At 38.7% G+C, this 72,089-nt stretch overlaps 3 protein-coding genes across 5 annotated transcripts; 1 reads left to right on the plus strand and 2 right to left on the minus strand.

Annotated features, from left to right (window-relative positions):
* Positions 1-1,544: 1,544 nt before the first annotated feature.
* LOC308318902 (uncharacterized protein) lies at positions 1,545-7,093 on the minus strand. Of its 2 annotated transcripts, none has more exons than XM_080768618.1 (2): positions 6,508-7,093; positions 1,545-2,338 (listed from the first exon to the last, which is right to left on the minus strand). In XM_080768618.1, exons 1-2 carry the CDS (start codon positions 6,845-6,847, stop codon positions 1,947-1,949), a joined length of 732 nt encoding a protein of 243 aa, XP_080624744.1. In that variant the 5' UTR covers positions 6,848-7,093; the 3' UTR covers positions 1,545-1,946. The 2 variants fall into 2 exon arrangements, with proteins under 2 accessions (XP_080624744.1, XP_080624743.1); XM_080768617.1 differs by lacking the exon at positions 6,508-7,093 and adding an exon at positions 4,321-5,074.
* Positions 7,094-13,395: 6,302 nt separating this feature from the next.
* LOC308318677 (macrophage mannose receptor 1-like) lies at positions 13,396-35,416 on the minus strand (the record flags this gene model as incomplete). The annotated part of the gene is made up of 6 exons (XM_080768301.1): positions 13,396-13,401; positions 18,477-18,565; positions 22,970-23,317; positions 28,044-28,403; positions 29,934-30,011; positions 35,329-35,416. The coding sequence occupies 6 exons, from the start codon at positions 35,414-35,416 to the stop codon at positions 13,396-13,398; spliced, it is 969 nt and encodes a 322-aa protein (XP_080624427.1).
* A 22-nt stretch (positions 35,417-35,438) lies between these two features.
* On the plus strand, positions 35,439-55,964 carry LOC308318854 (retinoic acid receptor RXR-beta-A-like). 2 transcript variants are annotated; one of them, XM_080768528.1, is made up of 11 exons: positions 35,439-35,591; positions 39,648-39,812; positions 40,797-40,950; positions 42,938-43,117; positions 45,105-45,265; positions 46,558-46,687; positions 48,722-48,848; positions 49,810-49,851; positions 51,225-51,316; positions 51,699-51,804; positions 53,502-55,964. In XM_080768528.1, exons 2-11 carry the CDS (start codon positions 39,684-39,686, stop codon positions 53,647-53,649), a joined length of 1,269 nt encoding a protein of 422 aa, XP_080624654.1. In that variant the 5' UTR covers positions 35,439-35,591; positions 39,648-39,683; the 3' UTR covers positions 53,650-55,964. The 2 variants fall into 2 exon arrangements, with proteins under 2 accessions (XP_080624654.1, XP_080624655.1); XM_080768529.1 differs by having other exon boundaries at positions 45,108-45,265.
* Positions 55,965-72,089: the final 16,125 nt, after the last annotated feature.

A 72,089-nucleotide genomic window follows, 5' to 3' on the forward strand; every position in this document is an offset into this window, starting at 1 on the left:
GTGGCTGCTAGTGAAGGTCAGGTCAGCTGGGGGCAGCAGGCAGTCTGGACCCCCACACTCCCAAGCCCCCACATCCCCCCCCCACCCCCCCCAGCCCGGTGGTCTCCAGAAAGACAATCTAGGAGGCCCAGCCCGGGGGGTCAATATGCAAATAGTCACCCCGAAGTGAAAGGCAGAGGCGAGCAGATCAATGTTTCTCACATCAGTGGGCTGCCCATGACTGTGAATGTCTTCCCCCCGCCCCTCTTCCTCGCTGTGCTGGGCTCCTGCTCCGCGCTGCGCTGCGTGAGAGAGAGTCACTGACACTCAACCGCTCCCCACAATGGAAGCCACCGGCAGCTGGATGTCAAATGGATGGTGATGGTGTCCCACATCACATCAACTCTTACACCAGTCAATCTCAACCTTTGTTATTGTATTATTAATATTTTATTTTATTTATCATTTCAAGATATATACCCCCATGCCGTTTTAATATGCATTAGGCCACACAGACCCCCATTTGATAGGATTTGTATCTCTGGGACCCCCAAGCTATACACTGTTATTATATCCTCACTGTAAAGAGGTTTATCATGCCTGCAGTTCTACCTTGTAGAATGTATTCTACATTTTCCATTTGGCTGTCGGGCAGAAACCTCTCATCTCCATATTCTGACTTGAAAAGCATCAAAAGTAGCCGATCTACAAGCTTGTAGATGTGATACTTTTGCTATTTTTACATTTTAATCCTGGAAAGTAATATATTTGGACTCATGAGGTTTCCCCCGGACTGAGACTGTTTTTTATTTTGATTTATTAATTTATTGCATGACAATTATTATTATTATTATTATTATTATTATTATTATTATTATTATACTAGACCTGTATGTGCCCGTCGAATTTGAAGACACACACGCACGCACACATGTGGCACATTTATTGTAGGATTGTTATCACAGTCTCTGTGGGTTAAAGGTTGATAAATTGACACAAATGTACTGTGTATTCTTTATACCTTTTTATGATATTGATTTATTTAATGTTTAACATCAAAAAAACATCACGTCAGGATCATAAATAATACAAAAAAGCAATCGCAACACAAACAATACAACCACAAATTAAGATTGTTTCAGAACTGCAAATCTAGACGTATAGACTTTACTGTTAGGATTGTAAGATGTAAACAAACAAAAAACACACAAGAAAACACAGACATCTCTAAAGAAGTCATTTTAAACCTGGTTAAACAGGTAAAAAAAACACTGCATTTATCGAAAACCAAAAGGTTAAAGAAGGTTATGGTATGGTATGGTATGGATTTTGCTGGCTGCAATGCTATCCCATTGGCTGAGAGGTCAGCAGCCAATTAAATTATAAGTTGTCAGTTGTGTGTGTGTGTGTGTGTGTGTGTGTGTGTGTGTGTGTGTGTGTGTGTGTGTGTGTGTGGTGCGTGCGTGCGTGCGTGCGTGCGTGCGTGCGTGCGTGCGTGCGTGAGAGAGAGAGAGAGACGTAATGGCTGCTAAAAACTCAGCTTCCCATCATGCACCTGTGCACAGTGTGAAGCAGCGCCACTTTGTCACCTGTTGGAACCCAAAATATCATAGGGACCCTAAACAGACATAGGGACACACATTGCTGTGCATTGCAGTGGCTGCACCACTCAAAAAATCATTCCACACAGAATGACAAACGATGACATGATTCCAACCATGACCAGCTGATTGAGTGGTGACTCAATCCTTCATTCAATTCGAGGACATTCGGCCACGGATCCCCAGTTGATGGATTTAGTTTCATGCCGTGCCTTTGGAGGAGTCTATAGCTATCTCTGGGACCACAACACTGTAAAGTTCCACCTAAACAACACTGGGGAGTGCTCGTTTAATATGGACCCCTTGAGGGTCCATTTGGTTCCATTTGCAAAGACTTACACACCCATAGGGTCCATGTGGCTCTTATCAGTCAGAGGGTTGTCTAGTGAGGCAGATGAAGTTGTAGTTCTCTGTTTCAGCCTGGCCGACCCACTGCTGCCCTCCGGTGGCCTGAATGGCACCTCCAGGCGTGACCTCACAGTGCTGCTGCTGCTGTCCGTCCGGCCCGTGCCCCGGGGCCCAGTTCTCATAGTAGTCGCTGTCGTGCCCGTCCACCCAGAACCAGAACCTGAACTTGCAGGTGTAGCGGAGGCCCAGCCACACGTAGCGCGTGGTGGCGCCGTACGCCTTCCGGGCCACGTGGCGCTGGAGGTCGGTGGAGGTCACGGAGACCAGCTCGACGTGGTGCTCCCTGCAGTAGCTCACCGCTTCAATCCACGACCTGCTCTCCCGGATTAATATCAGGTTCTCTAGTGGCCCTGGGGGGAGGAGAGATGGGTAGGGTGCAACATTAGTCCATGTAATACATTATATCATGCTGTCAGCCTCTTAATCTCCATATTCTTACTTTGTGTTTTTCCGTGAATTAACGCCCTACTTCATCATACAACTACAGCATCACACAATGGCATCAAAAGTAGCAGATCCACAAGCTCGTAGATCTGCTACTTTTGACCATTTTTGTGATTTAGCATCTGCTTTTTTTGCTACTTTTGAATTTGAATCTTGAAAAGTAACTGTTTTGGACACAATTTTTCATCTCAAGGACCCACTAGTTAATATGTATTTGGCTGCAGACTGCCATCTGAAAATGTAATATCTCCCCTGCTTTCCCAGGGGAGATATATTACATTTGTTATTCATTATTACACTTGGAAGCAGTACCGCTTGTGAACCAGTAGGTGTCCTACTCAACACCAGGGTCTACATTTCTGAATGGAAGAATAAGGAGAGTGACTACTGTGAGCTATAAGTGCCAAGTGGGTATATTGTATTAGCATGGCTACTCAGGCTTTTGTGAGCACCCCGGACAGTTTTTAAGTTGCTTAATTCAGTATTTAGATATTTGATATTCATTTTGATCAGACACGCCCCCTTCCTATAATCCAGGGGCCACATGACATGCCCCTGATATATAATTTAAATATAAAAAAGCATCTGCCACTTGAATTAAGGTGACTTGATTGATTGACATCCCAATTAAAGGGCCTGTCTACTCAAACCCACAATAAAATACTTTGTTTTCAAGAGTGTTGCGTCCAAACATCAGCATTACAAAGTTATAGGCTACAAGAAAAACCCTACCAATTATATTCCCCCCCTCTATTTATCATGCAAAGTTCGTCTTATGCAACACCAGCGTGCACTGCTATTCCAAAGCCCCCTCAGGTTACAAACTAACCCCTCAATTACATTTTTATTACTTATTATAGTATTTTCAGCAATGGAATAATATTTTTTGGGGTTGGGTAGATCTTGTTGAGCTGGTCATTTTCCCTATTAACCTGTCAAAAATGAAACACCCGTCCTTGGTTCTGGTGAATGATATTGTTCTTCTAATACGTGCATTTTTCAATTACATTCTTAATTTCTTTAATTTATTTGTGATGATAAAAAAAAAACACAGCCTAGGACAATATCAGTCACCATGCCAAGGACGGGTGATTACAATGGATAAGTTACAGTGGTTTTATATATAGGAAGGGGCTGTGTCTGATAAAAAATAATATAAATACTGAATCAAGCAACTTAAAAACACAAAAGCATGTGTAGGCGTAAAAATGACCCCAAACAAGTTGATCTAGGGTCTACACTAATTACACTTTTTTTCCTCAATACCAAATCTTGTCGCTAAAAAATAATGGTAAATCTATAACCTGATAACCCGATGTGTCATTTTCAGAAAAGGAATAACGACTAGGTTGGGCAAAAAAGTGACCCATTAAGCTGTGATGCGACGCGTTGTAAGCTTGCAGACCAGGTGGCAAGCATCCAGTTTGTATATTAAAACCATAGGAAGTGACATTTGATTTTTGTCTCCCAAATACTTTATGCTTTCTGTCGCTAGTTTAAAGTGCCTTTTCAATTACCATCATATGCGTTTGGTTAAATGGTCCTGTTATTATTTTTGAATAACGATACAGTAGGGTATATGTTTCTATGGCTACTGGTTCTAGGACAAAAATGCACCATTTAGGACATGCTATATGGTTTCAGCCAATAGAAATTAAAATAAAAAAACAGAATTTGAGGTTAAATGTGAAAGCTAGGGGTGGATATTATCATCCCCTTGGACCCCAATTGATGCCACTGCTCATAACGTGCATGGGTCAGAATCATTATTCTATTCCGACGGTACTTTATTCCTAACTTTAACCCTAACCTTTAGCCACCCTAAGCCGAAGCCACATTGTCGGACTTAGAATCATTTTAGCATTTTGGTTTGATAAGTGACTTCAACCTTGGATGTTTCCAGAGGGGGTTACAGTGGAGGAGTGTGCAGTGTTGTAGGGTGTAGTCTTCTCTGATGATGCAAGGATATCATCTGGACGGTGAGGTATTTCACTATCAGTTTCAGTCTCTCTGTTTACATTGCCAAGCTCGGTGGTTGAGCTGTGAGATGTACCATTATGTGCTGTGTCCAGTGTAGTAGGTTTAAATTGGGTGACATTTTGACCCAGACTATTTACAGTTGTGTTTATGTTAGTAACATTTGATTGTTGTGCAGTATTAACTAGAGTGTTTGGTTGATGTGTTGTAATATTTGATTGTTTGGGTAGATTAGTGATTTCTTCAAATGTTGCAATGTTTGATTGCTGAGAAGGAGAAACTACTGTGGTTGGCTCAAGTGTAGTAGGCCTAATGTCTGATTGCTGGGAGGGTGTATTAACTAAAGTGGTTGGTTCAAGTGTAGTAGATTCTGATTGTTCAGAGAGTTTATGACCATCTACCGTCATTTGAAGTGTTGTAATATTTGATTGTTGTTGTGTAACTACAGTGGTTGGTTGATATGTTGTAATGTTTGATTGCTGGGTGGGTGTATTAACTACAGCAGCTGGTTCTTTTGTAGTCATGTTTGATTGTTGGGATGTATTAACTACAATAGCTGGGTCAATTGTAATTTGTGATTGCTGGGAGGGTGTATTAACTAACATGGTTGGTTCAAGTGTAGTCGTATTAGATTTTTGGGAGGGTGTAGTATTAGTAACTACAGCAGTAATGTGTGATTGTTGTGAGGATGTATTAACTACAGTAGTTTCTTCTTTTGTAATAACTACAGTGGTTGGTTCAAATGGTGTAATGGTTGATTGCTGGTTGTTAGTTTTAGCTACAGTAGCTGGTTTACGTGTTGTAATGTTGAATGAGGGTTTTTTAACTACAGTGGTATGTTCTAATGTTGTAATGTATGATTGCTGTGAGGTTGTACTAACTACAGTGGTTGGTGCAACTGTAGTAATGTTTGATTGTTGTGTAACTACAGTGGTTGGTTTATGTGTAGTTTGTTGTGAAACTACTGTGGTTGGGTCAAGTGTAGTAATGTTAGATTGCTGAGGGGGTGTATTAACTAATGTGGTTGGTTCAAGTGTTGTAAAATATGATTGTTCTGAGACTATGGTGATTTGTGTAGTAGTGTTTGATTGTTGTTGTGTAACTTCAGTGGTTGGTTGATATGTTCTAATGTTTGATTGGTCGGTGGTTGTATTAACCACAACAGCTGTTTCAAATATTGTAATGTTTGATTGCTGGGAGGGTGTAACTTCTGTGGTTGGGTCAAGTGTAGTGATGTCTGATTTCTGGGAGGGGTTACTAACTACAGTGGTTTGTTCAAGTGATGTAATGTCTGATTGCTGGGAAGGTGTATTAACGACAATGGTTGGTTTAAGTGTTGTAATGTTTGGTTGTTTGGAGGGTGTATTAACTACAGTGGTTGGTTTAAGTGTTGTAATGTTTGATTGTTGTGTTGTATTAGTGGTCGGTTCAAATGGAATGGTTGACTGCTGAGATTGTGTAACTAGCGTGGTTGGTTGATGTGTTGTAATGTGTGATTGCTGGGAGGATGTAACTGTTGTGGTTGGGTCTAGTGTTGTAATGTGTGAATGCTGGGAGGTTGTACTAACTACGGTGGTTGGTGTGAGTGTAGTATTGTTTGACTGTTGCGAGGGTATATTACCTACAGTAGTTGGTTTAAGTGTTGGAATGTTTGATTGTTGGGAGGGTGTATTATTAGTAACTACAACATTTGGTTCTTTTGTAGTAATGTTTGATTGTTGGGATGTATAAACTATAGTAGCTGGGTCAATTGTAATTTGTGATTGCTGGGAGGGTGTATTAACTAACACGGTTGGTTCAAGTGTAGTCGTATTAGATTTTTGGGAGGGTGTAGTATTAGTAACTACAGCAGTAATGTGTGATTGTTGTGAGGGTGTATTAACTACAGTAGTTTTTTCTTTTGTAATAACTACAGTGGTTGGTTCAAATGTTGTAATGGTTGATTGCTGGTCGTTGGTTTTAGCTACAGTAGCTGGTTTACGTGTTGTGATGTTGAATAGTTCAGAGGTTTTTTTAACTACAGTGGTATGTTCTAATGTTGTAATGTCTGATTGCTGTGAGGTTGTACTAACTACAGTGGTTGGTGCAAGAGTAGTACTTTTCGATTGCTGGGAGGGTGTAACTTCTGTGGTTGGGTCAAGTGTAGTGGTGTCTGGTTGCTGGGAGGGGTTACTAACTACAGTAGTTTGTTCAAGTGATGTAATGTCTGATTGCTGGGAAGGTGTACTAACCACAATGGTTGGTTGAAGTGGTGTAATGTTTGGTGGCTGGGAGGGTGTATTGACGACATTGGTTGGTTTAAGTGTTGTAATGTTTTGTTGTTTGGAGGGTGTATTAACTACAGTGGTTGGTTTAAGTGTTGCAATGTTTGATTGTTCTGTTGTATTAGTGGTTGGTTCAAATGTAATGGTTGACTGCTGGGAGGGTGTAACTAGCATGGTTGGTTGATGTGTTGTAATGTGTGATTGCTGGAAGGATGTTACTGTTGTGGTTGGGTCTAGTGTTGTAATGTCTGATTGCTGGGAGGTTGTACTAACTACGGTGGTTGGTGCAAGAGTAGTAATGTTTGATTGTTGTGTAACTACAGTGGTTGGTTTATGTGTAGTTTGTTGTGAAACTACTGTGGTTGAGTCAAGTGTAGTAATGTTTGATTGCTGAGGGGGTGTATTAACTAATGTGGTTGGTTCAAGTGTTGTAAAATGTGGTTGTTCTGAGACTACGGTAATTTGTGTAGTAGTGTTTGATTGTTGTGTAATTTCAGTGGTTGGTTGATATGTTGTAATGTTTGATTGGTTGGTGGTTGTATTAACTACAGCAGCTGTTTCAAATATTGTAATGTTTGATTGCTGGGAGGGTGTAACTTCTCTGGTTGGATCAAGTGTAGTGATGTCTGATTGCTGTGAGGTTGTAGTAACTACAGTGGTTGGTGCAAGAGTAGTAATTTTCGATTGTTGCTGGGAGGGTGTAACTTCTGTGGTTGAGTCAAGTGTAGTGGTGTCTGGTTGCTGGGAGGGGTTACTAACTACAGTAGTTTGTTCAAGTGATGTAATGTCTGATTGCTGGGAAGGTGTACTAACCACAATGGTTGGTTTAAGTGGTGTAATGTTTGGTGGCTGGGAGGGTGTATTAACGACATTGGTTGGTTTAAGTGTTGTAATGTCTGGTTGTTGTGTTTTATTTATAGTGGTTGGTTCAAATGTAATTGTTGACTGCTGGGAGGGTGTAACTAGCATGGTTGGTTGATGTGTTGTAATGTGTGATTGCTGGGAGGATGTAACTGTTGTGGTTGGGTCTAGTGTTGTAATGTCTGATTGCTGGGAGGTTGTACTAACTACGGTGGTTGGTGCAAGAGTAGTAATGTTTGATTGTTGTGTAACTACAGTGGTTGGTTTATGTGTAGTTTGTTGTGAAACTACTGTGGTTGAGTCAAGTGTAGTAATGTTAGATTGCTGAGGGGGTGTATTAACTAATGTGGTTGGTTCAAGTGTTGTAAAATGTGATTGTTCTGAGACTATGGTAATTTGTGTAGTAGTGTTTGATTGTTGTTGTGTAACTTCAGTGGTTGGTTGATATGTTGTAATGTTTGATTGGTTGGTGGTTGTATTAACTACAGCAGCTGTTTCATATATTGTAATGTTTGATTGCTGGGAAGGTGTAACTTCTGTGGTTGGGTCAAGTGTAGTGATGTCTGTTTGCTGGGAGGGATTACTAACTACAGTGGTTTGTTCAAGTGATGTAATGTCTGATTGTTGTGTTGTATTTATAGTGGTTGGTTCAAATGTAATGGTTGACTGCTGGGAGGGTGTAACTAGCATGGTTGGTTGATGTGTTGTAATGTGTGATTGCTGGGAGGATGTAACTGTTGTGGTTGGGTCTAGTGTTGTAATGTCTGATTGCTGGGAGGTTGTACTAACTACGGTGGTTGGTGCAAGAGTAGTAATGTTTGATTGTTGTGTAACTACAGTGGTTGGTTTATGTGTAGTTTGTTGTGAAACTACTGTGGTTGAGTCAAGTGTAGTAATGTTAGATTGCTGAGGGGGTGTATTAACTAATGTGGTTGGTTCAAGTGTTGTAAAATGTGATTGTTCTGAGACTATAGTAATTTGTGTAGTAGTGTTTGATTGTTGTTGTGTAACTTCAGTGGTTGGTTGATATGTTGTAATGTTTGATTGGTTGGTGGTTGTATTAACTACAGCAGCTGTTTCATATATTGTAATGTTTGTTTGCTGGGAAGGTGTAACTTCTGTGGTTGGGTCAAGTGTAGTGATGTCTGTTTGCTGGGAGGGATTACTAACTACAGTGGTTTGTTCAAGTGATGTAATGTCTGATTGTTGTGTTGTATTTATAGTGGTTGGTTCAAATGTAATGGTTGACTGCTGGGAGGGTGTAACTAGCATGGTTGGTTGATGTGTTGTAATGTGTGATTGCTGGGAGGATGTAACTGTTGTGGTTGGGTCTAGTGTTGTAATGTCTGATTGCTGGGAGGTTGTACTAACTACGGTGGTTGGTGCAAGAGTAGTAATGTTTGATTGTTGTGTAACTACAGTGGTTGGTTTATGTGTAGTTTGTTGTGAAACTACTGTGGTTGAGTCAAGTGTAGTAATGTTTGACTGCTGAGTGGGTGTATTAACTAATGTGGTTGGTTCAAGTGTTGTAAAATGTGGTTGTTCTGAGACTACGGTAATTTGTGTAGTAGTGTTTGATTGTTGTGTAACTTCAGTGGTTGGTTGATATGTTGTAATGTTTGATTGGTTGGTGGTTGTATTAACTACAGCAGCTGTTTCAAATATTGTAATGTTTGATTGCTGGGAGGGTGTAACTTCTCTGGTTGGATCAAGTGTAGTGATGTCTGATTGCTGTGAGGTTGTAGTAACTACAGTGGTTGGTGCAAGAGTAGTAATTTTCGATTGCTGGGAGGGTGTAACTTCTGTGGTTGGGTCAAGTGTAGTGGTGTCTGGTTGCTGGGAGGGGTTACTAACTACAGTAGTTTGTTCAAGTGATGTAATGTCTGATTGCTGGGAAGGTGTACTAACCACAATGGTTGGTTTAAGTGGTGTAATGTTTGGTGGCTGGGAGGGTGTATTAACGACATTGGTTGGTTTAAGTGTTGTAATGTTTGGTTGTTGTGTTTTATTTATAGTGGTTGGTTCAAATGTAATGGTTGACTGCTGGGAGGGTGTAACTAGCATGGTTGGTTGATGTGTTGTAATGTGTGATTGCTGGGAGGATGTAACTGTTGTGGTTGGGTCAAGTGTTGTAATGTCTGATTGCTGGGAGGTTGTACTAACTACGGTGGTTGGTGCAAGAGTGGTAATGTTTGATTGTTGTGTAACTACAGTGGTTGGTTTATGCGTAGTTTGTTGTGAAACTACTGTGGTTGAGTCAAGTGTAGTAATGTTTGACTGCTGAGTGGGTGTATTAACTAATGTGGTTGGTTCAAGTGTTGTAAAATGTGGTTGTTCTGAGACTACGGTAATTTGTGTAGTAGTGTTTGATTGTTGTGTAACTTCAGTGGTTGGTTGATATGTTGTAATGTTTGATTGGTTGGTGGTTGTATTAACTACAGCAGCTGTTTCAAATATTGTAATGTTTGATTGCTGGGAGGGTGTAACTTCTCTGGTTGGATCAAGTGTAGTGATGTCTGATTGCTGTGAGGTTGTAGTAACTACAGTGGTTGGTGCAAGAGTAGTAATTTTCGATTGCTGGGAGGGTGTAACTTCTGTGGTTGGGTCAAGTGTAGTGGTGTCTGGTTGCTGGGAGGGGTTACTAACTACAGTAGTTTGTTCAAGTGATGTAATGTCTGATTGCTGGGAAGGTGTACTAACCACAATGGTTGGTTTAAGTGGTGTAATGTTTGGTGGCTGGGAGGGTGTATTAACGACATTGGTTGGTTTAAGTGTTGTAATGTTTGGTTGTTGTGTTTTATTTATAGTGGTTGGTTCAAATGTAATGGTTGACTGCTGGGAGGGTGTAACTAGCATGGTTGGTTGATGTGTTGTAATGTGTGATTGCTGGGAGGATGTAACTGTTGTGGTTGGGTCAAGTGTTGTAATGTCTGATTGCTGGGAGGTTGTACTAACTACGGTGGTTGGTGCAAGAGTGGTAATGTTTGATTGTTGTGTAACTACAGTGGTTGGTTTATGCGTAGTTTGTTGTGAAACTACTGTGGTTGAGTCAAGTGTAGTAATGTTTGATTGCTGAGGGGGTGTATTAACTAATGTGGTTGGTTCAAGTGTTGTAAAATGTGGTTGTTCTGAGACTACGGTAATTTGTGTAGTAGTGTTTGATTGTTGTGTAACTTCAGTGGTTGGTTGATATGTTGTAATGTTTGATTGGTTGGTGGTTGTATTAACTACAGCAGCTGTTTCAAATATTGTAATGTTTGATTGCTGGGAGGGTGTAACTTCTCTGGTTGGATCAAGTGTAGTGATGTCTGATTGCTGTGAGGTTGTAGTAACTACAGTGGTTGGTGCAAGAGTAGTAATTTCCGATTGCTGGGAGGGTGTAACTTCTGTGGTTGGGTCAAGTGTAGTGATGTCTGGTTGCTGGGAGGGGTTACTAACTACAGTAGTTTGTTCAAGTGATGTAATGTCTGATTGCTGGGAAGGTGTACTAACCACAATGGTTGGTTTAAGTGGTGTAATGTTTGGTGGCTGGGAGGGTGTATTAACGACATTGGTTGGTTTAAGTGTTGTAATGTTTGGTTGTTGTGTTTTATTTATAGTGGTTGGTTCAAATGTAATGGTTGACTGCTGGGACAGTGTAACTAGCATAGTTGGTTGATGTGTTGTAATGTGTGATTGCTGGGAGGATGTAACTGTTGTGGTTGGGTCTAGTGTTGTAATGTCTGATTGCTGGGAGGTTGTACTAACTACGGTGGTTGGTGTAAGAGTAGTAATGTTTGATTGTTGTGCAACTACAGTGGTTGGTTTATGTGTAGTTTGTTGTGAAACTACTGTGGTTGAGTCAAGTGTAGTAATGTTAGATTGCTGAGGGGGTGTATTAACTAATGTGGTTGGTTCAAGTGTTGTAAAATGTGATTGTTCTGAGACTATGGTAATTTGTATAGTAGTGTTTGATTGTTGTTGTGTAACTTCAGTGGTTGGTTGATATGTTGTAATGTTTGATTGGTTGGTGGTTGTATTAACTACAGCAGCTGTTTCATATATTGTAATGTTTGATTGCTGGGAGGGTGTAACTTCTCTGGTTGGATCAAGTGTAGTGATGTCTGATTGCTGTGAGGTTGTAGTAACTACAGTGGTTGGTGCAAGAGTAGTAATTTTAGATTGCTGGGAGGGTGTAACTTCTGTGGTTGGGTCAAGTGTAGTCGTGTCTGGTTGCTGGGAGGGGTTACTAACTACAGTAGTTTGTTCAAGTGATGTAATGTTTGATTGCTGGGAAGGTGTACTAACCACAATGGTTGGTTTAAGTGGTGTAATGTTTGTTGGCTTGGAGGATGTATTAACCACATTGGTTGGTTTAAGTGTTGTAATGTTTGGTTGTTTGAGTGTTGTAATGTTTGATTGTTGTGTTGTATTAGTGGTTGGTTCAAATGTAATGGTTGACTGCTGGAAGGGTGTAACTAGCGTGGTTGGTTGATGTGTTGTAATGTGTGATTGCTGGGAGGATGTAACTGTAACTACGGTGGTTGGTGTGAGTGTAGTAATGTTTGACTGTTGTGAGGGTGTATTAACTGCAGTGGTTGGTGTGAGTGTAGTATTGTTTGACTGTTGCGAGGGTGTATTAACTACAGTGGTTGGTTTAAATGTTGGAATGTGTGATTGTTGGGATGGTGTAACTAAAGTGGATGATTGATGCAATGTAATGTTGGATTGTTGGAGTGTTTTGAGTGCAGTGGTTGGTTCAAGTGTAGTAATGTTTGATTGTGGAATTCTAGTAACTACAGTGATTGGTTCTTTCGTAGTAATGTTTGAGTGTTGGGAAGTTTTAATAACAACAGCCGTACTGTTTGATAGTTGGGAATGTGTAGTAACTACAGTGATTGGTTCTTTTATAGTAATGTTTGATTGCTGGGAGTTTGTATTGGCTACAGGGGTTGGTTCACGTGTAGTAATGTTTGATTGTTTGTTGGGTGTATTATCTACAGTTGATGGTTGATGTGTTTTCATATTTGATTGTTGGGAGGTTGTGTCAACTAAACTGGAGGATTGATGCATTGTCATGGTTGATTGTTGGAGTGTATTGAGTGCAATGTTTGGTTCAAATGTTGTAATGTTTGATTGTTGGCTAGTAACTAAAGTGGTCTGTCCTTTTTCAGTAATGACTGAGGGTGTATTACCTACAGTTTTTGGTTCGAGTGTAGTAATGTTTGATTGTTCGGAGGGTGTAATAATTAGAGTGGAAGGTTGATGTGTTGTAATGTTTGATTGTTGTGGTGTAGTAACTAAACTGGTTGCCTTAAGTGTAGTAATGTGTGATTGCTGGGAGGGTGTATTAACTAAAGTGGTTGTTTCAATTGTACTAATGTTTGACTGCTGGGAGGGTGTACTAACTACAGCAGTTGGTTCAAGTGTTGTAATGTTTGATTGTTGGGTTGCGTTAATAGCAGGAGTTGGTTGATGTGTAGTTATGTTTGATTGTTTGGAGGGTGTAACTACAGCGGTTGGTTCAACTGTAGTAATGTTAAATTGCTGTGAGGGCGTATTAACTGCAGTGGTTGGGTAATGTGCTGTGATTTGTGATTGTTGGGTGGTTGTATTACCTAAATTGGTTGCTTCAAGTGTGGTAATGTTAAATTGCTGTGAGGGTGTATTAACTACAGTGGTTGGTTGGTGCATTGTAATATTTGTTTGTTGGGGTGTATTAACTACAGTGGATGGTTGATGTGTTGTAATATGTGATATTTGGGGTGTATTAAAAACTGTAGTTGGTTCAAGTGTTGCAATGATTGATTGTTGTTGTGCAGTTGTTGTTGCTGTCATCGTTGTTGTCATCGTTGCCACCACTGTCGTCGCTGTAGCATTTTTCATTGCTGTAAAGATAAATAACATTAACATTGAGAGAAAGGCAATGTACTGAGAAATGTAAAGCTACACAATACTTACATTTAAGAAATCTTTAAAGGAATTATTCATCCAAAGTATTACTTATTTTCTATCATTTACACACCCCATGAAGCCTTGAATAATGGAGTTTTTAGGTTTAGTTATTTTTTTCTTTTTGCTGTCTTTTGTTGCATTCCTAATCCAATAACCTGAGTTTTTCAAATGGTGAGTCTGAGGAATTCTAAAAAATTATATATAAAAATAAAATAAAAAACATTAATTCAAGGCTTCTATGAATAAAATAGAAAAAAGAAAATGTGTCTAGTATCTGTCACATGAACATGTAGCAGATGGATGGATCGGGTGCGTGGACTGAAATTAAATAACGCACTTCTAAAATCTGATGAATCTACAAAAAATAACTGAAGAATGTGCATAAAAGAACAGTATTTTAGGTTAATTGGGAAAGTTAGGGAGTGGAAATTCCCATTCCCTGGACCCCAAATGATGCCATTGCTTATAACGATATATGACCTATTTTAGCTTAATGTTTGCCACAGAATAGTGACACTATTACTTGTGCTTAAAATAACATTATATGCATTTGAATAAGGATTGGATGGCAAATTTGAAGTAAATACATTTAGTTTGTGCATTTTGGTCTGCATTGCTCTTTAAAGCAATTTGAGCTGCATTAACGGTATTATTATTATTATTATTATTATTATATGAGACTTCAACCTTGGATGTTTCCAGAGGGGGTTACAGTGATGGAGTGTGCAGTGTTGTAGAGTGTAGTCTTCTCTGATGATGCAAGGATATCACCTGGCATTTCATCAGTATCAGTCTCTGTGTTTACATTGCCAAGCTCAGTGGTTGGTGTAACTTCTGTGGTTGGGTCAAGTGTAGTGATGTCTGTTTGCTGGGAGGGATTACTAACTACAGCGGTTTGTTCAAGTGATGTAATGTCTGATTGCTGGGAAGGCGTAATAACTACAGTGGTTGGTTTGAGTTTTGTAATGTTTGGTGGCTGGGAGGGTGTATTAACTACATTGGTTGGTTTGAGTGGTGTAATGTTTGATTGTCGGGAGGGTGTATTAACCACAGTGGTTGGTTTAAGTGTTGTAATGTTTGATTGTTGTGTTGTATTTATAGTGGTTGGTTCAAATGTAATGGTTGACTGCTGGGAGGGTGTAACTAGCATGGTTGGTTGATGTGTTGTAATGTGTGATTGCTGGGAGGATGTAACTGTAACTACGGTGGTTGGTGTGAGTGTAGTAATGTTTGACTGTTGTGAGGGTGTATTAACTGCAGTGGTTGGTGTGAGTGTAGTATTGTTTGACTGTTGCGAGGGTGTATTAACTACAGTGGTTGGTTTAAATGTTGGAATGTGTGATTGTTGGGATGGTGTAACTAAAGTGGATGATTGATGCAATGTAATGTTGGATTGTTGGAGTGTATTGAGTGCAGTGGTTGGTTCAAGTGTAGTAATGTTTGATTGTCCGGAGGGTGTATTGACTACAGTTGGTTGTTCAAGTGTAGTAATGTTTGATTGTGGAATTCTAGTAACTACAGTGATTGGTTCTTTCGTAGTAATGTTTGAGTGTTGGGAAGTTTTAATAACAACAGCCGTAGTGTTTGATAGTTGGGAATGTGTAGTAACTACAGTGATTGGTTCTTTTATAGTAATGTTTGATTGCTGGGAGTTTGTATTGGCTACAGGGGTTGGTTCATGTGTAGTGATGTCTGATTGCTGTGAGGTTGTAGTAACTACAGTGGTTGGTGCAAGAATAGTAATTTTCGATTGCTGGGAGGGTGTAACTTCTGTGGTTGGGTCAAGTGTAGTGGTGTCTGGTTGCTGGGAGGGGTTACTAACTACAGTAGTTTGTTCAAGTGATGTAATGTCTGATTGCTGGGAAGGTGTACTAACCACAATGGTTGGTTTAAGTGGTGTAATGTTTGGTGGCTGGGAGGGTGTATTAACGACATTGGTTGGTTTAAGTGTTGTAATGTTTGGTTGTTGTGTTTTATTTATAGTGGTTGGTTCAAATGTAATGGTTGACTGCTGGGAGGGTGTAACTAGCATGGTTGGTTGATGTGTTGTAATGTGTGATTGCTGGGAGGATGTAACTGTTGTGGTTGGGTCTAGTGTTGTAATGTCTGATTGCTGGGAGGTTGTACTAACTACGGTGGTTGGTGCAAGAGTAGTAATGTTTGATTGTTGTGTAACTACAGTGGTTGGTTTATGTGTAGTTTGTTGTGAAACTACTGTGGTTGAGTCAAGTGTAGTAATGTTTGATTGCTGAGGGGGTGTATTAACTAATGTGGTTGGTTCAAGTGTTGTAAAATGTGGTTGTTCTGAGACTACGGTAATTTGTGTAGTAGTGTTTGATTGTTGTGTAACTTCAGTGGTTGGTTGATATGTTGTAATGTTTGATTGGTTGGTGGTTGTATTAACTACAGCAGCTGTTTCAAATATTGTAATGTTTGATTGCTGGGAGGGTGTAACTTCTCTGGTTGGATCAAGTGTAGTGATGTCTGATTGCTGTGAGGTTGTAGTAACTACAGTGGTTGGTGCAAGAGTAGTAATTTCCGATTGCTGGGAGGGTGTAACTTCTGTGGTTGGGTAAAGTGTAGTGATGTCTGGTTGCTGGGAGGGGTTACTAACTACAGTAGTTTGTTCAAGTGATGTAATGTCTGATTGCTGGGAAGGTGTACTAACCACAATGGTTGGTTTAAGTGGTGTAATGTTTGGTGGCTGGGAGGGTGTATTAACGACATTGGTTGGTTTAAGTGTTGTAATGTTTGGTTGTTGTGTTTTATTTATAGTGGTTGGTTCAAATGTAATGGTTGACTGCTGGGAGGGTGTAACTAGCATGGTTGGTTGATGTGTTGTAATGTGTGATTGCTGGGAGGATGTAACTGTTGTGGTTGGGTCTAGTGTTGTAATATCTGATTGCTGGGAGGTTGTACTAACTACGGTGGTTGGTGCAAGAGTAGTAATGTTTGATTGTTGTGTAACTACAGTTGTTGGTTTATGTGTAGTTTGTTGTGAAACTACTGTGGTTGAGTCAAGTGTAGTAATGTTTGATTGCTGAGGGGGTGTATTAACTAATGTGGTTGGTTCAAGTGTTGTAAAATGTGGTTGTTCTGAGACTACGGTAATTTGTGTAGTAGTGTTTGATTGTTGTTGTGTAACTTCAGTGGTTGGTTGATATGTTGTAATGTTTGATTGGTTGGTGGTTGTATTAACTACAGCAGCTGTTTCATATATTGTAATGTTTGATTGCTGGGAGGGTGTAACTTCTCTGGTTGGATCAAGTGTAGTGATGTCTGATTGCTGTGAGGTTGTAGTAACTACAGTGGTTGGTGCAAGAATAGTAATTTTCGATTGGTGGGAGGGTGTAACTTCTGTGGTTGGGTCAAGTGTAGTGGTGTCTGGTTGCTGGGAGGGGTTACTAACTACAGTAGTTTGTTCAAGTGATGTAATGTCTGATTGCTGGGAAGGTGTACTAACCACAATGGTTGGTTTAAGTGGTGTAATGTTTGTTGGCTTGGAGGATGTATTAACCACATTGGTTGGTTTAAGTGTTGTAATGTTTGGTTGTTTGAGTGTTGTAATGTTTGATTGTTGTGTTGTATTAGTGGTTGGTTCAAATGTAATGGTTGACTGCTGGAAGGGTGTAACTAGCGTGGTTGGTTGATGTGTTGTAATGTGTGATTGCTGGGAGGATGTAACTGTAACTACGGTGGTTGGTGTGAGTGTAGTAATGTTTGACTGTTGTGAGGGTGTATTAACTGCAGTGGTTGGTGTGAGTGTAGTATTGTTTGACTGTTGCGAGGGTGTATTAACTACAGTGGTTGGTTTAAATGTTGGAATGTGTGATTGTTGGGATGGTGTAACTAAAGTGGATGATTGATGCAATGTAATGTTGGATTGTTGGAGTGTATTGAGTGCAGTGGTTGGTTCAAGTGTAGTAATGTTTGATTGTCCGGAGGGTGTATTGACTACAGTTGGTTGTTCAAGTGTAGTAATGTTTGATTGTGGAATTCTAGTAACTACAGTGATTGGTTCTTTCGTAGTAATGTTTGAGTGTTGGGAAGTTTTAATAACAACAGCCGTACTGTTTGATAGTTGGGAATGTGTAGTAACTACAGTGATTGGTTCTTTTATAGTAATGTTTGATTGCTGGGAGTTTGTATTGGCTACAGGGGTTGGTTCACGTGTAGTAATGTTTGATTGTTTGTTGGGTGTATTATCTACAGTTGATGGTTGATGTGTTTTCATATTTGATTGTTGGGAGGGTGTGTCAACTAAACTGGAGGATTGATGCATTGTCATGGTTGATTGTTGGAGTGTATTGAGTGCAATGTTTGGTTCAAATGTTGTAATGTTTGATTGTTGGCTAGTAACTAAAGTGGTCTGTCCTTTTTCAGTAATGACTGAGGGTGTATTACCTACAGTTTTTGGTTCGAGTGTAGTAATGTTTGATTGTTCGGAGGGTGTAATAATTAAAGTGGAAGGTTGATGTGTTGTAATGTTTGATTGTTGTGGTGTAGTAACTAAACTGGTTGCCTTAAGTGTAGTAATGTGTGATTGCTGGGAGGGTGTATTAACTAAAGTGGTTGTTTCAATTGTACTAATGTTTGACTGCTGGGAGGGTGTACTAACTACAGCAGTTGGTTCAAGTGTTGTAATGTTTGATTGTTGGGTTGCGTTAATAGCAGGAGTTGGTTGATGTGTAGTTATGTTTGATTGTTTGGAGGGTGTAACTACAGCGGTTGGTTCAACTGTAGTAATGTTAAATTGCTGTGAGGGCGTATTAACTGCAGTGGTTGGGTAATGTGCTGTGATTTGTGATTGTTGGGTGGTTGTATTACCTAAATTGGTTGCTTCAAGTGTGGTAATGTTAAATTGCTGTGAGGGTGTATTAACTACAGTGGTTGGTTGGTGCATTGTAATATTTGTTTGTTGGGGTGTATTAACTACAGTGGATGGTTGATGTGTTGTAATATGTGATATTTGGGGTGTATTAAAAACTGTAGTTGGTTCAAGTGTTGCAATGATTGATTGTTGTTGTGCAGTTGTTGTTGCTGTCATCGTTGTTGTCATCGTTGCCACCACTGTCGTCGCTGTAGCATTTTTCATTGCTGTAAAGATAAATAACATTAACATTGAGAGAAAGGCAATGTACTGAGAAATGTAAAGCTACACAATACTTACATTTAAGAAATCTTTAAAGGAATTATTCATCCAAAGTATTACTTATTTTCTATCATTTACACACCACATGAAGCCTTGAATAATGGAGTTTTTAGGTTTAGTTATTTTTTTCTTTTTGCTGTCTTTTGTTGCATTACTAATCCAATAACCTGAGTTTTTCAAATGGTGAGTCTGAGGAATTCTAAAAATTATAATAAAATAAAATAAAAAAACATTAATTCAAGGCTTCTAGGAATAAAATATAAAAAAGAAAATGTGTCTAGTATCTGTCACATGAACATGTAGCAGATGGATGGATCGGGTGCGTGGACTGAAATTAAATAACGCACTTCTAAAATCTGATGAATCTACAAAAAATAACTGTGAAGAATGTGCATAAAAGAACAGTATTTTAGGTTAATTGGGAAAGTTAGGGAGTGGAAATTCCCATTCCCTGGACCCCAAATGATGCCATTGCTTATAACGTTATATGACCTATTTTAGCTTAATGTTTGCCACAGAATAGTGACACTATTACATGTGCTTAAAATAACATTATATGCATTTGAATAAGGATTGGATGGCAAATTTGAAGTACATACATTTAGTTTGTGCATTTTGGTCTGCATTGCTCTTTAAAGCAATTTGAGCTGCATTACCAGTATTATTATTATTATTATTATTATTATTATTATTATAAGAGACTTCAACCTTGGATGTTTCCAGATGGGGTTACAGTGATGGAGTGTGCAGTGTTGTAGAGTGTAGTCTTCTCTGATGATGCAAGGATATCACCTGGCATTTCATCAGTATCAGTCTCTGTGTTTACATTGCCAAGCTCAGTGGTTGGGCTGAGAAATGTCTGTTTATGTGCGGTGTTCAGTGTAGTAGGCTTAAATTCTGTTATATTTTGACCCAGACTATTTCTGTTAGTAACATTTGATAGTTGTGGAGTATTAACTACAATGTTCGGTTGATGCGTTATAATGTTTGATTGTTGGAGCGTATTATTGGTTGGTTCAAATATTGTAATGTCAGATTGCTGGGAGGGTGTATTAACTAAAGTGGTTAATCCAAGCGTAGTGAAATTTGATTGTAGAGAGAGTTTATCAACTACGGTCATTTTAAGTGGAATATTTGATTGTTGTTGTGTAACTACAGTGGTTGGTTGATGTGTTTGTGTAATGTTTGATTGCTGGGAAGGTGTAGTTACTACAGCCTTTGGTTCAAGTGTTGTAATGTTTGATAGTTGGGGGAGTGCAACTACAACAGTAGTTGGTTGGAGTCTTGTAATTCCTGATAGTTGGGAGGGTGTATTAACTACAGATGTTGGTTCAAGTGTCGTAATGTTTGTTTTTTGGGAAGGTTGCTCTTTAGTAATGTTTGATTGTTGGGAAGGTGTATTAACTACAGTTATTGGTTCAAGTGTTGTAATGTTTGATTGTTGTGGTCTAGTAACTACAGTGATTGTTTCTTTTGTAGTAAGGTTTGATTGTTGGGAGGGTGTATTAATTACAGTGGTTGGTTCAAGTGTTGTAATATTTGATTGCTGGGAGTTTGTACAGGCTACAGTGTTTGGTTCTTTTGTAGAAATGTTTGATAGTTGGGAGGGTGTATTAACTACAACATTTGGTTCAATTGTAATGTTCAATTGCTGTGAGGGTATTAACTGCAGCGGTTGGGATGGTTCCTTTGTAGTCATTTTTGATTGTTGGGAGGGTGTATTAACTACAGATGTTGGTTCAAGTGTTGTAATATTTGATTTTTGGGGTCTAGTAACTACAGTGATTGGTTCATTTGTAGTAATGTTTGATCGTTGGGAGTTTGTACTGGCTACAGTGCTTTGTTCTTTTGTCGAAACATTTGATTGTTCAGAGGGTGTATTAACTACAGTGGATGGTTGATGGATTGTAATGTTTGTAGTAACTACAACGGTTTGTTCAAGTGTAGTAATGTTTGATGACTGGGAGGCTGTATTAACTACAGTGGTTGTTTTGAGTGCACTAATGCTTGATTGGTGCGCTACAGCAGTTGGTTCAAGGGTTGCAATGTTTGATGGTTGGGCCGTTGTGGTAACAGCAGCAGTTTGATGATGATTAGTCATGTTTGATTGCTGGGAGGGTGTATTAACTACAGCAGTTTGTTCAAGTGTAGTAATGTTTGATTGTTGGGAGGGTGTATTAACTACAGTGGATGATTGATCTGTTATATCTGATTGTTGGGAGGGTGTATTAACTACATTCATTGGTTCTTTTGTACTATTTGTTGATAGTTGGAAGGGTGTAGTAACTACAGAACTTTGTTCTTTTGTAGTAATGTTTGATTGCTGAGAGGGTGTATTGGCTACAGTGGTTGCTTCAAGTGTAGTAATGTTTGATTGTTTGGAGGGTGTATTAACTACAGTGGATGATACATCTGTTATAATGTCTGATTGTTGGGAGGGTGTATTAACTTCAGTCGTTGGTTCTTCTGTACTATTTTTTGATAGTTGGGAGGGTGTAGTAACTACAGCACTTTGTTCTTTTGTAGTAATGTTTGATTTCTGCACAGTGGTTGGTTCAAGTGTAGTAATGTTTGATTGTTTGGAGGGTGTATTAACTAAAGTGGATGATTGATCTGTTATAATGTCTGATTTTTGGGAGGGTGTAGTAACGACAGCACTTTGTTCTTTTGTAGTAATGTTTGATTGCTGGGAGTGTGTATTGGCTACAGTGGTTGGTTCAAGTGTAGTAATGTTTGATGGTTGGGAGTGTGTATTAGCTAAAGTGGATGATTGATGCATTGTAATATTAGATTTTTGGGGTCTAGTAACTCCAATGATTGTATTTTTTGATTGTTGGGAGTTCGTACTGGCTACAGTGCTTTGTTCTTTTGTCGAAACATTTGATATTTGGGAGGGTGTATTAACTACAGCATTTGTTTCAAATGCTGTAATGTTTGAATGTTCTGCTGTAGGCTTTTTGACTACAGTGGTTAGTTCAAGTGTAGTAATGTTTGATTGTTGTGGCCTAGTAACTACATTGATTGTTTCATGTGTTGTAATGTTTGATTGTACAGAGGGTGTAATAACTACAGTGGATGGTTGATGGATTGTAATGTTTGTAGTAACTACAGTGGTTTGTTCAAGTGTAGTAATGTTTGATGGCTGGGAGGCTGTATTAACTACAATGGTTGTTTTGAGTGTACTAATGCTGGATTGGTGGGAGGGTGTACTAACTACAGCAGTTGGTTCAAGTGTTGTGATGTTTGATTGTTGGGTTGTGGTAACAGCAGCAGTTTGATGATGATTAGTAATGTTTGATTGCTGGGAGGGTGTATTAACTACAGCAGTTTGTTCAAGTGTAGTATTGTTTGATTTTTGGGAGGGTGTAGTAACTACAGCACTTTGTTCTTTTGTAGTCATGTTTGATTGCTGAGAGGGTGTATTGGCTACAGTGGTTGGTTGATGCATTTTCATGTTTGATTGTTGGGAGTGTGTATTATCTAAAGTGGATGATTGATGCATTGACATTGTAATCGTTGATTCTTGGAGTGTATTGAGTGCAGTGGTTGGTTCAAGTGTCGCAATGTTTGTTTTTTGGGATGGTTCCTTTGTAGCAATGTCTGATAGTTGGGAGGGTGTATTAACTACAGCATTTGGTTCAATTGTAATGTTAAATTGCTGTGAGGTCATATTAACTGCAGTGGTTGGGTAATGTGCTGTGATTTGTGATTGTTGGAAGGGTGTATTACCTAAAGTGGTTGCTTCAAGTGTGGAAATGTTTAATTGCTGTGAGGCTGTGTTAACTATAGTGGTTGGTTGATGCATTGTACTTTTTGTTTGTTGGGGTGTATTAACTACAGTGGATGGTTGGTGTGTTGTAATGTGTGATGTTTGGGGTGTATTAGAAACTGTAGTTGGTTCAAGTGTTGCAATGTTTGACTGTTGGCGTGTAGTTGCTGTTGTTTTTGTTGTTGTCGTCCTTGTTGTCGTTGAAGCAATTTTCATTGCTGAAAAGACAAATAACATTCACATTGAGAGAAAGGCAAATGCTTCACAATACTATATATTATATATACTAGCCCTTACCCGTTGTGATATATTTGTTTTCACATAAATAATTATTAATCATTAATGTGTCAAAACGAAAAAAGGGCTTCGTTAAGACCTCCATATTATTATGGTCAATGCCTGTGTGAAAAGTGGGAGCGATTGGTGCAGGCAGTGAGGAGCTACGGCAGTGTTTCTGACACACACAGACACACAGACAGACAGACATTGACTGAATTATATGATTATTATATTATATATGATATATATACACACACACAACACAAATTATTGGTGCGCACTAAAAACGATAATGACTCACCGCCTTGGCAAATAAATCTCCGTGAGTTAGAGCATTTCACGTCATTCCACGCTCCCCTGTCCGGGGCGTCCCTGATGAATATGGCAACGGCACAGTCCTGGAAGCCTCTGAAGTTGTTAGGCTGGCCTGCCCTCCAGAAACGAAACGAGGAATTGCTCCCATCCGACCAAACCCAGGGGTCTCTGAAGAGGCCGATCCACACGGTGTTGTTGAGCGAAGCCTCCTTCACACCCTGGTTCTCCCGCGGTGACTGGATGCTCACTAGGTCGCTTGACATGTTCCTGCAGTAAGTCTGCGCCGCTCGCCACGTCTTCGGCTCTGGGTAGAACGCATGTGCAGTGTCGCCACCTGTAGGTGCAGACGTTCATTACGCTAAATACATAACATAAGATGCATAAGCTGGCTTTTTCTTCCAAGACTCAGAGTGCCAAAGACGAGAAAGACAAGATTTTGTGTTTGTATTGGTTAAGTTACATCACGCTCGTCGCTACCGTTTGAATGACGCTCGGTTGCTAGGCGATTGATAAAACAGGAAATTAACCAGAAACAAGATGGCGGACACTGTCCACATCATTTGTTTAAAACGTTTCAAATGCTTTTATCTCTGATTCTTTTCCCAGATTAATTTTTCAATCAAAACAAGCTTTAATGACGGCCAATAACTGATCATGGTTACAAAATGTATGTTTCAGCTGAATTAAAACAATAATGACACGCGTATCATTAACTTCCAGGTGAAACAAGCCCTCTCTGTTGTGCATCTGTCCCTTAGAGTAGCCTATATATTAATAGAGACGGCACCTCCGGGTGCCATCTCTATTAATATATACTCTAAGATCTGTCCCCCTTTTTTCCTTTTTCCCCCCAAAGAAACAAGAGATTATGACATAGTCATAATGTGTCAGGTGAAAGGCACTGTGTCTGTTGTCCCTTGACTTTGTTTTCGCCCATATTTTTATTTTAGTAACATGTATGTTTACACTCCGAGTTAAATGAACACTGGCTTTTGGCCATGTAGACTGGGGTCCCAGTCCGCAGATGAAAATCATAATGAAATGGCCTAGGCTCATTTCTATCAGTTGAATTTGGGGGTCCTTGAAATTAAAATGGCTGAGAATCAATGGGTTAAACTTTAGACTATAGTTGATTCACAGAAAATACAAAAACATAGCACATACAGTAACCATTTTTGGTTTAGAAATTGCCTATATATATTTTGCGCTAAAGAAATATAATTGAACTAGAACTGCACTCTGCCGAGTGCATACTTGCTTGTTGCACACTAGTAGGCCATAAATGGCCTACTAGTTCGCAAGCAGAGCGCGCAAGTACTTTCGACCGCTGGAAACTATCACATCTCAGTATCTCTGTGAAGGAACGTTTGAAATGTATAATCATTACGTGTAACTATTTGCTACCTAACTACTTTTTTACAGAAAAATGAATCATTGATATGTGATGGGAAAAAAAAGGTATATAAACTGAATTAAAATATATTATACAGTATAATTATTTTATTACTTATTGTAAATTGTCAATTGTTTTAAATGTATTTCATTTTGTACTATAGTGATATTAATACTAAATCATGATCAGAGTAATATGTGTCTCTAACTTCAATTTCTGTAATAATACTTTCAAATTTGTTCAAATATACATGATCTAAAATACTTCCGAAATCTGTAGTTGGATTTGTTAACCAGATACCACATTACGTCATCGTTGAGAGCTGGGACCAGAGTACATGGTGTGTATTACCGTGGGCTCTCATACAGAGTATGTAGTTGTAATTTGATTAGCAGTATACTGTGGTTACTTGGTTCCAAAAAGTGACAGCCAAGTTTTTTTCAACGGTAAGTCTGTGCCTGGTTTGCTGGGACCAGTTACCACATTACGTCATCGTTGAGAGCTGGGACCAGAGTACATGGTGTGTATATGTATGACTAGCTCTCAGTGATGACGTAAGAGAAATGGTCATCTGTGTAATCTGGTCCCACCAGATACCACATTACGTCATCGTTGAGAGCTGGGACCAGAGTACACGGTGTGTATATGTATGACTAGCTCTCAGTGATGACGTAGTGATTACACGTAATGATTATACATTTCAAACGTTCCTTCACAGAGATACTGAGATGTGATAGTTTCCAGCGGTCGAAAGTACTTGCGCGCTCTGCTTGCGCACTAGCAACAAGCAACAAGCAAGTATGCACTCGGCAGAGTGTATATGTATGACTAGCTCTCAGTGATGACGTAAGAGATATGGTCATCTGTGTAGTCTGGTCCCAGCAGACCAGGCACAGATTTACAAATTACAAATCACATTACAACTACATACAGAGTATGTAGTTGTAATTTGATTAGCAGTATACTGTGGTTACTTGGTTCCAAAAAGTGAAGCCAAGTTCTTTTCAACCGTAAGTCTGTGCCTGGTTTGCTGGGACCAGTTACAACATTACGTCATCGTTGAGAACTGGGACCAGAGTACATGGTGTGTATATGTATGACTAGCTCTCAGTGATGACGTAAGAGATATGGTCATCTGTGTAGTCTGGTCCCAGCAGACCAGGCACAGATTTACAAATTACAAATCACATTACAACTACATACAGAGTATGTAGTTGTAATTTGATTAGCAGTATACTGTGGTTACTTGGTTCCAAAAAGTGAAGCCAAGTTTTTTTCAACCGTAAGTCTGTGCCTGGTTTGCTGGGACCAGTTACAACATTACGTCATCGTTGAGAACTGGGACCAGAGTACATGGTGTGTATATGTATGACTAGCTCTCAGTGATGACGTAAGAGATATGGTCATCTGTGTAGTCTGGTCCCAGCAGACCAGGCACAGATTTACAAATTACAAATCACATTACAACTACATACAGAGTATGTAGTTGTAATTTGATTAGCAGTATACTGTGGTTACTTGGTTCCAAAAAGTGAAGCCAAGTTTTTTTCAACCGTAAGTCTGTGCCTGGTTTGCTGGGACCAGTTACAACATTACGTCATCGTTGAGAACTGGGACCAGAGTACATGGTGTGTATATGACGTAATGTTGTAACTTGTAACTAGTCCCAGCAAACCAGGCACAGACTTACGGTTGAAGAAAACTTGGCTTCACTTCGAAGAGACCAAGCGAAATGATTACTTGCGCGCTCTGCTTGCGCAAGTAATAACATACTGTACATAGCATTGTGGAGAAGTGGAATAGTGAGAGATGAGATTGTCTCTCCTTCATTGCGGGACTGCAGGACTCTGGAGATAGTTGTGAATGATCTCCGCTGTGCACAGCAGCACAGGGGAACTGTCTTATATTCATGGTCTTTTTCTGTCGCTTTCCATGTAAGACACAAAAGTACAATGTGTTTGTTTTGGTAGAAGCCTACTGCAGATGCAGCAATGCTGTTTCACGTAATCGTGAAATGGCATGTGTGCATGGATGACGGCAGATCAAGCTATAGGCCATCAGTATGACTAGGCCTAGACTAGGTCGTCCAGTTTTCAGGAGCTTTCATTAGTCAGGTTTCACCTGCTTTGGCCATGTCTCGCGACCCCCGCCCCGCCCACCTCCCCACCACCAATACAAATTGACCGCTAATATAACCTTAACCCATTTTGGGCGGGAACCCCTTTTGGTGTTGGCATTATGCTATGCTTTATCTATTGAAAAATAGATACAAGCTTGTAGGTCTGCTATTTTTGAAAAATGGCTGACGACTGACATAGAAACATAGCTTTTTCAGAAAACTGTCAGGATGTAGAAGACATTTTTAGAATCTGATCTCAGGTCAGAATGGGTTAATAATAGAGACAATACATCATAAATGAATACTGAAACCAGATATAATCATTAATGAAAGTATGCACCACGTACTGTAAACTCTTAATTTCCATTTCCATGCAAAAACAAAATAAAAATAATTTGGGGACCCCCCCAAAATAATTTGGCGACCCCCAGAGGGGGTCGCGGCCACGGGTTGACAACCCGTTTTAGAACAGGTGGTGAAAAACAACCATTCTGTTTTCGTGCTCAGACCCAGACAGCCAGCCAGCCAGGCAGCCACACACATAGTGCTCAGAACCAGCCAGCCACACACATAGCTCCGTAAGGGAGTGGTTGCACCACTCAAAAATGTGTGTGTGTGTGTGTGTGTGTGTGTGTGTGTGTGTGTGTGTGTGTGTGTGTGTGTGTGTGTGTGTGTGTGTGTGTGTGTGTGTGTGTGTGTGTGTGTGTGTGTGTGCGCGCGCGCGCGCGTGTGTGCGAGCGGGCGTGCGTGCGTGTGTGTGTGCTCATTACCAGCTTTGCTAAAATCTACCTGTTGGTGGCGCTATAACAGGCCAATGTGAAATGGGTGGGCTATATTCCTCAGCCTAGTAGGAAAGTGTGTGAAAGATTTCATGTCAAATTACACGCTGCGTTCATGATTTGAGGCTTTTTGTTAAAAATGGGCCAATCCTGCAAAGTGTTAACCAATTAGGATGGAATATGAAATATCGGACAGATCCGTCTTGAGCACATGACTATGGAGATACTGTGTAACGATTTGCGGGATTTTTGGACAAAATCTGTAGGAGCAATATCCAAAAATGTGTTTTACAAAAGTCGGCCTCCTGGTGGTGCTCTAAAAGGCAGATGTGAAATATGCATGTCAAAGGTTTGTCCTTGGCCTCTAGGGAGTGTGCATAAAACGTTTTACGCAGATTGGTGCAGTTATAGGTAAAAATGGTGGCCTCATGGTGGCGCTATAACAGGCCGTTCTGGAAAATTTTGGGCAGAGGTTCATCGTTGGCATCCAGGGAGTGTGTGTGCAAAGTTTGGCATCGACCATCGATCGGGTTAACTGTGCCGGAGATTAGCTGTTAACGGACGGATGGACAGACGGACGGACGGACACACACACACACACACGCACACACACACACACACACACACACACACACACACACACACACACACGGACGGAGGGAAAAACATACTCTCTCCCCATGCCTTCGGCCTGGTGGAGACAAAAAAAATGATCGCTAATAAGATAAACAGTTTCAGCACTAAAAGCCCTTAGCATGATTTCACTCACCATCACAAACAAAACTTCTTCTTGTGTTACAGTCACTGTCGAACCAGTATCCACGATGATCCATGGCCCCGCAGGTGTCCTCGTCTTCATTATTCTGTGGTTCTCCTGGCCTCCAGTTCAAAAAGTCCAGCATCTGATCGGGCAGAGCCCAGTGCCACGTCCGCGCTCCAAGCTCCAGTCCTATTGAGTATCTAATCATGATACCCACGTTTGATGATATCAAACAATCCATTTCTGCCTTGTTGCCGACTGTAACCAGGTCCTGGTAATGCGTCCTGCAGAACTGCTTTGCATCGACATAGTTCTTCCTGGAGTCGCTGTAGTAATATGGCGAGCAGGTGGATGTGTAACTGAACAACTCTGTGAAGAGAGCACAGGCAGAACATTATGTATAGTGCAGGATGCTGCTGCTAATGTAGTAAATTGTTAATAGAATATTTTATCCAAACCATTCATATACCTTTATATAATTAAATAATTCAGGTTCAAAGGAAATTGGTAAATACATTTCCCATACTCTGCTTGCATTTTCATATTGTTCATTGTAGATTGTAGAACGTGATAATCGTGATATCATGCCAGGCTTTAAAACCCATTTTGGGCGGGAACCCCTTTTGGTGTTAGCATTATGTTATGCTTTAGCTATTGAAGAATAGCAGATCTACAAGCTCGTAGCGCACCACCGAGTGGCGCGCTACGAGCTTGTAGGTCTGCTAATTTTGAATAATCGAGGAACGACTGACACAGAAACATAGCTTTTTCAGAAAACTGTCAAGATTTAGAAGACATTTCTAGAATCGTTCCCAGGTCAAAATGGGTTAAGTAGACTAGAAGAGCCACCACATAGTAATAAAAGCAAATAGGAACCGCGTTCATTGTGAGCTTGTCCATTTTCACTAGTTTGGGTCTGGAGCTGTTTGGGAACCACTTCGATAGATGAAGGGTAGATGAGATGGTCAAAATAGCATTTCAATCAATCCATTAACTTTACTTTACTTTTACAGTTTAAAAGAGTTGAGAAGGGATTAGACGTGTACTAATAAGCATTAATACTCGCATGACTGAGAGGTCATTATGAGTTTATGACCTATATTTTTAGATTTTGAAGTTGATCATCTTTGCCCATGAAGCTTTTAGAAGGTTCCCCTTCCATGACCATCATCCTCCATCATCATTCCATCATCTCAGAATTGTTTTACATCTGAAACATTTTCTAAATATGAATTTAAGCTTCTGTCACATTTTACTTAAGTCATGCGAGTCAATCACACACTCCATGAAGCCTTTGAACAAGGTTTTTGTTGCATTCCTGAGCCAATACATTGATGACCGGGTCATCAGTCAATAAAATACTCAGTTGTCATCAAATTATTGTTTTAGCATTGCGACAAAAACAAAAATGTCCATGGATTCAAGGCTTCATGGGGGGTGTAATTGAAAGAAAATAAGTAAACAAAGTAAAAAAAATAAAAAATACATCAGGGATACTTTATTCATAAACACAACCTTCAAGATTGCTTGACTCCTGGCCAAACAATTGTGTTTCCCAAAAAAGAATCTCTGATATTTTGCATTCGAAGACGGCATGCGAGGGAGCTTTTTCTGATACACTAAACGTATAGGCTATTATTATAAACTGAACCGATCTACATTCTGGTAATAAAGTGCCCCAGAGGCCAAAATCTACCACATTTGTACAGTAAAATATATCTTATTCTGAATATTGTTTTGCCCAAATGTTTATCTATAAATTACTTTTTCACCATAAGACAATGCCCATTTCTCACGCTTGTGAGGACATCTCAGGCCCTCACATTCATGTTCACGTACAAGTGAGGGCTTAACTTCATATACACAAAACATGGGGGAAAGCAATGTTTTTATACAAACCTGAAATGAGCAGAAGTTGCAAAATCAGACCTCCTTTCATCGTGATGGTGATGATATCAACCTTCCGTCTGCGTCCTCCTGATGACACATAAAAAACCAGACATGATCTTCAGCAGTGACAAAATGTCATGGCCTGCAGTTGGAACACAATGTGCATTATGACCTGTCACCAGCTCCACTCACAACTAAATGACTAACATTTGGGAGGGAGGGATATGTTTGAGGTGCTGCTACAGTAGGTGTGTGGTAGGAATGTCACTCGGCTTGTTAAGTAAGTTCTAAATGGTGGTGACACAGTGGTGGAAGATTTATTTTTGACATTTGCATGGTGTGACTCTCACTCATTAGGCTGCCACGCCACAGCTATACACACATGCTTCTTTGTTGCTGCAAGAGGAATATTACAAGAGAACAGACAATATGAAAAACATTAACCACATCCACTGTCGCATACTTTGTGTGACGACATTAACCCATTAAAGGGTTAGTTCAGGTTGTTGGGCTTATAGGAAATACTTTACTTAACTATTAATATAGTGATTACAAAGGAATTAATTGATTGCCTGCATGGCAGTTCTGTTCTGGTTTTGGTGTACAGTACAGTACAGTACAGTACAGTACAGTACAGTACAGTACAGTACAGGGACCCCCTGGGGACCCCCACACTGCCACACGGTAACTCTGTCATTTCCCAACCATTTCGGACGCGGGGCGGCTCACTGGAACCGGGCCGGCCCTCTAGGCGCATTCCTGGGGGTCTGGATGTTCTGCGGACCCCCACACGGTAACTCTGTCATGTCTCAACCGTTTCAGACGCGTCTTGCCAGAACCGTACAGGCACCCTGGCCACGTTCCTGTGGGTCTGGAACTTCCGGGGACGCCCCGGGGACCCCCCCACGGAGTTGCACCACTCACTTCACACAGGTGCGATTATTTCTTCTTAAATTGCTAAATACAATGCACAAGTAATTTGAGATGAGATGAGAATACAAGGAGGGAAAAAAGAAAAACATTGGTCACAAAAAAAGGAAAAAAATAAAGAAGGTTTGAGCCCCACACTTTTTAAAGAAAACTGTTTTAGAAGATATTTGTAGAAACACAGGGAAGCAACGCTCCACACGTCCCAGACTCTTCTCCCTAGCTGCCTCCCAAACTGTGGAATGAACTCCCCATTGCAATTAGAATTTAGAATAGAGGGTATGCGCATGCATAAAGTGAATGGCAGATCGAGTGGCAAAGTGAATGACAAAGTGAATTTAATGTTGTTTAAAGTAATTTAATGCAATCAAATATGACTTTTCTGTTTGGATGTATGGGCTGTCAAGGCCAGAAAGTCATTTTTTGCCACTCAGTAGGCGTTCCCACTTCCGGGTATGATGATGATGTCACACGCATACCCTCTATTGTAGTACAGACTCACTCCCAATCTTCCATTGTAATCTGAAGACACCCTCAGATGCTCCACTTTAGCCCGTATACTTGCCCTAGCCTTGACGACCTTGCAGGCTTATGCAACGGTAGATTTATGTAGGAAGATGCCAGGTCATTCTTACGGCCGATTCATACTCCTATTTTACCGCTGTAAAATGATTTTGGCTCGTCAGAAATTTTCAGTAGCACCGAAGAGACGACTTTAGGACGATACCTGCCCCCCCCGAACCTCAAATGACGTCACATTGTAGGCTCTACAGCGCCAAACCGACTTTTATTCGGCTCTAAAATAGGAATATATGAATCGGCCCTTAGCCTCAGAGACCGCAGGTGTCTTGTTTTCAAGGTCATTGTTGACCTGGCATCTAGTGTGTAATGTGTATAGTTACAGATTATTGATTTATTTGGGGGGTTTTCTGTTAGACTGATGATAGGTTCTTGGTTTACCTATGGATCATGATCCTATAGATTGCTATTTCTATGCATTTGATGTATTATACCTTGTGTTGTTCTTGCTTATTGTAAATGACTCTGGATTAAGAGTGTCTGCTAAATGCCTATGGTAAATTGTAATTGTGGAATCTGCCTCAGGTTACGTGAGCTGAGCTTATTATTTATCAGACACACCTATATGGCTATATGGCATGTAGACTGACAACATTACTGCCGAGGAATGTGATAATTCAATATCACACACACAATCACACTCACACACACACACACACACACACACACACACACACACACACACACACACACACACACGGCACACACACACACACACACACACACACACACACAGTTGGAGGGGGTAGAGCCTTTTGTAGACAGACCTATATCACATTGCATCGTTATATACATGTTATACAGGGTATAAAGCTTTTTTGAAACAAATACCATTTTTTTGCAGTCACTTTGGGACAAGTTGTGTTTAAAGGTTGAACACACACACACACACACACACACACACACGGAAGGAAGGAAGTCGAGGAAGGAAGTTATTCCTCGTCTTCAAGATTAACAATGAATGTTCTACAAACTCACTGCAAAACTTGTTTCTCTTCATTCTTGGTACGCATCCTCCCATAGAGTGGTCAGCAAACACCTTTGTTAGATGTTAACTATGGTTAGGGTTTTAATTAATATGCATATAGGCCCAATATACAGGTTGGTATGGTCATTGTGTGTGGTTCTACATGAAAATAACAAGAGCGTCAATTTACAATGTGTTACAAACAGTAACACATTGCAGGTACAATGCGTTTGCGAAAAGAAAATCTCATCTTGTTGTAGATCTGCTTTTTTTGCTACTTTTTATTGTTAGTATTATCAGGAGAGACAATACATGTATGCATAACAGTGCATGAAGGAGATAAATAATCTTACTGCCTTTGAAACATGTCGGCACAATAGATAGATAGATAGATTCCACATTTTAGTGGCATAGGAGCTAAATTAATTTAATCCCTTGATGAGCCGAATCTGGGTTGCACGTGGTGTGTTGTATTTCTGCAGCCCACTTTGCTTTTAGGCTATAAAGAGAGTCATTGGGAATTTTTTTATGTCAATCTGATTCTAATGCTGAAGGCATTAAAAAAAATCCCAGTGATGTCTTAAGGGCGCTTTTGGAAATACTGCATCGGAGAGCACTCGTCTAATTAGCTTGCATTGCACATTGAACGCGCCAGAAGCGTAATCTGCATAGGGTTGGTGGGTTTCATCAACCCCTGCTAGGAGGCCCACCAACCCGTGGGCCCCCTGCTAGGAGGCCCACCAACCCGTGGGCCCCCTGCTAGGAGGCCCACGACGGCCGGCCTGCGTTTCCTCCTCCCGTCAGTGATTGGAGAAGGAAGCGACGGCCGGCCGTCGGGAGCCCCCTCAAACTCAGACTTTGGGCCAAAACTTCATATTTACCCTCTTATCTCTGTAACCAACAAAAGTGTGTTCTTACATCCTCCATTTCAGCACTGGGTGAGTAATTGCTGATATGAAAGTTCTTTCACATTCTGCACTGCAGCACATATGATGCTGCTGATGAATGAGCTTGTAGTAGGCCTAGGTAAATATTTGGCCAAAGTAACTATAGCACCGTGCCAGAACTGTCCCAAATGGTCCAAATTACCCGACAAATAACCGATTTCGGCGCACGCTTGCATGCGTGTACACTGTACAGGGCCCCTTTCATTCTAAGAGCCCATGGCTGATAAAGCCTAAGTACGCCACTGGAACGCGTCCTAACAAGTGTCTTAGTTAGTGGGATGTCGAGGATTCCCAGCCCAGTCAGTATGGAATCTGATGACAAAGGTCGGATTGAGAGGTCATTTGAGGAAAACAGCCGCTCGTAGGCTGGGAGAAGCGGCAGAGCGAGCCTCCTGTTGGCTCTGGCATAAGAGAGAGGACAATAGCTGCATGGAAGCCTGGATGAGAGGGGCAGTGATTTGGCCAATCACTGCCGACACGCCAACTGGAGAGTGTTGTGATTATTTAAGTGTCGAAACACTCTAAGAAGGTTGGGGACCACCTGACGACCTCTCATCCAGGCCAAGACTTTATCCATTAAACATGGATTATTATCGCATCTTTTTTTTATATATAACTTTGTTTATTGGTTTTTTTCCCAGAAGCATTATTTAAATACTGAGTTTGACAAATAATAAATGGTGGCATTGACAGCTTCTCTTAAATAAACCCCACAATTATGACATAAAAGAGTAAACACATTGAATTTTCACCCCAAAGAAAAAGGACAACAGAAAACAAGACAAACAAACCTTAAATACAACATCAGTAAAAGTCGAAAAAATAAAAGGCAGACAAAAACAGACAAAACAGTACACAACATCCTATCAACAATCATAGGTACATGATACATCCATAATACAATACAATACAATACAATACAATACAATACAATCCTATTATCACATCTTTGATGTATTTACAAACTGAGGTGGCTATCTTAAAAAAGGCAGTTCTAGGCAGATCAAAAAGTTGACAAAAGTTGATCAAAAATTGACTTTTGGGCTTTAGCTGACTGGAGATCTGCTATTTTTGAAAACTTTGATTTGTTTGTGATTAAGTGGTTAATAAAAAAAAGTGGGAAAGAAGAAAAAATCATACCAAATTATTTAATGCAAGGTAATAATCAGGTAATAACCGCCCACAAAATAAACAGTACAGATCTATTGTTACATTAATTTAGTTCCTAACTATGCCACTAAAATGTGGAACGACCTATCAACAGCCATTAAGAAATGTGAATCCCTACTAGTCTCCTTCAAAACCGCTCTAAAAGAGCACTTGTAAAAAGCCCCTGTAAAAAAGTAGTTTTTTTCTTCTTTTTATATATTTTTTATCCCACGATTTTGCAATCCATTTTTCACCCAGTGTCAATTATCTAATGTAATCCTGGGCGCTACACTTCCTCTGCCAACCTGCAGGGGGGGGCAGCGGACTGACCTCATGCTTCCTTCTATGCATGCATGTATTTTGTGAGGGTCCCTACCCTAGGGGGACACGGGGAGAACATGCAAACTCCACACAGAAAGACCATTTCGCCATGCCCGCCTCGGGTATGGGCACTGATGACGCGGGGGAGAGAACACGCCCCCAGCGCCCACATTGTCCCCTGCGGGAATCAAACCCAGGACCTTCTAGCTGTGAGGCGACAGCACTACCGGTGCCACCCCTTTTTTTCTAACTGTATATTTGATTATTTTTATTTTGCAATTTGCATAGATGTGTGTATTTGTATGTCTTTAAATAAATATTTTTGATAAATTGAAAGTGGAGGACCCTGATGAAAACAAATCTTTAGTAATTTTTCTGGTTTTACACACTTTTACACAGTTTTTGTATTTACCTGTACCTTCCTTGGAGTTTGGACTGTACCCATTCTGCAATCTGTTAATAACATTTTCAATCAATCAATCAATCAATTGTATGTAAGTTTTGAGAGTGTCACGTGACAGGGGTGGTGCGGTGGTGGTGGGTGGTCCCATGAGACATTTTGGCTCCAGCAGGGGGACGCTGGCCTGGCATGGAGCCAACATGGCGTCCATGTAGTGTGTAAACAACAACAGTATCGAGTCGAAATCAAGCTGGATGGATGCAGAGTGTGTGTCGGCCTCCTGGTAGCTCCTCGCGCACTCCGCGTCTCTGGGAATATTTTTTACCAATCCAACACCAGTAATGTGATTTCATAACGATGTACTGAAGGTGTGTCTGGTGAGTAAAGAACGTTGTTTTAAAAATCCGCACAGAAAGTGCCGATGTTTGCTATTTCTGTGTCCCGTGTAGCCCGACGGGCTAGCTAGCTAGCTGCACTACTCTCCACAGCTAGCGAGCTAATGTTAGCTAGCTGCTGTAAAGTAACTAAGTATATTTACTAACGTAGGCTACTGTATTTAGTAAGTACGTAGTATGTAAGTAGGCATTTCTGCGTTTACTGGATTATATCCAATTGTCAGTGCTTTTACTAACACCCCACTACATCTCAAAGGCATATATTATATTTTGATTCGACTACAATTATTTGGAAACTTTAGTTACTAGTTTACTTTGTAGATTTTGATTATTGCAACACATAATATTCAGCCATATGCATTTCGGCCATTTGAAAATGGCAGATCTACAAGCTGCGACGCATTGTGAGCTTGTAGATCTGCTATTTTCCAAAGATTATCTTAAGACATTTCATATATTGGAAAACTTGAAATGGGACATTCTGCACTATGAGTACTTCTACTTTTGGTACTTTAAGTATATGTTAATGCCAATACCAATACTTGGTACTTTTACTCACGTACATTTTGAATTCCGGACTTTTACTTCTAACAGAGTATTTCTACATTGCAGTATTGATACTTTTACTTAAGTAAAAATGTGAGTGCTTTTTCCACCACTGGCTAGCTGTAGCTAGCTAGCTGTACACACAGCGTTAGTTAATGACGGGGTGCAGCTGGCAACATGCTACTAACTAGTTCCGTAAAAGTGTGCGTTTATTTATCGATAAAAACAAAGTGTTTGTTGATTACGTCGAGCGAGCTAGCGTTGCATCGAATTTAAACGCTGGTGTGTGTGTGTGTTAGCTTTGTGCTAATGTTGCTAATGCTAAACCTAACGCGCTGTTTTTTTACGAGCTCGTTGTGGCACGTTTATCTGGACAACACACACAGAGAGAGCAAGGCAACTAACGTGTTGTTTTATTGAGTCGTGACTCGCTACTAACCTTTCTTTATTTTTTATTTATTTTTAAATGGCCGTCGTAGTGCATACGAATTAATTATTGCTGGTGTCAAACAAGGTTTCATGTATTTATGCGAGTCCAGGGCATATGATTATATGCCACTTGTATTGATATTGTCTAATACATTAAACACCTCCTTAAAAAACAAACACAATTGTACCCCCATAAAATGGTTCATAATTTTGTCAGGTCACATGCAACGCTATTTTCTCTCGAACGAAAGGCAACCTTACAGTCTATGAAGGCAACCCAAAAAATGAACAGATCTACAGAAGCTAACACAACATCGGACACACACCGTCGTACAGCAGTGTATAAATAATAATAATAATAATAATATCTGGGATCTATATAGCGCTTTTCTTAACACTCAAAGACGCTTTACATGTGGTACTTCAGTTCATTGCCATGATGTACACAACACTAGATATGATAGAAGCAGCCAGGCTACATGAGAAACATCTGTACAGCAACACTAGATTTTTTGACGGGACTCCTATGTCCAGCTTTGAGGATCTGTTAAAACACAAACGTGACAAAAGTGTGTAAACACAAACATTGAAGACAAAAGTGAGGACACAAATTGTGATTGGCCAGAATGAGATGATGTATGATGATAAGAGTGCACTCACTTCACACGGGTGTGATTTTTATAATGGGGTGAATATAGAGTTTCAATACCCATTGACAGCCCATTGATTAAACAACGTTGCTGCATTATGTTCAGATTCGAAACAGGTGGTAAGGCCATTCAGTGACATCCGACAAGCGCTTCCAAACTCCCAACACTAAGAAAAAATGATCACGGCACAGAATTTCTTGACAGAAAGTAGCTCATAACATGTCTACAGTGGATTTTTATGAAGCATAGATAAGAATAAAGATAATGCTTGCCTTACAGCCATGTTGGTGAGTTTCACGTCGTTTAATACAAGCACATGGAAATTTCTATTTGGATTAATGGGCTGTCAATGGAGGCTATTGCAAGTTGCAACTCTAGATTTCATTATATAGAGATTCCACTGTTATGTTCTTAGCTTACGCATGTTTCTTGAATACTACTTTTTATGTATGTGATGTATTGCCATGCTTTTTGTTCTTGCCTAATGTAAATCGCTCTCGCGTCTGCCAAATGCCTAAATTGTAGATTCATCCCATTATTAAAAAAAATCTAGTGTTGCAAATTGCACCTATCTTTACAGAAGTGATATAAGGCGCCAGGCTTGCAGCAGCACCATACTCGAAGCAGGCTAGCAGGGTTGTATAATAAAAATATGTTCTCTCAATGTTCCCGTGTGTGTATGAAACAAGGATCCATGCTTTCATTTTTTTTTGCAAGGAGAAACGCCTACTGCAACTGCAAGGGCGAAATCAAAAGGGCACCAACACACATTTACCCCACTACACACACCACACCCACACACACACACACACACACACACACACACACACACACTGGTTATGGCTTCACATTAACCCACATTAAGACCTGAGGCTGGTTCTACAAATGCCTTCTAAATCAGTAATTCTCCCACATTCACACACCATTTTAAAATAAGGCAGATGTAAGGCACAAAGTGCCGCACTGCGAGCTTGTACATCTGCTATTTTTGAATAGCCAATGCAAAGCAATTAAAATTACACCAGCTTTTTATGGGTTAATTCTTGGCTTCACATCAAGCAAGGAAAGGAAGAATAGAAGGGATATGTGAAAAATGAAAACGATGCACAGAGAGATGAAGTTTTAAACAAGAATAAATTATTCATTGGCACAGATTTCAAGGAGGTTGGAAATTAAAGGAGCACACAAATCATTCTTAAGGTGGAGCTATTTCTTCCAGAAATCACCTCCAGGCGAATGACTAAATGTGTCTTGATTGTGAAGGTCCAAAAAAACATTTTGTTTTTTTCATTGGCTTCAAATAAAGCAAGGAATGAAGGGGTATAAAGTGGGTTAGGTTTTCGATCATAAGTCAAATAAAGGCAAGACCGTGACGATCACACTGGTTTTCTCTGTTTTCAGCTTTATTGTTACATGCATAAAGAAGTGGCTGAAATTATCTTTTGTAGAAGAAGTTCTCCTCATTGGTTACTATACTTTGGTCCGACATGCCATTGGTCTGATCGACTACCTACCCCAAACCCTCACCCTAACCATAACCGCAAGCACGGGGCAACACACCTAAACCTAACCCCAACCCTCTCCCGAGTCGGACCAATGCTCCTTCGAACCAATGGTATGTCGGACCAAAGTATGCCTCCCCTCCTCATTTGAAGTAGTTTTCAGGAAAGGTAGTAGTAGAGATAGACGGAACTAGGAAAACGGGGCCGGATGAGTATCTCGAAACATCTTTGTCTCCATCGTCATACAAAATACAAAAGTAGCAGATATACAAGCTTGAAAGAGCTTGTTGATCAACTGCTACTTTTTCTATTTTGGAAATCTAGACATTTTTTAACAGACCCATCTGAACTGCTGCATTCAGTGCTGCAAGTCAGTCCGGCTGAGATAACATTATAAATCTTATGTAATTTAAGAAACACTGCATATGGAAAATGTTATACCTAACATTATTATACCACTGAACCAGCAACAACATTTGAACATAATGTTCTCTTTGTAATTTTTCCCAGCCAAGTATGCTACATACACATCTGGCATGCTGTTACAATGTAATATAAAGTATGGCAGTGTGGCAGGTGTAGCAGACTACGCTACACTAATACTGTACATCACAGCGCTGTAGTCTGCTACACCTGCTGCCTCACCCACATACATCATGCTGTGGCCAACAGCCCCTCCACTGCGCTCCCTAAACGAGCTATTCCTGAACCACCTCTGGCCATTCTGGATTGCAGAATGGCCAGAGGTGGCCAAGTGCTTTGGCCAAATGCCTTCCAAACTAATTCTGCCGACCAAAATATTTGACCGTTATAAGCCAGCTATTAATTGTGTCCTTTTTGGTGTCTCTTCTGACCTCAGGGTGTCGTCCCACAGACAGGTGGTAGATTAACAGTGTCTCTTCTGTCCTCAGATTGTCGTCCCACAGACAGGTCTCAGATTAACAGCCATGTCCTCACAGCAGAACATCAGCTCCGCCTCCAACAGTCCCACCACCACGCTGGGCTCGCCCTTCTCCGTCATCAGCCCCTCCCTGGGCGGCTCCCCCGTCGGCTTCGGGCCCATCAGCAGCAGTCAGGTGAGGAGATGTTTTATATCGTAGCTGGAATAACCATGCGTTATTCATTCCATTCAGATCTGAAGCCGATTCTACAAATGACTCCTAAATCAGTAGTTCTCTTAACCTTTATTGTATTTCAAAAGCTCACAGCGTGGCAAGACGTGGCTTCCCTGTGAGCTCCTTATCTGCTACTTTTGAATAGCCAATGCTAAAATCTAAAATGACACGGCCTTGGTTTGATGGGTTAAAAATAAAATGGTGGAAATATCCGCTCTGAAAGCTCACAGCAACACTTATTTTGTGTGAGACTATTGTATGATGATGAAGTAGTAGCCTGGGCACCATTTCATTTTGGGTATATGATCCTGTCGGGAACGGATGAATTCGTTACGTCATGTGGTAGTATTGTTTTGTAGTCGACAGGCAGGAACAACAGGGCTGCAACTTCCTTTTCCCTCAAACCAAAGTTTGTGGGTAAAGGAAGTTGCCTGATGACTACAAAACAATACTACAACATGACTTAACGATATCATCCGCTCCCGACCGGATCATACAGACTTTTGAAACAGAGACAAGGCTTTCCTCCGAGGTGGTGGAAAGCCTGGTGAGGCGAGGTTAGTAGCTCACATGTTCCTCCATGATTGTGTGAATGATCCCACGTGATCATTCAGTCTGGCAATGTCAGGATAATGAAGTAGGGCATTAAAACGAACACATACAAATGTTGAAATATGGAGATGCAACGTTTCTGCCTGACAGCGGCAATATGCGAAACCTTTTGAGACTACAAATGGAACCAAACGGACGCCTAAGTGTTGATTTTGATTATAAGAGCAAAGTGTTCAGCTACATGGTTCCGGATGGAAGCAAGTGCATGCTATTGCCGAAACCGCAGTAGAGAAACACACACACACACACACACACACACACACACAGATATCACAGTGTGTACGATTGCAATTCAAAGCAGAGATGTTTGTCCTTTGTCTCCATATTGTACAGATCAATTCTTCAGTGTCTGTTTCGGCAATGCACGGCATCAGCAGCTCTGAGGACGTGAAGCCGCCGTTTGGCTTGAGGCCCATGTCTGCTCACAGCCCGGGCATAATGCTCTCACAGAAGAGACTGTGTGCCATCTGTGGGGACCGCTCCTCTGGTGAGTGAGGCCAATTAGAGCGATGATGACACATTTATTTAACAATCCACAGACGGTCTTAACAAAGATTTCAAGTTTGCTTTTCTTTTTTATTTGTATCCATTTATTTATTCATAAATTAATCAATAAATTGTGCAAATCTAAATAAATAAATCGCTAAAACTAAATGAATTCATGACAAAAACAAGCATATCTAGAATTACCAGATAGTATAAGAATGCATCAGAATACTTATATTTCATCTATAGAGTTCATCTCATCTAATGCACGGCAATTACTCCCCAAGTTCATTATATTACCTAGTGGGAGTATTAATGAGAGTGGGCAGGATAACAACTTGAACCCGAAAATCGCAGATCGCTTGCAGGATGTCCAACTATAGTCAACACAATGTCTAGCTGGGTCAAACACACATGCAGGGTTTTTATGGCTCTATTCTTAACGTTACATCCATGCGCAGCTTTCTCCAGATGAAAAACATTTGACTTTAGACAGGACATAATACCCTTTTAGCTATATAAAAGACCTCACAAGTCTTTCTCAGAGGAAGTCCCTGGTTGTGTCGTTATAATATAAATATGAATTCAATAATACTGTAATTACACAAATATTAACTAATTCTTCTTAAAGAAAGAAAACAGACTCCTGACTTGGGCTTGGTGCTCTTCACATTTTCTGTTGCATATTCTGTAATTACATGATGAAATAAAGTGAGAGGTGTTCATTTATGTGAAAGGAATGAAGCTGCTCCTTATGGGCTGTATCAATATGTATTATTGAGACCATTATAATTCACACACATGATGAGTTAACTGTGTGCCTATTTATACATCATTCTGTTGTAATAACTTAACCCATTTTGGTGTTGGCATTATGTTGTGCTTTATCTATTGAAAATAGCAGATCTACAAGCTCATAGCGCTACGAGCTTGTAGGTCTGCTATTTTTGAGCGACTGACATAGAAGACATTTTTAGAATCTGATCTCAGGTCAGAATGAAAACTGTCAGGATGTAGAAGACATTTTTTTAAATCTAATCTCAGGTCAGAATGAAAACTGTCAGGATGTAGAAGACATTTTTAGAATCTGATCTCAGGTCAGAATGGGTTAAGTATGATCCGTATAATACAACATAACCTATGAATCCCAATACAGCCTGTTCTGTGACTACAGGTGGTGCAGAACAAGCCTGGTTTCTACCTCGTCGCACAGCGGTGTCACACAGTTAACATGTGCGACAGTTAACAAGACCACAATGCTGAGCGGATTCTATGCGTTGAGGGCTTGTAGATCGGCTCTGTTGTTGGACTGGTTCACGGAGTCTATCGGCTGCGTTCAAAGCGTACTGCATTTTGATGCCACGCTAAATAACAATGTCTTGAAATATGCAAGTAGACTTGCAGCATTGCAGAGAAAGCATGAAAGAAATTGATAATTTAGTGGTTAAGTAAAAACCGGTTTGACCGCATCGTTTGTGTTTCCAGGGGTGTCACGGCAGATCATCAACTATCTACCTACCATTCCCTCATTGGGAATGTACATGAAAATAGGCGTCAAAAGGCGAAGTTGGCCACGGGCGAGTCAAAAGCATTAACATATTTGGACTCTGTGAATCGTGGGTGATTGACAAGTGCACTAAGTACACGTATGCAAATACTCACAGCATCTTTAAGTGCTCTGACAGAAGTAGGCTAGGCAACAAACTGATGCAAAACTCGGAGGTGCAGCGCAATCACAAAGCAGAAACCAATGTACATTTTTTCATATAAAGTAGAGCCGGCCGCTTGTGTATTTAGGTTAATAAAAAAAGGGCCAAATGTTTCTACTAGAGATGTCCCGATACTGTATCAGTATCGGCCCTCATTTGTCAATTCGGGTCATATCTTACGTCTAACATCGTCTTCTGTTGTTTCTAGGTTGAACTAATTCTCCTCTACGGAGCCTCAATTGACATCTTCACTAACCTTTCAATTCCTCAACGTTGTAGGGAAACACTACGGAGTGTACAGCTGTGAAGGCTGCAAAGGCTTCTTCAAACGCACCGTGCGCAAAGACCTGAGTTACACATGCAGGGATAACAAAGAGTGCCTGGTGGACAAGCGCCAGCGCAACCGCTGCCAGTACTGCCGCTACCAGAAGTGCCTGGCCATGGGCATGAAGAGAGAAGGTACAGTAGCAAGGAGCTGGGCTGGGGCACTGATTCTCCACGTGGGCTCCACGGACGTCCAGCATATTATTAGTTCATAGTAGATCTGCTATTTCAGAAATCTGAAAATACTCATTTGGGGGTCCCTGCCGTGAAAATGTTTGAGAAGCACTGGACAAGGGTTCATGTTGTAAGGACGAACCAGGTCATTGTGGCTTGTGGAGGCTTGTTTTTACCATGAGCTGACCAAGGAAAGAACACAACACAACAGGAATGTTTAGGAGGGGAAACCTTTAATACCTGAAGGGTCCTCACAGTAGCTGTTCAACTGAAGCCAACTCGGAGATGGGATATTGTTGTTTAAATGGCTTGGCTCATTGTCAGCTACACCGATTCCAAAATAGCCTAATTAACAGAGTTAGATAATTGAGCTGAAATAGTACTGGATTCGTGCTTTTGTAATGTATTGGTGGGGGTTGGAGTTTAGCCAACAAAGGAGTAGAGATTGGGCTAGATTTATGTAACTAACCCCTTGATCTTACTTTTCCTTGTTTTTTCTCTTTTTGTCCTCTTCCCTCCTCCCACAATGGTCCAAAATGAAGTGCTGCTACATTTATTGTTGATGAAAAAGATGAGGGGTTCATGAATACAACTGAAATCTAGACCGTTGAGAACCCCTGGTCTTGAGAAAAGATATTCCATGTTCAGGACAGAATTGTAGACAAATTAAAACATGACTTCCATGTTACAAACAAGGGCACAGGCCACATTTCATCAGAAATAATTTGTTTAAAGTTGAATACAAAATATGAAGACAAAATGCCAAACTACAACATTAATAACAAAACTAATAATTATGTTAAAAAATAACCCTCATGGTGCTTAAGCTACATTCAAGACAATAGAATGTATTAACATGCTAAAAATACAACACGCCCCAAAGAATAAATCATTAGTATGCTTGACGGTGCGGTGGTATTTGTAAAAGCCATTATGCAAATACAAATGACTTACCAGTTTTACCAGTTTTAGCCTCTCTAATAGTTTGAATATTGTCTCTGCTGGGTGGAAACCTCATATGTCCAAAATTGTTACTTTTCTGGATTCAAATTTGAAAGCTTTTCGTGCCTCTAGATCTGCTACTTTTAATGTTTTTTTGTGACGCTGTAGAATCTTTTAATGTTTTTTTTTAATGCTGTAGTATGACGTTAATTACGAAAAAAAGAAGAAAGAAACGTTGAATCTGAAGATAAGAGGTTTCTGCCTGACAGCAACAATATTCCTTGGCTGGGTTTTCTACGGTCCCGTTCGCAGTTCAGAAAGCAACTTAATAATTGCGATGAGTCTGGCTTGTCTCTTTGCCCATAGCGTCTCATTTTTACTTTCCTTTTCCTTAAACCTAACCCTAACCTGTGCGTTTCTATGACTCCTGTCTTCATTATTCTGGATGAACTTCTGGCATTTGTTCCACAGCATACTTTTATTATTATTATTTATTATTATTAACCATCCTAAAATAACCAGCAACAGTCTATTATTTTCTTAGTGATTAATCTATCGATTTCTTTTTCGATTAATGGAAAGACACCAATTGTATTCTATTGTATTAACATACTCCATACAGACTGGACAAAATTGTATTCATAAAATGTGTGTGTGTGTGTATATACTGTGTATACACTACACACAGTCACACACACACACACACACACACACACACAGTGCCTCTCTACAAGCTTGTAGATCTGGCTTTTTTGACACTTTTGAAACATATTCTTTGTATCCTAAAATTGATTATATTTCTTAAAATCAACAAAACCAGTTTGATTAGCCGTCACAACTCTAGGCTCTTCCCGCTCTTTTATTTCTCTCTCATCTCTCTCATCTCCTCTCCTCTCACAACTCTTCCAACATTAACAACGGTGTTTTATTCCTGTGTGGTTCTTTCCCCTTCCCTCTGTAAACCACCTGTGTGTTTGTGCTGCCCTGGTGAACTTGGCTGCCACAGCAGTGCAGGAGGAGCGGCAGAGGAACAGGGAGCGAGAGGAGGGCCTGGAGTGCAGCATGGCCGTCAACGAGGAGATGCCGGTGGAGAAGATCCTGGAGGCGGAGACGGCCGTGGAGCAGAGGACCGAGCTGCACACGGACGGGGGCTCCAACGCCAGCTCTGTGAGTGCTCTTTACCCTCACAGGGCTCTGTGAGTGCTCTTTACCCTCACAGGGCTCTGTGAGTGGTCTTTACCCTCAAAGGGCTCTGTGAGTGCTCTTTACCCTCACAGGGCTCTGTGAGTGGTCTTTACCCTCACAGGGCTCTGTGAGTGGTCTTTACCCTCACAGGGCTCTGTGAGTGGTCTTTACCCACACAGGGCTCTGTGAGTTCTCTTTACCCACACAGGGCTCTGTGAGTTCTCTTTACCCTCGCAGGGCTCTGTGAGTGGTCTTTACCCACACAGGGCTCTGTGAGTTCTCTTTACCCTCGCAGGGCTCTGTGAGTGGTCTTTACCCTCACAGGGCTCTGTGAGTGGTCTTTACCCTCACAGGGCTCTGTGAGTGGTCTTTACCCACACAGGGCTCTGTGAGTGGTCTTTACCCACACAGGGCTCTGTGAGTGGTCTTTACCCACACAGGGCTCTGTGAGTGGTCTTACCCACACAGGGCTCTGTGAGTGGTCTTTACCCTCGCAGTGCTCAGCTGATTGGCTGAGCACTGAATGTAATGTATGATAAGAGTGTGATTTTTGGAACATGGAAACGATTATGACCAAATAATTTGCGATTATCTCAAATAATTGCGATTAGATGATTATGTAATAATTGTGACAGGCCTAATTACATTCAGATTTCAGACGGCTAAAATAGGACTAAAACTAAACTAATGGTGTGTATTCAAAAGACTAATACTCAATCTTAATTTTCTGTCAAATTTAACGCTGCCAGCTTTTTATTGAATTTCTGAGTGGTGCAACCACTCCCTTACGGAGCTATGTGTGTGGCACTGGAACATGTTTGGGGTCATTTTAACATCTACTCAGGCTTTTGTGTTTAACTCCAGACAGCTTTTAACGTTGCCTTGATTCAGTATTTATTTTGTTGATATTCAATTTATTAAACTATTGCATCGCGTGCCACGCTTCGAGCTTGTGGATCTGATACTTTTGTATGACACTGACTGTAGTATGATAAATTGGGGCGTTAATAAAAAAAATCCCTCTACAAGCTCAGAGCATGAGCTTGTAGAGCTGCTATTTCCCACTCAATGTTAATATGTCTATTAATATGACGTGGCCAGAGTAGGAACGCTAGAGGGTTCATGTGGTTAAAACCCGGCTCCGTTTTAGATGTTTTATTATGATGTTTCTTTTGTATTTTGGAGGGAAATATGTGTTTAATAAGTGATGGATCAGCTTTATGGGTAAGGGTATCCATTTGGATTGATGGTTGTTGTGTACTTTGGTCTTTCAGCCCCATGATGCCGTCACTAACATCTGCCAGACTGCAGACAAACAGCTGTATGCCTTGGTGGAGTGGGCCAAGAGGATCCCTCACTTCTCTGAGCTGCCTCTGGATGACCAGGTCATTCTCCTGCGTGCAGGTAGGAGGCGCTCATTCACAACACAACAGGGTGACATGGTCAGGTCTGATTTTCAATTAACCCAGTGGTTTTCGACCAGTGGTCCGGGGACCATCAGTGGTCCCCACTTAAATGATGGTGAGTTGGTAACCAAATGGACCCTTATAGTAGATCTTTAACTGTTGCGAGTGTACAATGAAACCAAATGGACCCTTATGGGCTTACTTGGTTTCGTTTTACGGTCTCAAGAGTTAAACTATTGTTAAACATCTGCATTACTTAATTTACAATTAGTCTACACAATTAGAGAATGTAGAAGAATTGTTATTTTGATCAATGTTTGCCTGTTATCTCTCCTAATGGTACCACTACATTATGGAATTGTGGCAAAAACAACAAACAAAATATGGGTTTTGGGTCTGAGAGGCTAAATGATAAATCTCATCAAATGGTGGTCTGTGGCTCAAATGCAGAAATAATAATGGGCCTTGATATGAAAACGTGGTCCATTCAAACCGGGAAAGCATTTGTCATTTCAGATTTTGTGGTTGGATATTCAAAAATAGCAGATATACATGCTATTTCCAGATATCGTCTCTTTTGGCTGGAAACCAGGAAATCTCATATGTCCAAAAAACCAAAACTGTTACTTTTCAGGATTCAAATTCAAAAACAGATCGACAAGCTCGAGCTTGCAGATCTGCTACTGTTCTGTGTGAAGCTGTAGTATGATAACTAGGGCACTAATGTATGATGAAACACAAAAGGTTAGAATATGGAGATAAGAGGTTTCTTTCTGCCCGACAGCCACGATATACAGAACTAGCATAAATTACCCTGAAGGGAAAACAAAATAATTAAACAACCCTTCATGCAGTAGGAATTGATGACAGTACAGCCATACACCATGCCTGGTAAACTCAGTGGCTGGACTTATTTTGCATCTCCTGTCCTATTTTCTCCAGACATAATTTATTTGTAAACCGCAGTATTTTGTTACTCCATGTGTATTGTACTGCTCGCACGAGAAGATCCCAAACTGTAATTTGTTTTTGAAATTACAGTACATGGTTAGAATTCTATAACAGGAGCTGAAGAACCCACGATACCGGTTAGATGGCTGGAGGGTCCTCAGGCTCATCTGAACCAGTGGTTCTCTATTTTATTTTTAATAGCAGACCTGATCTGCTATTTTTCAATAGCTAAAGTATACTGGAGTATTATGTAACTTTCCTCTTCTACTCCTGATTTCGACCCGGTTTCCTGCGCATGTTGACATTCTTTTTCATACCAGCTAATAGAGTCTGCCCGAATTGAAGCTTGACCATCAGGTCACAAATTCCTGTCAGATCCTGTGTCTAGGGTGAGACCTCATGACCTTTGACACAATCTAAATGTCTCAATAGAAGAGCAGCGAGACAACATTAGCCACCTCAATTTTATAAGTTATATTGTATCAACATATTCTATCATACAGATTGGACAAAATTCCAATGTATTCATCAACATACCGGTAGTTAGTGCCACTTTAAACTCTTTGAGAACCAGTGAGCTAAAAGGATGAGCCTTGTTGTTGTTGCTTTTTTATTAGATACTAATTATATATTCTAGGTCCCATGCTTTTACAATAAAAAAAAAATCTAGATTATTTCTAAAACAGACTTGTTGCAATGTGGTTCTGATCAAAACTGTTGTTTTTCATCATTGACATTTTATTTTATTTCGGAGAAGCTTTGACAAAAACCGTTTATTCTTGTGTGCTATGAAGACAGGAGGCAAAGTGTACATGAATTGTTTCTGATGCTCTTTACACACAGGCACAATGCACATGAACTGTTTCTGATGCTATTTACACACAGGCACAATGCACATGAACTGTTTCTGATGCTATTTACACACACAGGCACAATGCACATGAACTGTTTCTGATGCTATTTACACACACAGGCACAATGCACATGAACTGTTTCTGATGCTATTTACACACACAGGCACAATGCACATGAACTGTTTCTGATGCTATTTAAATGTCCCTAATCCTTTTCCTTTGCCCAGGGTGGAACGAGCTGTTGATTGCGTCCTTTTCTCACCGCTCCATTGCTCTGAAGGACGGCGTCCTGCTGGCCTCAGAGCTGCACAGGGACAATGCACACAGCGCAGGGGTGGCAGCCATCTTTGACAGGTACATGCACCAAAGTTCAGTCTCCGACTTATTTCACTCATTTGGATTCCATAGAAGCCAGAATGTGTTCTATAGAAGCATGTTGCACCGCAAAAATAATCTACAAAAATAATAGATCTACAAAAATAGATCTACAAAATGATCTGCAAGCTCAGAGCTTGTAGATCAGCTATTTCCGTTTATTTTAAGACTAGAGCATTTGAAGTGGTCAAACTAGATCCAAAGAAAGGGTTCCAGTCCCGGAACTTGCAAAAATAGCTCTTTATTGGGTTGATGTTTCAGTCATTGGATGATTAGACCTTCATCAGGACAGACCAGGTTATGGATATTTCGTATAAAAGCAAAGGTTAAAGCCTCACCTGGTTGGCAATATGTCGAACAGCAAGATCAATGTTACTAAAACATAATTCTACATATTATGCTAATAGTTTAGGAAACACTGCTCTAGTGTGTGGGGCCATGTTTCACAAATTGCAGATTAGGACATGGCCTGGTCAGTCGTAAATCTTTATTTTGCTTTAATCCATGCAGGAACACAGACAGAAACCACAACACTTTTCAGCTGCTTTAACTACTTTACAACTAGACCATACCTTATTAGTGGTGTCAACAACCTCGAGGCGCGTTGCATCGCTCGGCTTTCTTTTTTTCCCCCGTCACAATTTATTAGTTGTTGAGAATGTTCACCTTTTGCCCAACATGGGGTCACCAGGTTAAAGTGTTTTCTTTCTATCAGAAACATTTCCTTTTACATATTATGTTCTTATGGATGATCTATCTTTAAAACAACCAACAACCATGACCATTATGTGTCATGACTTGTGACTTGACAAATGTGACTGTTCAATGATGTATTATTATGTCTGTGCTGCTACATGGAGGGATGGGGTTGCTGCTGAACAGACCTTTTGTGTTTATGACGATAACCATCTTACCTTTCAACAAACTTTACCCAACACAGGGAGAGCGTGCAGAGTGCAGAGGTGGGCGCCATATTTGACAGGTAATCAATTCTGTCTTCTGTGTTGGCCAGGTCAGGGTAATATTTCCCTGACCTGGAATTTGTATTTATTTTTAGAACATTTTGATACAGTATATAACCACTTTGACCATTATTCTAACTTTTCTGTGTTATTTTCATAAATGAATGCCCTACTTGATCATACTACAGTGTCACACAAAAGCATAAAAAATAGCAGATATACAGATCTTTATTATATTTAACAACAATGTAAAAACAAAGAACAGTGGGGCAATCGCTACCAAACTGCCCCAGACCTCATGGAAAAAATGTGTAATGAGGAAGCTCCTCAAATGAACAAAGAAAAACATTTAAGGGTGCTATGACTCAGTGCACGGTTCACCAAGCATCTTTTGAAGGCAAGCAACAATGGAAGAGTGTCATCATACATGCAGCACATGTATGATGTGTTGCATGTCCTCGCTTAGGCAGCACATGTATGATGTGTTGCATGTCCTCGCTTAGGCAGCATGTTGACAGCCTCCGTTGTTCCTGGCCTTTTTCACATGTGGGTTATTTTATCCCTTTCTTTTTGATAGGATGTTTTGTTATACACATGCCCCCCCCCTCTCTCTCTCTCTCTCTCTCTCTCTCTCACACGCGCACACACACACGAGCACACACACACACACACACACACACACACACACACACACACACACACACACATTTAAGAATGAAACTTTAATGCAATTAAACAATAGAAAAGACAGGTTGCTTGTCTTTTGTCTTTTGTCTGTCTATATTTGTTCTGTCTAGGCAAATATATACACACACACACACAAATGAGAGCAAATGGCTATTTAACATTCTGGCCGCCCACGGCAGAGAACTCTGTCCTATCATAATTACGCCCGACGCCAGGGACGGAGATTAATCAAGAGACGGAACATTAATCGTTTGATAACAGAGCGCACCAGTCTACAGCCTGGGAGCATCTATTGGGCAACATTCAATGTATTTTCCGGTTGGGACGTCATCCAAAGTTTTCCCCCTCCATTTTAATGGATGGGATAAAAAATCTAAACGTGGAAAAAAAGCTAATCTTTGGTCTGAGCTAGAACGCCAACATCATAATAACGTATACTATTGATGAGGTGTGGTACGTTCTGTGTGATCTGGAGGCGTTTCAGACGTGTTTGGAGAGGCGTCATACTTCAATAATAAGCATAAATAGGCCGAAATATCTCAAAGGGTATTAAAACATTTTTGAGTATGGAAGTCCTTTCAATGTAAGAGACCCACTTGGTAGCTGTGGAAATGTGCACAGCTTTGTAGCAATGTTGTTTTCCTACAGCACCCCTTTACATATTTTCTCATTTAGTTTTTGTTTCTTTGTGTTTGACATGATTCAGGGTTCTTACTGAACTGGTCAGTAAAATGAGAGATATGCAAATGGACAAGACAGAGCTGGGCTGCCTCCGAGCCATTGTCCTCTTCAACCCAGGTAAGGTAACTGATGATGAACAAAACTGTGTGTGGGTGCGTGCGCGCAAGGACCAATAATAGACTATTTTTTAAAGATTTGTTTTTGGCCTTTATTGACAAGTGAAGATTGCACGGAACGTGCATGCACATGCGTAGACTACTGTTATAATTACGATCTTCTCTGGCTATTTTCTCGAAAACTACATTGCTGTCCGTTGTGCTGATCAGACATCCGTGGTTCGAATCTGATTTTTCATCACATCGTGATTGAAATGTTTCTTAAGAAAGATAGCTAGCGTGAACTAATGCTAAACATTAGCCTTTTCTTACAATGGAGATCTGCAGTTCAAATATGATTTATTTTGGGGGGGCACGACCTGAAATGTGTTTTGCCTGTGCAGATGCTAAGGGCCTGTCCAACACCAGTGAGGTGGAACTCCTCAGAGAGAAAGTCTATGCATCACTGGAATCCTACTGCAAACAGAAGTACCCAGAGCAGCAGGGAAGGTAAGAGACCACTACTTGAAACGTAGTCCTGCCACAGCCTAGTGCACTTTGTTCTCAACATGTGGGTTGGGACTCGGGACCACCAGAGGGGGGTCCATGTGTTCCTTTTTGTTATGGTTTGTTGAAAATGGCGGAAGTGGAACGCTACTAGCCTGGGTTTGGTGGATTGGTGGATTCACTCACGCCTCCTCCCCAGTACAAGTCTGGACTTTGTCCCATAGGCAGAGAGTATGCCGAAGCTGGAGAGATCATAAAATGATCGGGCCAATCAGTGACTGTGTTTCAACTGCTGTCCGTACAACAGTGAAAAGCAGCCAATGATTGGTCCATGTGTATGTGGTGACGTAAGATACATGCTGCGGTACTTTCAAAACATCAATGGCTGCCTTTGGCGCAACACATGGCCAAAGCATTTCCGGGAGTCCCCAGCCAAAAACGTTGAGAACCCCTGGCCTATGGGATTAAGTCCAGACTGATACCGGGGAGAAAACGTGAGTGAATCCACGTTATCAGTCTGGCCAAAACCAGGCTAGAACGCTACAGCAGCGGAGATAGTTTTTTTGTTTTTGTCGCATTCCTAAGTCAATAATTTAATGACCAGCAGTGGTTCCTTCTGGTGACAGAAAGGAGGGGTACATTTTATCATCTACTCAGGCTTTTGTGAGCATCCCAGACCGTTTTGAAGTTACTCGATTTAGTATTTAGATATTTCATATTAATTTGATCAAACACGCCCCCTTCCTATACAAACTGATTACAACTTCAAACTCCATTTTAACCATTCATCGAAAAATGTTGGATCGGATAAAAATGCTTCTTATTGAAGAATACGGAATGCACGGGTGCTTATACCCGAACCGTGCAAAACTCTAACATCCGTGGCCCTGGGATTGAGCACTTCATATTTGAAATAATCTGGACATTTATGTAGAATTTAAAGTTGTAGCAAGGCACTCAAAACACATAGGTAGTTCCGCCAGGATGAGCCTCATTGTGAACCATGTCTGTTTCTCTAACATTTCCCTGTATTTTTAGTTTATTGAAATAATGTCATGGACATGTTTCCAGTGCATGGCCTACTTACTGCAGGCCTTGTTGACTAGATTTAGAAGCTTTTGCTCCTGACATGATCAATTATTCACATGGGAAAATCTGTCGTATAAAAAGCAAGTCAATGGTCTGGCAGAGTAGAGTGGGTGGGGCTTAGCGAAAGGGTCTATTTGTGTCCTAGGTTTGGTGGTGATGTGTTTAAATTGTGTCCTACCTTTGGTGATGATGTGTTTAATGTGTGTCCTAGGTTTGGTGATGATGTGTTTAATGTGTGTCCTAGGTTTCGTGATGATGTGTTTAATGTGTGTCCTACCTCTGGTGATGATGTGTTTAATGTGTGTCCTAGGTTTGGTGATGATGTGTTTAATGTGTGTCCTACCTCTGGTGATGATGTGTTTAATGTGTGTCCTACCTCTGATGATGATGTGTTTAATGTGTGTCCTAGGTTTGGTGATGATGTGTTTAATGTGTGTCCTAGGTTTGGTGATGATGTGTTTAATGTGTGTCCTACCTCTGATGATGATGTGTTTAATGTGTGTCCTACCTCTGGTGGTGATGTGTTTAATGTGTGTCCTACCTCTGGTGGTGAATGATGTGTTTAATGTGTGTCCTACCTCTGATGATGATGTGTTTAATGTGTGTCCTAGGTTTGCCAAGCTCCTCCTCAGACTGCCTGCACTGCGTTCCATCGGCTTGAAGTGCTTGGAGCACCTCTTCTTCTTCAAGCTGATCGGCGACACGCCTATTGACACTTTCCTCATGGAAATGCTTGAAGCCCCCCACCAGTTGTCCTAGATAAGTGGGCGAAGCAGTACTGTGGTCGGGAGGGTGGGGGGTAGATAGATAGCTAGATAGATGTACAGTAGACGGACGGACGGACGGACGGACGGACGGATGGATGGATGGATGGATGGATGGGTGGATGCTGGGGGTCTCTGGGAATGTGCTGGAGTGGGACTGCACTTTTAGTTCTTTTGAAGATTCAGCGATATTGTCTCACTGCTGTCTGGGTTTCACTGTTTTCCAGTGCGCCACAGATTTGCTCTTTAGACCAAACCCAAGACTTGCCATGATCTATGAGGCTGGTGCTAACGTGTTTAATGTTAACTTCATGAGTAACTGAGATACAAAAATAAAAAAATGTATTTTTTAAAACATTTAATTGGAACCTTTTTTTAGTTCCCTTTCTGGCTTACTGGAGCTAAAAATCTCGGTATACAATTTTTATAAAAGAAAAAACAATGCTTTTTAGACTCCCCCCAAATGATATGCTTCTATTAAATGTCTCATGGTCCCCAGAACCTATTTTTTAAAATGAAAGTAGCCTGGATCATGGATATGCAATGAGGACGTATTTCCTTATTTTTTTTTATATGAGTTGTAATTTGAACCAGATATGACGTTGGGAGGGCGGGGTTATGAAAAAGTTTTAATGTCAATTCTTGGTAGAGTATATTACTGTACCAAGTATTAACTGTGTACTGTGTCCAACCATTGCTCCTAAGTGTGTTTGTATCCATCCTTTGAAATGATTTTAAAAGGAGAAAAAAAAAACACAAAACTAAAATACCTTGTGACAGTGAATCTGGGATACAAGACAAATGGGTGTTTTGCAAAACTGAACAAGGCCAGGCTTGTTTTGTCTGTGTTGAGTGAGGATTAGCTTTATTTGTCTGGTTAATATGCTATTAGTGTTTTATTTTACTTTGCTGTTTTGTAAAAAAAGAAAAAAAAGAAAAGAAAGAAAGAAAAAAAAATCTAATCACTTTGCAGTTAATGATTAGACTGCACTGCACACTTGCTAATGTACTATTTTTAAAAAACAAACAAAAAGAAAAAACCTGATTAACCACTTGAGCCCTATTTTATGCTTTTCAAAAGCAGCGGGTAAAAGTAGCCGATATTGTAGATCGGCTATTTTTTTCCGCTACTGTTGAAAAATGTTTGAATCTTTTTTTCTTTTTCTTTTTTAAATCTTGGCCTAAAATAGGGACGACCAGGGTTAATGTGGTTTTAATAAAAAAAAACACGCTGCACCGGCAAGCGGTAAGGCGTGTTTGTACTGTGGTGCTATTGGTGCTATTCCACAAGAGAATCTGAAACGTCATTGGGTGCAGCCGTTCACCAAGCTACAAACTTAAAAAGAAATTATGCAAGAAAACGAAAATCCCTCAACGTTAGAAGAAAAAAAAGAAATGTAGCAATATATGAAAAGACAAAAAAATGACAACTATACCGCATAAGCTCTCTCGCTCTCTTTGCCTGTGAAGCCGTTCAGGTTTTTTTTTTTTTTTTACTAAGTGAAATAATTTTCTGGTGGAAAGGGAATAACTCCAGTGTGTTAATTTATCTAAACAAGGTACTGTGCAAAATTGTTCAGGGAAAAAAATAATATATATATAAATATATATATATATATATATATATATATTAATAGATTTGAATAATAAACAAAGGAGATGGACACATTGTGTAATAATTATTGACATGCCCTCCTCACTTGTAGTGTTCAGAGTTGTTTAGATCCAATCACATCTTATACGTTCACACTGGATTCCCTAAAGCTTGGTTTATCCTCCCGTCGCACCACTGCGTCGCCCGGTGAAAACCTAGTTTGGAGAATGGTGAATTTTCCCCGAGCGACGCCACCATGTGGGGCGGAAGTATAAATCTGGCTTAAAGAGTCTCATTCAAACTTAATCCTTCAGAACACTTTTGGCTTCTCTTTTTTTTGGTGCTCACTTACGCTACTTCTTTTTCCTGTTGGTTTATTTTGTTTTTTCTTCCCTTTCCTTCCATTTTTAGATAGCTGTGTTTGTTCATCTTAACTGTTTCTGCCTAGTTTATTAAAAAAACAACAATCATGTACACATCCATGACACCTGTGGGCATATAGGAAAAAAAAGTTAAAAAAGACCAAATATGAGTTCTGTATGACAAAAAAGCGTTATGTGAACATCCAACATCATGATGAAGTTGTAACTGAGCTGTCCTTATGTTGTTGTCATCCAACTCCATACGCTGTAGAAAACATTAGGTCGGTGCGTGTGATTGACTTGCAGCATGGGTTGTGTGTGGACTAAAAAAGAAATAAAGAGGCTTAACTTTTCCCTTGCTTCTGACCTTTTTTTTTATTGATTATTTACAAGTTGCAAACAGCAAGTACAACTAGAAAAAGTGCTCCTCGGAGTGCAGATCTCTGCCATACCAGGTAGATTATTGATTAGTGTGGGCCAGCTATGTTCAGAATTCAGTCAGAAGATTTTGACAGTATGAGCTACAATTCAGGAGTTATGAATAAAGCATATTCATATAAATTAAGCCTATTAAATTGCCACCATGAGGTTGATTTAAAAAAGGTGTATTGATATTTTTGTCAAGCTAGTGTAGTGTGCAAGCAAACGTTCACAGCAATTGAATTATTATTTATCATTATATTATTATTTTCTCAGTTGGGAGAGCATTAGACTGAAGATCTTAAGGTCCCTGGTTCAATCCTGGGTTTCAGCAGTTGAAATGAGATACAGAAAACTATGGTTTCGGAAGAGCGCGCAGGGTCCGGCCCATTCCTCTCTGTTATGTCATATGACGAGCATTTAACTTTTAATATCACAATTATTGTAGCTAATCTTTAACTGAATCTGGAAGTATTCCTTTATTAAATGATTCTTCATAGTCTGGAATTGTAACTGATCAATTTTCTTTTGTGACTTTCGCCTTTATTTTATATGGAGGGACAGTCAGTGGTGTAAACTTTATTTATATAGCACATTTCATACATAAAATGCAACTCTGTCACATTCTGTCTCTCCCTCAGTCTCCACACTGGCCTCCCATATCCCATTCCAGCACACCCAGTTCCATTTACACACCTGTCAACTACCTAATCAGCCCAGCAGTGAACACTTCTCCAATCAACCTGCTCACTATAAAACTGGACTCAGTACAAACACTCATTGTCAGTTCATAACCTGTGTCACAGATGTCCTGCCTGTTCATGTGTTGACTTTGATGTCATTCTGATTCATGCCTGATTCCTACCTGCATTCCCCTGTGTAAGATATCTCGTAATTCTTTATTAAATACTTTATTATTATACTCTAGTTTGTTGTGACTTTGCTCCTGGGTTCAACTCTGTCTGCATCCTTGACAACTAAAGTACTTCACATATTAAACTTTATTTATATAGCACATGTCATACATAAAATGCAACTCAAAGTACTTCACATGAAAAAAAAAAAAACAAGCAGCGGAATGCCAGAAACAAAAAGTAGGTCAATCTACAATTAGCAAATAAAAATAGCAATACAAAACTAAAACATTAAAAATGGTAAGGAAATTTGTATTGGATAATACATTTTAAATTGATATTATTAGATATTCAACTTTATTGACATTTATAATTAAATTGGTGTCTTTACACTGTAGAATCCATTGTTGTTTGTTTCTGTTGCGTAACTCTGTTGCTTTAACTACATATAAGTGTCTATTTGTTTGTCTCTAAATGTTTTGATGAATTGAACAATGCCCTTTGTTCAATTCATTTTTCATCATTTTTGAACATGGGCTATAGCCCCTACCGAACGGCATACTATAGCACGCCGTTTTTCATCAATTTTGAGGATTTGAAGAAAATTCAAAATTTCAAAAAACATGGGTTATAGCCCATCGTTTTTTGAATTTTTGAAAAAATGTTATCCTCATTTTTCATCATTTTTGAACATGGGCTATAGCCCCTACCGTACGGCATACTATAGCACGCCGTTTTTCATCATTTTTGAGGATTTGAAGAAAATTCAAAATTTCAAAAAACATGGGTTATAGCCCATCGTTTTTTGAATTTTTGAAAAAAATGTTATCCTCATTTTTCATCATTTTTGAACATGGGCTATAGCCCCTACCGTACGGCATACTATAGCACGCCGTTTTTCATCATTTTTGAGGATTTGAAGAAAATTCAAAATTTCAAAAAACATGGGTTATAGCCCATCGTTTTTTGAATTTTTGAAAAAAATGTTATCCTCATTTTTCATCATTTTTGAACATGGGCTATAGCCCCTACCGTACGGCATACTATAGCACACCGTTTTTCATCATTTTTGAGGATTTGAAGAAAATTCAAAATTTCAAAAAACATGGGTTATAGCCCATCGTTTTTTTAATTTTTGAAAAAAATGTTATCCTCATTTTTCATCATTTTTGAACATGGGCTATAGCCCCTACCGTACGGCATACTATAGCACGCCGTTTTTCATCATTTTTGAGGATTTGAAGAAAATTCAAAATTTCAAAAAACATGGGTTATAGCCCATTGTTTTTTGAATTTTTGAAAAAAATGTTATCCTCATTTTTCATCATTTTTGAACATGGGCTATAGCCCCTACCGTACGGCATACTATAGCACGCCGTTTTTCATCATTTTTGAGGATTTGAAGAAAATTCAAAATTTCAAAAAACATGGGTTATAGCCCATCGTTTTTTGAATTTTTGAAAAAAATGTTATCCTCATTTTTCATCATTTTTGAACATGGGCTATAGCCCCTACCGTACGGCATACTATAGCACGCCGTTTTTCATCATTTTTGAGGATTTGAAGAAAATTCAAAATTTCAAAAAACATGGGTTATAGCCCATCGTTTTTTTAATTTTTGAAAAAAATGTTATCCTCATTTTTCATCATTTTTGAACATGGGCTATAGCCCCTACCGTACGGCATACTATAGCACGCCGTTTTTTATCATTTTTGAGGATTTGAAGAAAATTCAAAATTTCAAAAAACATGGGTTATAGCCCATCGTTTTTTGAATTTTTGAAAAAAATGTTATCCTCATTTTTCATCATTTTTGAACATGGGCTATAGCCCCTACCGTACGGCATACTATAGCACGCCGTTTTTCATCATTTTTGAGGATTTGAAGAAATTTCAAAATTTCAAAAAACATGGGTTATAGCCCATTGTTTTTTGAATTTTTGAAAAAAATGTTATCCTAATTTTTCATCATTTTTGAACATGGGCTATAGCCCCTACCATACGCCATACTATAGCACACCGTTTTTCATCATTTTTGAGGATTTGAAGAAAATTCAAAATTTCAAAAAACATGGGTTATAGCCCATCGTTTTTTTAATTTTTGAAAAAAATGTTATCCTCATTTTTCATCATTTTTGAACATGGGCTATAGCCCCTACCGTACGGCATACTATAGCACGCCGTTTTTCATCATTTTTGAGGATTTGAAGAAATTTCAAAATTTCAAAAAACATGGGTTATAGCCCATTGTTTTTTGAATTTTTGAAAAAAATGTTATCCTCATTTTTCATCATTTTTGAACATGGGCTATAGCCCCTACCGTACGGCATACTATAGCACGCCGTTTTTCATCATTTTTGAGGATTTGAAGAAAATTCAAAATTTCAAAAAACATGGGTTATAGCCCATCGTTTTTTGAATTTTTGAAAAAATGTTATCCTCATTTTTCATCATTTTTGAACATGGGCTATAGCCCCTACCGTACGGCATACTATAGCACGCCGTTTTTCATCATTTTTGAGGATTTGAAGAAAATTCAAAATTTCAAAAAACATGGGTTATAGCCCATCGTTTTTTGAAATTTTGAAAAAAATGTTATCCTCATTTTTCATCATTTTTGAACATGGGCTATAGCCCCTACCGTACGGCATACTATAGCACGCCGTTTTTCATCATTTTTGAGGATTTGAAGAAAATTCAAAATTTAAAAAAACATGGGTTATAGCCCATCGTTTTTTGAATTTTTGAAAAAATGTTATCCTCATTTTTCATCATTTTTGAACATGGGCTATAGCCCCTACCGTACGGCATACTATAGCACGCCGTTTTTCATCATTTTTGAGGATTTGAAGAAAATTCAAAATTTCAAAAAACATGGGTTATAGCCCATCGTTTTTTTGAAATTTTGAAAAAAAAGTTATCCTCATTTTTCATCATTTTTGAACATGGGCTATAGCCCCTACCGTACGGCATACTATAGCACGCCGTTTTTCATCATTTTTGAGGATTTGAAGAAAATTCAAAATTTCAAAAAACATGGGTTATAGCCCATCGTTTTTTTGAAATTTTGAAAAAAAAGTTATCCTAATTTTTCATCATTTTTGAACATGGGCTATAGCCCCTACCGTACGGCATACTATAGCACGCCGTTTTTCATCATTTTTGAGGATTTGAAGAAAATTCAAAATTTCAAAAAACATGGGTTATAGCCCATCGTTTTTTGAATTTTTGAAAAAAATGTGATCCTCATTTTTCATCATTTTTGAACATGGGCTATAGCCCCTACCGTACGGCATACTATAGCACGCCGTTTTTCATCATTTTTGAGGATTTGAAGAAAATTCAAAATTTCAAAAAACATGGGTTATAGCCCATTGTTTTTTAATTTAAAAAAAAAATGTTATCCTCATTTTTCATCATTTTTGAACATGGGCTATAGCCCCTACCGTACGGCATACTATAGCACGCCGTTTTTTATCATTTTTGAGGATTTGAAGAAAATTCAAAATTTCAAAAAACATGGGTTATAGCCCATCGTTTTTTGAATTTTTGAAAAAAATGTTATCCTCATTTTTCATCATTTTTGAACATGGGCTATAGCCCCTACCGTACGGCATACTATAGCACGCCGTTTTTCATCATTTTTGAGGATTTGAAGAAAATTCAAAATTTCAAAAAACATGGGTTATAGCCCATTGTTTTTTGAATTTTTGAAAAAAATGTTATCCTCATTTTTCATCATTTTTGAACATGGGCTATAGCCCCTACCGTACGGCATACTATAGCACGCCGTTTTTCATCATTTTTGAGGATTTGAAGAAAATTCAAAATTTCAAAAAACATGGGTTATAGCCCATCGTTTTTTGAATTTTTGAAAAAAATGTTATCCTCATTTTTCATCATTTTTGAACATGGGCTATAGCCCCTACCGTACGGCATACTATAGCACGCCGTTTTTCATCATTTTTGAGGATTTGAAGAAAATTCAAAATTTCAAAAAACATGGGTTATAGCCCATTGTTTTTTGAATTTTTGAAAAAAAAGGTATCCTCATTTTTCATCATTTTTGAACATGGGCTATAGCCCCTACCGTACGGCATACTATAGCACGCCGTTTTTCATCATTTTTGAGGATTTGAAGAAAATTCAAAATTTCAAAAAACATGGGTTATAGCCCATCGTTTTTTGAATTTTTGAAAAAAATGTTATCCTCATTTTTCATCATTTTTGAACATGGGCTATAGCCCCTACCGTACGGCATACTATAGCACGCCGTTTTTCATCATTTTTGAGGATTTGAAGAAAATTCAAAATTTCAAAAAACATGGGTTATAGCCCATCGTTTTTTGAATTTTTGAAAAAAATGTTATCCTCATTTTTCATCATTTTTGAACATGGGCTATAGCCCCTACCGTACGGCATACTATAGCACGCCGTTTTTCATCATTTTTGAGGATTTGAAGAAAATTCAAAATTTCAAAAAACATGGGTTATAGCCCATTGTTTTTTGAATTTTTGAAAAAAAAGGTATCCTCATTTTTCATCATTTTTGAACATGGGCTATAGCCCCTACCGTACGGCATACTATAGCACGCCGTTTTTCATCATTTTTGAGGATTTGAAGAAAATTCAAAATTTCAAAAAACATGGGTTATAGCCCATCGTTTTTTTAATTTTTGAAAAAAATGTTATCCTCATTTTTCATCATTTTTGAACATGGGCTATAGCCCCTACCGTACGGCATACTATAGCACGCCGTTTTTCATCCTTTTTGAGGATTTGAAGAAATTTCAAAATTTCAAAAAACATGGGTTATAGCCCATTGTTTTTTGAATTTTTGAAAAAAATGTTATCCTCATTTTTCATCATTTTTGAACATGGGCTATAGCCCCTACCGTACGGCATACTATAGCACGCCGTTTTTCATCATTTTTGAGGATTTGAAGAAAATTCAAAATTTCAAAAAACATGGGTTATAGCCCATCGTTTTTTGAATTTTTGAAAAAAATGTGATCCTCATTTTTCATCATTTTTGAACATGGGCTATAGCCCCTACCGTACGGCATACTATAGCACGCCGTTTTTCATCATTTTTGAGGATTTGAAGAAAATTCAAAATTTCAAAAAACATGGGTTATAGCCCATCGTTTTTTGAATTTTTGAAAAAAATGTTATCCTCATTTTTCATCATTTTTGAACATGGGCTATAGCCCCTACCGTACGGCATACTATAGCACGCCGTTTTTCATCATTTTTGAGGATTTGAAGAAAATTCAAAATTTCAAAAAACATGGGTTATAGCCCATCGTTTTTTTAATTTTTGAAAAAAATGTTATCCTCATTTTTCATCATTTTTGAACATGGGCTATAGCCCCTACCGTACGGCATACTATAGCACGCCGTTTTTCATCATTTTTGAGGATTTGAAGAAAATTCAAAATTTCAAAAAACATGGGTTATAGCCCATCGTTTTTTGAATTTTTGAAAAAAATGTTATCCTCATTTTTCATCATTTTTGAACATGGGCTATAGCCCCTACCGAACGGCATACTATAGCACGCCGTTTTTCATCAATTTTGAGGATTTGAAGAAAATTCAAAATTTCAAAAAACATGGGTTATAGCCCATCGTTTTTTGAATTTTTGAAAAAATGTTATCCTCATTTTTCATCATTTTTGAACATGGGCTATAGCCCCTACCGTACGGCATACTATAGCACGCCGTTTTTCATCATTTTTGAGGATTTGAAGAAAATTCAAAATTTCAAAAAACATGGGTTATAGCCCATCGTTTTTTGAAATTTTGAAAAAATGTTATCCTCATTTTTCATCATTTTTGAACATGGGCTATAGCCCCTACCGTACGGCATACTATAGCACGCCGTTTTTCATCATTTTTGAGGATTTGAAGAAAATTCAAAATTTCAAAAAACATGGGTTATAGCCCATCGTTTTTTGAAATTTTGAAAAAAATGTTATCCTCATTTTTCATCATTTTTGAACATGGGCTATAGCCCCTACCGTACGGCATACTATAGCACGCCGTTTTTCATCATTTTTGAGGATTTGAAGAAAATTCAAAATTTCAAAAAACATGGGTTATAGCCCATCGTTTTTTGAATTTTTGAAAAAAATGTGATCCTCATTTTTCATCATTTTTGAACATGGGCTATAGCCCCTACCGTACGGCATACTATAGCACGCCGTTTTTCATCATTTTTGAGGATTTGAAGAAAATTCAAAATTTCAAAAAACATGGGTTATAGCCCATTGTTTTTTAATTTAAAAAAAAAATGTTATCCTCATTTTTCATCATTTTTGAACATGGGCTATAGCCCCTACCGTACGGCATACTATAGCACGCCGTTTTTTATCATTTTTGAGGATTTGAAGAAAATTCAAAATTTCAAAAAACATGGGTTATAGCCCATCGTTTTTTGAATTTTTGAAAAAAAGTTATCCTCATTTTTCATCATTTTTGAACATGGGCTATAGCCCCTACCGTACGGCATACTATAGCACGCCGTTTTTCATCATTTTTGAGGATTTGAAGAAAATTCAAAATTTCAAAAAACATGGGTTATAGCCCATTGTTTTTTGAATTTTTGAAAAAAATGTTATCCTCATTTTTCATCATTTTTGAACATGGGCTATAGCCCCTACCGTACGGCATACTATAGCACGCCGTTTTTCATCATTTTTGAGGATTTGAAGAAAATTCAAAATTTCAAAAAACATGGGTTATAGCCCATCGTTTTTTGAATTTTTGAAAAAAATGTTATCCTCATTTTTCATCATTTTTGAACATGGGCTATAGCCCCTACCGTACGGCATACTATAGCACGCCGTTTTTCATCATTTTTGAGGATTTGAAGAAAATTCAAAATTTCAAAAAACATGGGTTATAGCCCATTGTTTTTTGAATTTTTGAAAAAAAAGGTATCCTCATTTTTCATCATTTTTGAACATGGGCTATAGCCCCTACCGTACGGCATACTATAGCACGCCGTTTTTCATCATTTTTGAGGATTTGAAGAAAATTCAAAATTTCAAAAAACATGGGTTATAGCCCATCGTTTTTTGAATTTTTGAAAAAAATGTTATCCTCATTTTTCATCATTTTTGAACATGGGCTATAGCCCCTACCGTACGGCATACTATAGCACGCCGTTTTTCATCATTTTTGAGGATTTGAAGAAAATTCAAAATTTCAAAAAACATGGGTTATAGCCCATCGTTTTTTTAATTTTTGAAAAAAATGTTATCCTCATTTTTCATCATTTTTGAACATGGGCTATAGCCCCTACCGTACGGCATACTATAGCACGCCGTTTTTCATCATTTTTGAGGATTTGAAGAAATTTCAAAATTTCAAAAAACATGGGTTATAGCCCATTGTTTTTTGAATTTTTGAAAAAAATGTTATCCTCATTTTTCATCATTTTTGAACATGGGCTATAGCCCCTACCGTACGGCATACTATAGCACGCCGTTTTTCATCATTTTTGAGGATTTGAAGAAAATTCAAAATTTCAAAAAACATGGGTTATAGCCCATCGTTTTTTGAATTTTTGAAAAAAATGTTATCCTCATTTTTCATCATTTTTGAACATGGGCTATAGCCCCTACCGTACGGCATACTATAGCACGCCGTTTTTCATCATTTTTGAGGATTTGAAGAAAATTCAAAATTTCAAAAAACATGGGTTATAGCCCATCGTTTTTTGAATTTTTGAAAAAAATGTGATCCTCATTTTTCATCATTTTTGAACATGGGCTATAGCCCCTACCGTACGGCATACTATAGCACGCCGTTTTTCATCATTTTTGAGGATTTGAAGAAAATTCTAAATTTCAAAAAACATGGGTTATAGCCCATCGTTTTTTGAATTTTTGAAAAAAATGTTATCCTCATTTTTCATCATTTTTGAACATGGGCTATAGCCCCTACCGTACGGCATACTATAGCACGCCGTTTTATAGCCCATCGTTTTTTGAAATTTTGAAAAAAATGTTATCCTCATTTTTCATCATTTTTGAACATGGGCTATAGCCCCTACCGTACGGCATACTATAGCACGCCGTTTTTCATCATTTTTGAGGATTTGAAGAAATTTCAAAATTTCAAAAAACATGGGTTATAGCCCATTGTTTTTTGAATTTTTGAAAAAAATGTTATCCTCATTTTTCATCATTTTTGAACATGGGCTATAGCCCCTACCGTACGGCATACTATAGCACGCCGTTTTTCATCATTTTTGAGGATTTGAAGAAAATTCAAAATTTAAAAAAACATGGGTTATAGCCCATTGTTTTTTGAATTTTTGAAAAAAATGTTATCCTCATTTTTCATAATTTTTGAACATGGGCTATAGCCCCTACCGTACGGCATACTATAGCACGCCGTTTTTCATCATTTTTGAGGATTTGAAGAAAATTCAAAATTTCAAAAAACATGGGTTATAGCCCATCGTTTTTTGAATTTTTGAAAAAAATGTGATCCTCATTTTTCATCATTTTTGAACATGGGCTATAGCCCCTACCGTACGGCATACTATAGCACGCCGTTTTTCATCATTTTTGAGGATTTGAAGAAAATTCAAAATTTCAAAAAACATGGGTTATAGCCCATCGTTTTTTGAATTTTTGAAAAAAATGTTATCCTCATTTTTCATCATTTTTGAACATGGGCTATAGCCCCTACCGTACGGCATACTATAGCACGCCGTTTTTCATCATTTTTGAACATGGGCTATAGCCCCTACCGTACGGCATACTATAGCACGCCGTTTTTCATCATTTTTGAGGATTTGAAGAAAATTCAAAATTTCAAAAAACATGGGTTATAGCCCATCGTTTTTTGAAATTTTGAAAAAAATGTTATCCTCATTTTTCATCATTTTTGAACATGGGCTATAGCCCCTACCGTACGGCATACTATAGCACGCCGTTTTTCATCATTTTTGAGGATTTGAAGAAATTTCAAAATTTCAAAAAACATGGGTTATAGCCCATTGTTTTTTGAATTTTTGAAAAAAATGTTATCCTCATTTTTCATCATTTTTGAACATGGGCTATAGCCCCTACCGTACGGCATACTATAGCACGCCGTTTTTCATCATTTTTGAGGATTTGAAGAAAATTCAAAATTTCAAAAAACATGGGTTATAGCCCATTGTTTTTTGAATTTTTGAAAAAAATGTTATCCTCATTTTTCATCATTTTTGAACATGGGCTATAGCCCCTACCGTACGGCATACTATAGCACGCCGTTTTTCATCATTTTTGAGGATTTGAAGAAAATTCAAAATTTCAAAAAACATGGGTTATAGCCCATCGTTTTTTGAATTTTTGAAAAAAATGTGATCCTCATTTTTCATCATTTTTGAACATGGGCTATAGCCCCTACCGTACGGCATACTATAGCACGCCGTTTTTCATCATTTTTGAGGATTTGAAGAAAATTCAAAATTTCAAAAAACATGGGTTATAGCCCATCGTTTTTTGAATTTTTGAAAAAAATGTTATCCTCATTTTTCATCATTTTTGAACATGGGCTATAGCCCCTACCGTACGGCATACTATAGCACGCCGTTTTTCATCATTTTTGAGGATTTGAAGAAAATTCAAAATTTCAAAAAACATGGGTTATAGCCCATTGTTTTTTGAATTTTTGAAAAAAATGTTATCCTCATTTTTCATCATTTTTGAACATGGGCTATAGCCCCTACCGTACGGCATACTATAGCACGCCGTTTTTCATCATTTTTGAGGATTTGAAGAAAATTCAAAATTTCAAAAAACATGGGTTATAGCCCATCGTTTTTTGAATTTTTGAAAAAAATGTGATCCTCATTTTTCATCATTTTTGAACATGGGCTATAGCCCCTACCGTACGGCATACTATAGCACGCCGTTTTTCATCATTTTTGAGGATTTGAAGAAAATTCAAAATTTCAAAAAACATGGGTTATAGCCCATTGTTTTTGAATTTAAAAAAAAAATGTTATCCTCATTTTTCATCATTTTTGAACATGGGCTATAGCCCCTACCGTACGGCATACTATAGCACGCCGTTTTTTATCATTTTTGAGGATTTGAAGAAAATTCAAAATTTCAAAAAACATGGGTTATAGCCCATCGTTTTTTGAATTTTTGAAAAAAATGTTATCCTCATTTTTCATCATTTTTGAACATGGGCTATAGCCCCTACCGTACGGCATACTATAGCACGCCGTTTTTCATCATTTTTGAGGATTTGAAGAAAATTCAAAATTTCAAAAAACATGGGTTATAGCCCATTGTTTTTTGAATTTTTGAAAAATATGTTATCCTCATTTTTCATCATTTTTGAACATGGGCTATAGCCCCTACCGTACGGCATACTATAGCACGCCGTTTTTCATCATTTTTGAGGATTTGAAGAAAATTCAAAATTTCAAAAAACATGGGTTATAGCCCATCGTTTTTTGAATTTTTGAAAAAAATGTTATCCTCATTTTTCATCATTTTTGAACATGGGCTATAGCCCCTACCGTACGGCATACTATAGCACGCCGTTTTTCATCATTTTTGAGGATTTGAAGAAAATTCAAAATTTCAAAAAACATGGGTTATAGCCCATCGTTTTTTTAATTTTTGAAAAAAATGTTATCCTCATTTTTCATCATTTTTGAACATGGGCTATAGCCCCTACCGTACGGCATACTATAGCACGCCGTTTTTCATCATTTTTGAGGATTTGAAGAAATTTCAAAATTTCAAAAAACATGGGTTATAGCCCATTGTTTTTTGAATTTTTGAAAAAAATGTTATCCTCATTTTTCATCATTTTTGAACATGGGCTATAGCCCCTACCGTACGGCATACTATAGCACGCCGTTTTTCATCATTTTTGAGGATTTGAAGAAAATTCAAAATTTCAAAAAACATGGGTTATAGCCCATCGTTTTTTGAATTTTTGAAAAAAATGTTATCCTCATTTTTCATCATTTTTGAACATGGGCTATAGCCCCTACCGTACGGCATACTATAGCACGCCGTTTTTCATCATTTTTGAGGATTTGAAGAAAATTCAAAATTTCAAAAAACATGGGTTATAGCCCATCGTTTTTGAATTTTTGAAAAAAATGTTATCCTCATTTTTCATCATTTTTGAACATGGGCTATAGCCCCTACCGTACGGCATACTATAGCACGCCGTTTTTCATCATTTTTGAGGATTTGAAGAAAATTCAAAATTTCAAAAAACATGGGTTATAGCCCATCGTTTTTTTAATTTTTGAAAAAAATGTTATCCTCATTTTTCATCATTTTTGAACATGGGCTATAGCCCCTACCGTACGGCATACTATAGCACGCCGTTTTTCATCATTTTTGAGGATTTGAAGAAAATTCAAAATTTCAAAAAACATGGGTTATAGCCCATCGTTTTTTGAATTTTTGAAAAAAATGTTATCCTCATTTTTCATCATTTTTGAACATGGGCTATAGCCCCTACCGTACGGCATACTATAGCACGCCGTTTTTCATCATTTTTGAGGATTTGAAGAAAATTCAAAATTTCAAAAAACATGGGTTATAGCCCATTGTTTTTGAATTTTTGAAAAAAATGTTATCCTCATTTTTCATCATTTTTGAACATGGGCTATAGCCCCTACCGTACGGCATACTATAGCACGCCGTTTTTCATCATTTTTGAGGATTTGAAGAAAATTCAAAATTTCAAAAAACATGGGTTATAGCCCATCGTTTTTTGAATTTTTGAAAAAAATGTTATCCTCATTTTTCATCATTTTTGAACATGGGCTATAGCCCCTACCGTACGGCATACTATAGCACGCCGTTTTTCATCATTTTTGAGGATTTGAAGAAAATTCAAAATTTCAAAAAACATGGGTTATAGCCCATTGTTTTTTGAATTTTTGAAAAAAATGTTATCCTCATTTTTCATCATTTTTGAACATGGGCTATAGCCCCTACCGTACGGCATACTATAGCACGCCGTTTTTCATCATTTTTGAGGATTTGAAGAAAATTCAAAATTTCAAAAAACATGGGTTATAGCCCATCGTTTTTTGAATTTTTGAAAAAAATGTTATCCTCATTTTTCATCATTTTTGAACATGGGCTATAGCCCCTACCGTACGGCATACTATAGCACGCCGTTTTTCATCATTTTTGAGGATTTGAAGAAAATTCAAAATTTCAAAAAACATGGGTTATAGCCCATCGTTTTTTGAATTTTTGAAAAAAATGTTATCCTCATTTTTCATCATTTTTGAACATGGGCTATAGCCCCTACCGTACGGCATACTATAGCACGCCGTTTTTCATCATTTTTGAGGATTTGAAGAAAATTCAAAATTTCAAAAAACATGGGTTATAGCCCATTGTTTTTGAATTTTTGAAAAAAATGTTATCCTCATTTTTCATCATTTTTGAACATGGGCTATAGCCCCTACCGTACGGCATACTATAGCACGCCGTTTTTCATCATTTTTGAGGATTTGAAGAAAATTCAAAATTTCAAAAAACATAGGTTATAGCCCATCGTTTTTTGAATTTTTGAAAAAAATGTTATCCTCATTTTTCATCATTTTTGAACATGGGCTATAGCCCCTACCGTACGGCATGCTATAGCACGCCGTTTTTCATCATTTTTTAGGATTTGAAGAAAATTCAAAATTTCAAAAAACATGGGTTATAGCCCATCGTTTTTTGAATTTTTGAAAAAAATGTTATCCTCATTTTTCATCATTTTTGAACATGGGCTATAGCCCCTACCGTACGGCATACTATAGCACGCCGTTTTTCATCATTTTTGAGGATTTGAAGAAAATTCAAAATTTCAAAAAACATGGGTTATAGCCCATCGTTTTTTGAATTTTTGAAAAAGATGTTATCCTCATTTTTCATCATTTTTGAACATGGGCTATAGCTCCTACCGTACGGCATACTATAGCACGCCGTTTTTCATCATTTTTGAGGATTTGAAGAAAATTCAAAATTTCAAAAAACATGGGTTATAGCCCATTGTTTTTTGAATTTTTGAAAAAAATGTTATCCTCATTTTTCATCATTTTTGAACATGGGCTATAGCCCCTACCGTACGGCATACTATAGCACGCCGTTTTTCATCATTTTTGAGGATTTGAAGAAAATTCAAAATTTCAAAAAACATGGGTTATAGCCCATCGTTTTTTGAATTTTTGAAAAAAATGTTATCCTCATTTTTCATCATTTTTGAACATGGGCTATAGCCCCTACCGTACGGCATACTATAGCACGCCGTTTTTCATCATTTTTGAGGATTTGAAGAAAATTCAAAATTTCAAAAAACATGGGTTTATAGCCCATCGTTTTTTGAATTTTTGAAAAAAATGTTATCCTCATTTTTCATCATTTTTGAACATGGGCTATAGCCCCTACCGTACGGCATACTATAGCACGCCGTTTTTCATCATTTTTGAGGATTTGAAGAAAATTCAAAATTTCAAAAAACATGGGTTATAGCCCATTGTTTTTGAATTTTTGAAAAAAATGTTATCCTCATTTTTCATCATTTTTGAACATGGGCTATAGCCCCTACCGTACGGCATACTATAGCACGCCGTTTTTCATCATTTTTGAGGATTTGAAGAAAATTCAAAATTTCAAAAAACATGGGTTATAGCCCATCGTTTTTTGAATTTTTGAAAAAAATGTTATCCTCATTTTTCATCATTTTTGAACATGGGCTATAGCCCCTACCGTACGGCATACTATAGCACGCCGTTTTTCATCATTTTTGAGGATTTGAAGAAAATTCAAAATTTCAAAAAACATGGGTTATAGCCCATCGTTTTTTGAATTTTTGAAAAAAATGTTATCCTCATTTTTCATCATTTTTGAACATGGGCTATAGCCCCTACCGTACGGCATACTATAGCACGCCGTTTTTCATCATTTTTGAGGATTTGAAGAAATTTCAAAATTTCAAAAAACATGGGTTATAGCCCATCGTTTTTTGAATTTTTGAAAAAAATGTTATCCTCATTTTTCATCATTTTTGAACATGGGCTATAGCCCCTACCGTACGGCATACTATAGCACGCCGTTTTTCATCATTTTTGAGGATTTGAAGAAAATTCTAAATTTCAAAAAACATGGGTTATAGCCCATTGTTTTTTGAATTTTTGAAAAAAATGTTATCCTCATTTTTCATCATTTATGAACATGGGCTATAGCCCCTACCGTACGGCATACTATAGCACGCCTTTTTTCATCATTTTTGAGGATTTGAAGAAAATTCAAAATTTAAAAAAACATGGGTTATAGCCCATCGTTTTTTTAATTTTTGAAAAAAATGTTATCCTCATTTTTCATCATTTTTGAACATGGGCTATAGCCCCTACCGTACGGCATACTATAGCACGCCGTTTTTCATCATTTTTGAGGATTTGAAGAAAATTCAAAATTTCAAAAAACATGGGTTATAGCCCATCGTTTTTTGAATTTTTGAAAAAAATGTTATCCTCATTTTTCATCATTTTTGAACATGGGCTATAGCCCCTACCGTACGGCATACTATAGCACGCCGTTTTTCATCATTTTTGAGGATTTGAAGAAAATTCAAAATTTCAAAAAACATGGGTTATAGCCCATCGTTTTTTGAATTTTTGAAAAAAATGTTATCCTCATTTTTCATCATTTTTGAACATGGGCTATAGCCCCTACCGTACGGCATACTATAGCACGCCGTTTTTCATCATTTTTGAGGATTTGAAGAAAATTCAAAATTTCAAAAAACATGGGTTATAGCCCATCGTTTTTTGAATTTTTGAAAAAAATGTTATCCTCATTTTTCATCATTTTTGAACATGGGCTATAGCCCCTACCGTACGGCATACTATAGCACGCCGTTTTTCATCATTTTTGAGGATTTGAAGAAAATTCAAAATTTCAAAAAACATGGGTTATAGCCCATTGTTTTTGAATTTTTGAAAAAAATGTTATCCTCATTTTTCATCATTTTTGAACATGGGCTATAGCCCCTACCGTACGGCATACTATAGCACGCCGTTTTTCATCATTTTTTAGGATTTGAAGAAAATTCAAAATTTCAAAAAACATGGGTTATAGCCCATCGTTTTTTGAATTTTTGAAAAAAATGTTATCCTCATTTTTCATCATTTTTGAACATGGGCTATAGCCCCTACCGTACG

Source organism: Protomyctophum bolini (assembly GCF_963924005.1).
Source record: "Protomyctophum bolini genome assembly, chromosome: 7".
Classification (NCBI taxonomy): domain Eukaryota; kingdom Metazoa; phylum Chordata; class Actinopteri; order Myctophiformes; family Myctophidae; genus Protomyctophum; species Protomyctophum bolini.

Coding starts and splice junctions, on each gene's coding strand:
- LOC308318902 (XM_080768617.1), bottom strand. CDS start 5,014: ATGTTAGTTAATACACCCTCCCAGCAATCACAAATTACAATTGACCCA. Junction 2,339..4,320: donor CCCCTCTGGAAACATCCAAG/GTTGAAGTCACT, acceptor TCCTCCCCCCAG/GGCCACTAGAGAACCTGATA.
- LOC308318854 (XM_080768528.1), top strand. CDS start 39,684: ATGTCCTCACAGCAGAACATCAGCTCCGCCTCCAACAGTCCCACCACC. Junction 45,266..46,557: donor GGGGCTCCAACGCCAGCTCT/GTGAGTGCTCTT, acceptor TTGGTCTTTCAG/CCCCATGATGCCGTCACTAA. Junction 48,849..49,809: donor GTGGCAGCCATCTTTGACAG/GTACATGCACCA, acceptor TACCCAACACAG/GGAGAGCGTGCAGAGTGCAG.